The sequence below is a fragment of the Triticum urartu genome, chromosome 1 (assembly GCF_003073215.2).
Source record: "Triticum urartu cultivar G1812 chromosome 1, Tu2.1, whole genome shotgun sequence".
Lineage (NCBI taxonomy): Eukaryota > Viridiplantae > Streptophyta > Magnoliopsida > Poales > Poaceae > Triticum > Triticum urartu.
Genome location: NC_053022.1, coordinates 438,122,358 through 438,194,446, shown reverse-complemented (window position 1 = coordinate 438,194,446; position 72,089 = coordinate 438,122,358). Strand labels below are relative to the sequence as shown.

Sequence of the window (72,089 nt, the reverse complement as noted above, 5' to 3'; positions counted from 1 at the left end):
ACCCTTATTATAAAAATATATACTTTTAAGTGAGTTTTTCAGATCTTAACGGACAGAAAAATCTTGAGGTGGAGTTACGTGAAATTACGAGGCGTAACTCGCCAACCACCCTAAAGCAACCACCCTAAAAGAGCTATACACGTAACCAATTAGCTTGCCCAATAGAAATATTTCTTATTGCATTTTTTTCCTGGTGGTTCAGGGTATCAATGCTTGTGCCCAGATTGCAGTACTATGCTCCTTTTGCTTTGCTGTACATATCAATGGTAATGATCTAGTTCTCAGGTCATACATAACTATTATGTCTGGTTACTGCTCATTGTCTTGCATTTTGCTACTGTCACATATATCTATTATCCTGCTGCTTACAGGGCATGACATTGAACCTAATATGTTGGCTATCACCTATTGGCTAGCTTATGCGGGTCCAGTGCATAGACGACAATCACATGCTTACTTTGATAGAACCTGATTTTGTTTCCCTTCCGACTCCAGTTAGTTCAAAATAGGACTATCTATACCACCAAAGTTGTTACATATGCTATCTAATATGACTTTAAATAGATTAATGTGTACAATGATCTTAAAAATCTTTTAAACGATGTAGGGTGCTATTGCGTACTCCCTCCGTTCCAAAATATAAGTCTTTTTAGAGATTCCACTACGGACTGCATACGGATGTATATAGACATACTTTAGAGTGTAGATTCACTTATTTTGCTCTATATGTAGTCCATAGTGGAATCTCTAAAAAGACTTATATTTAGGAACGGAGGAAGTACATTTTAACTGCAAAGAATTATAAGATGCTCAACTGAGCATGGCTTTGTTTTCCAAAGGAGAAGAAAAAAAACTGGGCGCAGTCCTGGACAAAGTATCAAACTGTAGCGCAGCTATCCTCTTGGATCTATTTCATGTATGTAGGGTGGACAACTTTGTGGCTCCACAAATTAGTGAAGGCAATGGCCCCTAGCTAGTCTATGACTGAACACCCTTGAACATGCACTACATGACTGGTCACTGGACAGCAGAATAGTAATGGGACCCGCCTCGAATACCTGCAACTTGGACCGTTGGATTGCCGAATCAAACGGTGCATGTATGCCCATGCTGTTCTAGAAACAAATCCATTCAACGCCCGCATGCACACCGTAAGAAAAACGCCCGGGAGAACGAAATAGCTCATATGCTCCCCTTTCAGCTAGCCATTAACTTAGAAGGGATGTACGCTGAAGTACCTATGAACAACATACTGCAACACTATACCACAAGGGTTGGCTAGTGTTTCTCGGCTCAGGCAGTACCAGAAATGCAGTAGAATTGTAACTTATTATCCAAGTCATAGAAACACAATTGGAGCAGTACGATTTCGGCCCTGTTCGGAGAACCTCCACCCCACAACTCCACTCCCGGAGTTGGTGGAGTTGCAGTTGAAAACTGCAGAGCAGCTATTTACTGACTCCACGGCTCCTGAAATTTCGTGGAGCTGGTGGAATTCCGAACAGGCCTTTCATCTCCCATATTCCACCAACGTCAAGCATAGTCAGAGGAAATGGCCTTGAGATTACTAAATTCCAAATGCCTCCAAAGCCTAGTATCTATCTGGAGACTACAGCGAGATGAACAAGCAGTGACCCAACCGTTTCACCACCCCCTTCTATTGGTTTGCTGAACATTTCTCATTGCTCTCGGTCTTTGGTCTCTTTGACCTGTATCCCTCTTCGCATTCTGTCCCTTTTATAGAAGAAGTAATACTTCAATGTTGGCCATAATTCAAAAATCCTCACTCTCTCTTCAACTCTCATTACTGGGATCTTTTGCTCTCTTCAAAAGCAATAAGGTTCTTGTACCTTCTCTCTTTCGCCTTCCAACTTTCAACCAGGTTTAGTGATCATCACATGGTGTCTGGTTCTGCTTACTACATCAGTACTTCATTGTTTCTGAAAGACTGTACGGTACTTCACATGGTACTTCAATGTTTTTGAAAGACAGATTATGCTTTACCTCTGACTGTGACGCTATTTATTTCGCTGCATTTTAGTCATGTTTGCCTACTCTGTAATATTTAAAACAGAATAAACACCTCGTGCCATTTTGCTAAGGCAGATAAGGAATTTAATAACACTTGGTTTTCCTGTCCTGAACACGGGTGCTGAATGCGGGCACTCTGCTACAGTAGTTCAATTTCGTACAAGAATAGAGTTCCTCTAAACTGGAAGGGATCGAAGACCAGTTTTTTCAAGGAAGTTACTGGATTCATTTCATTTCTAGCTGCGCTCAGGAGCTGGCGAGGTGACATTTTTCAGAGAAGAGAATTCCTCAAACTGGAAAACATAAATTGGCGGGAACAATCTATCTGAGACAATGATGGGTATACACCAGATTTAACCAAAGGCGACTTGTACATATGCAAATGAGGATTCAGTAAGTGCTACATTGCCTGCTCCTGCAGAAGGATCTGTGTGGCTACGTTTGGTTGATACATCATCACTTGCACTTCCAGGTTTCTTTACAACTGAGTGTCTGAGTCTAATCCTGAAGTACAACAAGTGCTAGGATATTCGTCTTATGAAGTAAAAGCGAACAACTGCGTTTTATTTGAATCAAAGAGCGATCGCCCCTAGTTTTCTGTGATATAAGTAGTAACTCTATTGACACCTACTTCCTATCAAAGAGCTTTGGTTGAAATAAGCTTAGGTGTATTGTATAGCTGAGAATGTATAGCTGAGAATGTTTTCTGTGATATAAGTAGTAACTCTATTGACACCTACTTCCTATCAAAGAGCTTTGGTTGAAATAAGCTTAGGTGTATTGTATAGCTGAGAATGTTTATGATAATAGAATTTAGCATTTTTCCAAATGGATGTTACATCTAATTTTCATACTGCCTTCATTTGTGCAAGCAGCTGAGCAGATGGTGCTTCAGATGGAAGGCAATTCTCTGTGACTTCTCTTTTGGAAATATAAGCAAATTACTATGAGATTTAATCCGAATAAACAGAAGATAAATCATGACCACAGCAACAGAGATTAAACTAATCATACGAACTAGCATAGCAGATGAACATATCACATCTAGGGCACATACTAGAAGCATGAATTCTACCACGATCTCGAACAGAAATGATAGAATCACATACGGTGCAGCGGGTGCAGCACAGCCGGCGTTGACGTTGTCGCCCATGTCGTCGAGGACGAGGTTGCCGAGGTCGGGGAAGAAGTCGTCGTTCGCGAAGTCGTCGCTGCCAGCAGTCGCGTGAGTGCGCTCCCCAGAAACCTGATCGCCCCTCTCCCGTACAGGATCACGAGAGGCGGGGTTCCGGAGGCCTGCTGTCCCTTCTCACGGTGCACGCCGGAAGGAGGGATGGAGAAGACTTGCTTAGCGGCGCAATGATCTGGAACGGTGGTGAGAAACCATACGAAGCGGCGGCGGCTAGGGTAGACGTCTGCCTGACTATATAGTGCGGGCCGGATAGGTCGTGGGAGTAAACGGTTCAGTAATTAACGCGTCCGTTAATTATTAGTTAATGACTCATTAATTTTCTCATGCAGCAAAAATATATACAACGTGCATAGCTCTGTTCTCGGCTCGGCTCAATCCCGCAACCCGCGGCACGTCGTGACGAGGCGAGCGAGGAGGAGCGCGCGTGTAGGTCTCCTCTTCTCATGTTCATACAAGTGGTAGAAGAGCTCACCTTATAAAGAGGTGCAACTCTCTCTCAACTTCCAGGGTGGGACTAAACTTTAGCCTCACTCACTCCACTCACATGTGTACATGAATGGGCCAAGAGAATTTCAGAATTTTAGTTGGGCTTTGGGCCAAAGGCCTACTAGCAAAATTCCAACAATCCCCCACAAAGTCTCATTGGCACATCTCATCATTTAGTTCCAAAACATTGTTTTATATATCGGTGCTTAGTGGAGACTGTGAAGTTGAACTTCCACTTAGAAATTTATGCTACACTAGATCACAACTTGAATAGTGGACTATGCCTTGAACTACAAGTTTTCTGTGAAACTAGTTTCACACAAATTCTTGATCGATACTGGGCTGCCGTAAGGTTTCCCCGCGGGTGGAGCGTATACGTCATACTCCAGAGCCTTTCATGAATTTATTAGAGAATACTCAATTCTCACAGACTGCGACGTTAACAGTCAAATTCATATAGGTGTGTTCCTCAGAAGATGTTCTGCAGGACAACATCTCTGCTTACCCGAATAAGCCACTTGGAACACATTAAGATAAGTATCAACCTGCCATGCAGATCAGGAGAGTATTGCATCTTCACGGAGTGGGATAATTAATATAGGGATACTTTCCTCCCAGCTAACCAACAGCTTGTCTCTCACTTCTACTTCACGGGATCTTCGATCACATAGAGTGGGTTACCACTATGGACAACTCATGCGGTGGGTCTCAAACCCATCTCCATCGATGCATTATCTATCACATTACGTGATAGACCCTTTGTGAAGGGATCTGCCAAGTTTTTCGATGTTTGGATATAATCCAACGTAATAACTCCGGATTTCCTCAATTTTCTGACAGATTTTAGTCTCCTCTTCACATGCCTTGAGGACTTCATATTGTCCTTAGAACTGTTTATCTTGACGATCACAGTTTGATTATCACAGTTCATCAGGATAGGGGGTATTGGTTTTTCAACCATAGGTAAGTCCATCAAAAGTTTACGAAGCCACTCTGCTTCAACAGTGGCAGTGTCTAATGATGTGAGTTCTGCTTCCATAATTGACCTCGTTAAGATGGTCTGCTTGCAAGACTTTCAGGAAACAGCGCCACCACCAAGTGTAAAAACATAACCACTTGTGGCCTTAATCTCATCAGCATCAGATATCCAGTTTGAGTCACTATAACCCTCCAGTACCCTTGGATACCCGGTGTAGTGAATCCCATAGCTCGCGGTGCCTTTCAAATAGCGCATAACTCTCTCAAGCGCATGCCAATGATCATCTCCCAGTTTTGACACAAACCGACTCAGTTTGCTCACAGCAAAAGAGATGTCAGGTCTCATGGCACTCACCAAATACATAAGCGAGCCAATAATCTGAGAATACCTCAGTTGATCTCTAGCAATCCGTCGATTCTTTCGAAGCAACACACTAGCATCATATGGAGTTGGAGAAGGCGTGCAGTCGCTATACCCAAAACGACTCAAGACCGTTTCCACATAATGAGACTGAAGCAGTGTGATCCCACCATTCTCATCTCTCAACAGCTTGATGTTTAAGATAACATCAGCTACTCCTAGATCCTTCATCTCAAAACAGCGAGATAAGAAATCCTTAACCTCCATGATTAAATCAAGTTTGGTTCCAAAAATCAATATGTCGTCGACATACAGACAAAGAATAACTCCTTCGCCCCCACCATAGCGATAGTACACGCACTTGTCACCATCGTTTACTACAAAGCTGGCAGCAGTTAATGTTCTTTCGAATTTCTCATGCCACTCCTTAGGAGCTTGTTTAAGGCCATATAAAGACTTTAATAACTTGCACACCTTTCCTTCCTGACCAGGTACTACAAAACCATCTGGCTGATCCATGTAAATTTCCTCCTTCAACTCTCCATTGAGGAAAGCCGTCTTAACGTCCATTTGATGAACGAGAAGACCATGTGAGGCAGCAAGTGATAGTAGCACCCGAATTGTGGTCAGTCTAGCCATGGGTGAGTAAGTACCAAAGAAGTCTTCACCTTCTTTCTGGGTATAACCCTTGGCCACAAGCCGTGCCTTGTACTTTTCAATCGTACCATCAGGTATAAGCTTCTTCTTGAACACCCACTTACATCCTACAGGTTTGCACCCATAAGGACGGTCAGTGATCTCCCAGGTACCGTTAGCTAAGTTGGAATCCATCTCGCTACGTACAGCTTCCTTCCAGTAGTCAGCATCAGGAGATGCATAGGCTTCTGAAATAGTTCTGGGTGTGTCATCCACGAGGTACACAATGAAATCATCATCAAAAGACTTTGCAGTCCTCTGTCTCTTACTCCTCACAGGAGTTCCATTGTTACCCTCAACAGGATTCTCAATGTGTTCCATCACAATGGTGGGTTCAGGAATTACAGTGAATTCCTCACTAGATGGAGTAGGTATCTCCTGATTTGATGAACTCGACATATCCTTCATAGGAAATATGTCCTCAAAGAAAGTTGCATCATTTGATTCCATAATCGTACCAACATGCATGTCGGATACCTCAGATTTTATTATCAAAAATCTATAGCCGATGCTATGAAAAGCATAGCCCAGAAGAACACAATCCATGGTTTTTGGTCCAAGCTTGCGCTTCTTGGGAATTGGTATATTGACTTTCGCCAAACAACCTCAAGTACGTAGGTAAGAGAGTTTCAACCTTTTCCTTTCCCATTTCTCAAATGGAGTCATGGTCTTATGCTTTGTGGGAACTCGATTTAGGACATGACACGCAGTCATTAGCGCCTCCCCCCACCATTCCTTGGATAGACCCGAAGTGTCTAACATGGTGTTAACCATATCAGTTAGAGTTCGATTCTTTCTTTCGGCTACCCCATTTGACTGGGGTGAGTAGGGAGGCGTCCTCTCATGGATTATACCATGTTCCGCACAAAACAGATCAGATTCATTGGAAAAATACTCTCCACCACGATCGGACCTAAGCCATTTAATTTTTCGATCAAGTTGGTCCTCTGCCTCAGCTTTATAGTTTTTAAAGAAAGTCAAAGCCTCATCTTTTGATTTCAGAAAATACACATACCAATATCTAGTGGAGTCATCAATCAACGTCATGAAGTATCTCTTTCCACCTTTTGTCAACACGCCATTCATCTCACAAAGATCAGAATGTATAAGCTCTAGTGGCGCCAAGTCTCTTGCCTCTGCAGTCTTATGGGACTTGCGAGGTTGCTTAGCTTGCACACATACTTGGCACTTGGAGCCTTTGACAGTAGAGATTTTCGGAATTAAATTCATATTGGCTAACCGCGTCATGCAACCAAAGTTAATATGACAGAGTTGTGAATGCCAAATATCAGATTCATTATTGTGGCAAACATTATTAATAACTTTAGTGCAAATATCTGACAAAGAGGCAGAACAAGCCTCCGCACTCATAGCCTTTTCCAACAAATTGTCCACACTTAGAAATTACAACTTTATTGGATTCGAAAACCAACTTAAAACCATCTCGACATAAACGGGAACCGCTAACGAGATTTTTATTGATGGACGGCACATGATGAACGTTCTTCAGACGCACAGTCTTCCCCGAAGTAAACTTCAGATCGATCGTACCAACACCTCGAACGATGGCATGTGACCCGTTCCCCATCAGCACGGGTGAAGTCCCTGTTGCCTGGTAAGAAGAAAACATGGAGGCGTCAGCACAAACATGTACATTGGCACCGGTGTCAATTAACCAATCAGGGGATTGAAATACTGAAAGGATGGTAGGAAAAATACCGTACCCTGATTCCTTCATATCAGTATCACCGATGACAACATTAGCGGACTTGCCGCTCTTCTCATGTCCGCGCTCCTCAAAGCGGTTAGGACACTTCGGAGCCCAGTGATTAGGATCACCGCAGACATGGCAAAGTCCTTTCCCCTTCTTATGAGAATTCTTCTTGAAGTTGGTAGAATGTGATGGCTTGTTCTTTGTATCAAACTTACCTTTGCCCTGAGTTTTGTTCTTATTGTTTTTGAACTTATTGGGCTGGGAGTTCTTCTTCTGTACCATGTGGGCACTAGAACCTCCCTCAGCAACTCGAGCACGTGTGTCCTTTGCTCTCGCCTTCTCTTCAACATCAAGAGTACCAATGAGATCCGCAACGGAAAACTCCTGTCTCTTGTGTTTCAGGGAAGTAGCAAAATTGTTCCACGAAGGTGGAAGCTTGGCAATGATGCCTCCGGCAACAAATTTCTCCGGCAACACATGCTTGAAGTACTCAAGTTCTTTTGCGAGCGACTGTATCTCATGAGCCTGTTGTACAACAGGGCGCTCATCAGTCATCTTGTAGTCATAGAATTGCTCCATGACGTACAACTCACTGCCGGCATCCGAGGCACCAAACTTGGCCTCGAGCGCAGCCCACATGTCCTTGCCGTTGTCAAATGACATATATGAATCCACAATGGAGTCATCAAGAACACTCAGAAGAGCGCCTTTAAAGAGGGTATCGATCTTCTCAAAAGCTTCCAGCTGTGCTGGATTAAGATCGCCCTCAGGCTTGCCCTTGGTGGCATCATAGCAGCCCATGGTCTGAAACCAGTAGACTGCTCTCGTGCGCCACCTCTTATATTGCGCCCCCTTAAAGGCAGGCGGCTTCAGATGCGCAGCAAAACCGCTCGGAGTAAAATGCCTATAATCAGGTTTTTGGATTGTTGGAAATATGATCAAATTACTACGAGATTTAATCTGAATAAACAGAAGATAAATCATGACCACAGCAGCAGAGATTAAACTAATCATGCGAACTAGCATAGCAGATGAACATATCACATCTAGGGCACATACTAGAAGCATGAATTCTACCACGATCTCGAACAGAAAGGATAGAATCACATACGGTGCAGCGGGTGCAGCACCGCCGGCGTTGACGTTGTCGCCCATGTCGTCGAGGACGAGGTTGCCGAGGTCGGGGAACAAGTCGTCGTTCGCGAAGTCGTCGCTGCCAGCAGTCGCGCGAGTGCGCTTCCCAAAAACCTGATCGCCCCTCTCCCGTACAGGATCACGAGAGGCGGGGTTCCGGAGGCCTGCTGTCCCTTCTCGCGGTGCACGCCGGAAGGAGGGATGGAGAAGACTTGCTTGGCGGCGCAATGATCTGGAACGGTGGTGAGAAACCATACGAAGCGGCGGCGGATAGGGTAGACGTCTGCCTGACTATATAGTGCGGGCCGGGTAGGTCGTGGGAGTAAACCCCACGTCCGAGTCATCACGATCCAAAAGAATCGGAAACGGTTCAATAATTAACGCGTCCGTTAATTATTAATTAATGACTCATTAATTTTCTCATGCAGCAAAAATATAGACAACGTGCATAGCTCTGTCCTCGGCTCGGTTCAATCCCGCAACCCGCGACGCGACGCGGCGCGTCGTGTAGGTCTCCTCTTCTCATGCTCATACAAGTGGTACAAGAGCTCACCTTATAAAGAGGTGCAACTCTCTCTCAACTTCCGGGATGGGACTAAACTTTAGCCTCACTCACTCTACTCACATGTGTGCATGAATGGGCCAAGAGAATTTCAGAATTTTAGTTGGGCTCTGAGCCTACTAGCAAAATTCCAACATTCTCTTCTTCCGCTTCTTGGTCACGCAGCCTTGCGTCTGCTTGCCTCCCTCACTGATCCCTGTGGCCGGTCTCTTTCACTCCTGCCACTGATATGCATGTACAGTGGCATATACGTTCTCATTGCGAGCCCGGCCTCTTAAAAAGAAACAGAACTTGTTTTCCCCAGACACTTGTTCCTATACTCCCGTTCACTAATTTGTCGATTGGTGCTGAATTAGGCTTTACCTTTGACCGTGACACTTATTTTATTTCCCTACATTTCAGCATGTTTTTCTACTCTATAGTATTTGAAACATGATTAACACCTCGTGACATTTTGCAATTCCACCGGGCAGATGGCAGTAGTTGTGGACGCCATATCAACAGTTTTCAGAAAGAAAACCATCAAGCAATTAAGAGCAAGACACACATACAGTTTCTGACTATTACTGCCAAAAATATACATGACCAATTTGCTTGCCCAATAAAAACATTTCACCATTAATCTTCTTTCATATGGTTCAGAGTATCAATGCTTGTGCCCAGATTGTAGTATTATGCTCCTTTTGTTTTGAGTACATATCAATGGCCATGGGCTCCTTTTGTTTTGAGTACATATCAATGGCAATGGATATTGGGTTATAAATAACTAGTTCTACGTTTGCTTCTTGCTTATTGTCTTGTACTTTGCTACTATCACATATATCCATTCTTGTGCAATTCTCATGGCATGACACTGAACCTAATATGTTAGCTTCATGGTATCACCTATTGGTTAGCTTATGCAGTTCCACTGCATGGACGGCTATTTATGTCACGAATTTCCATGTGATATTGCTTATCACATACTCTCTCCGTCTCATAATATAAGAGCGTTTTTTACACCGGTGGTTTTTGGCACTGCACTAGTGTCAAAAACGCTCTTACATTATGAGACGGAGGGAGTATATCCAAACGGTTTGTATCGAGGAACAGGAGGGAAACCCATGCCCCGAGGTCATACTGTTTGTATTCAGCTTGTTTGGTAGAGAGAGATATTAAGAGGGGGTTTGTGCAACTAAAGAACCATAGTGGTTTTTTTTGGAAAAAACACGGTACAGGTAGAATGGTGATCCAGTCCGCACACTTTAGATCCAACGGTACCTGTACGAGTTTCCAATCTTCCACTGAATTGCGCTTTCAGTTTAGACCCACACCAGTGTGCACACTGTAAGAAAAGGATGATGAGACTGGGAGAGCTGAGAGGCTCCCAGTTTTAGATGGCCATGCAACTGGAAATGTTGTACCCTAGAGTACATATGTGCAGTATATTGCACTGTTATACCTTGATGGTCGTCTAGTGTTTCTTGACTCGGGCACCATGTGGAGTGTAGTAGCATTGTAACTATTTCTCCAAGTTGGCAAACCAGGCCTGGAGCAGTTTGGTATCTTCTCCCGTATGCCATCGACATCAGGCATAGTGAGATGATGCGGACACGGCGTAACCAAATCCCAAATGCCTCCAAAGCCTAGTACTCTATCTATCTAGAGACTACAATGAGAGGAATAAGCAGTGACCCAACCATTTTCACCACCCTCTTCTATTGGTTTGCTTAACATTTCTCACTATTGTCGGTCTTTGGTCTCTTTGATTGGTATCCCCTCGTAGTCATTGTGACCCTTTTATAGAAGTAGTACTCCATTTTGGCTTTAATTCCCAAATCTGAACTCTCTCTTCAAGTCTCATTAGTATCTTTTGCTCTTGTCAGAAGCAATAAGGTTCTTGTACCTTCAATCTTTCACCTTCCAAGTTTCGGCCATGTCTAGTGGTCATCACATGGTATCTAGTTCTACTTACTACATCAGTACTTTATTGTTTCTGACAGCCTGTACATGGTACTTCACATGGAACTCCATTATTTCTGAAAGCCAAATTAGGCTTTGCCTTTGACCGTGACATTATTTATTTCCCTGCATTCCAGTCATGTTTGTCTGCTATATAATATTAAAACAAAATAAACACCCGAGCCATTTTACATTTCCACCGGGCAGATGACCATTGTGGATACCACATCAACGGGTTCTAGGAAGAAAACTATTTTTTTACGCGTAGGAAGAAAACTATCCATAATGGAAAACAAGCAATTAACAATATACTAGCAAAACATACATATTGTTTCTAACTATTATGGCCAAAAATATATACAATACCTAACATAATCAATTAGCTTTCCCAATACAGTATTTTGCTACACACTTTTTTCCAGGTGGTTGAGGGTATCAACGCTTGTGCCAGATTGCATTATTATGCCCCTTTTGCTTTGTTGTACATGTCGATGATAATTGTCTAGTTCGCAAGTCATAAATAACTAATATATTTTCTTACTGTTTATTGTATTGTACAAACACTTCTTGCTATTAGTGCATCCAAACGCAAGGCTTTTCCGTTTTCTAGAAGAAATATGGTATGAAAATATATTGAATGATGATTGTAGTGGTATTGATTTGATATTGTGGGTGTTATTTATTTTTTGGTATAAACTTGGTCAAAGTTTTAAAAGTTTGACCGGAGACAAAACTAATATGAGAAGTAAATAAAAACAGAGGGGGTATGTTGACAATCACGTACTCGTTAGCTTATGCGGTTATAGTGCATAGACGACTATCACGTGTTTACTTTGATAGAACCTGATTTTATTTCCTAGATGTGGTGTGAGATAGTGAAGCTGGAAGGATTTATTACTGACATAACACTAATTACTGTAAAGTAGATAAAAATGAATGACACTATTTTTCTCTACTTTGTTGAATGGGGACAAGACTTGGCTGAAAAGCCGGTCTATTCAAACTCTAATATGATCTATGTTGTTGTTGGATCTTTCCTAATAAAGCTGCTTAATTAGCTAGGACGCTAATCAAGGGTGAGACTCCACGCTTGATGGGTGGCACACAGAATTAGAAACACAGTGTGATTTGTTATATTCACCAAATCATGTTAGGAAAAAAGAGGCATATATGTGTTACATAGGAATATTGCAATGAAGTGCATCCTATGCGGTTAACAAGCATTGGAATTTGATCATAAATGCATACATTGTATGCTATCCTTACAAAATCATACAATGTTGAATTTTGCAACGTGTGATGCAAAAGTACTTCTCTTGATATATGTATATACCGGTGAAATAAAGTGTGCCTAGAGCCTAAGAGACAACAAAACGTCTAGTACTGTATCATGGTAGGCGTGCACCTTGGTGAGATAAGCGCTAGGTGATGGCAAAGTGCACAAGTTGCACTATCTTTATGCTTTGTTTATACTACTTTTTTTATATATAATATAGCAAATTTGTGTTGCCTCAGTTGTGTTTGCAGGTAAATAGACATTGATTGAAGGCTTTGGTTGTAGGGGGTACATCAACAAAGATTTACACTAAGTTCACTTGTTCCTGAAAGGATTGGGACAAAACCTGAAATTTACTATTTTCTGTATAATGGGCAGCATACTCTCTGCAATGAATTATATTGATGGCTCATTCAATCTCGAAAAAAAACGTTAGTGACTTATGTCAGTACTAGTAGCTTTACCTATCACTAACCCGAAATGACTAATGTGCAGAAACATATATTTTTTACTTAGACCAAAATGGAGGACAGTAGTGTCGGATTGCTTAGGCAGACTTTTTTCTGAATCCGATGTATATAGCCATATTTTAGTGTGTTTGTTCACTCATTTAAATCCATATCTATTTTGATATTAAAATATCCAAAACATCTTATATGTGTGAATGGAGGTTGTACCTTTTTCCGGAAAAATATGCGGTTACATGTGACTGTTTATAGATCTAGTCTGATCTTCTCTAATTGACACTAAAACATCTTGCTTTTTAACATTGATTAATAATCACTATGAATGACAGGGATGTGATTTCTTGCCGAGAATGCATTATTGTAACCCGCAAAAAAAAAAGAATGCATTATTGTAACCCGTCAATAAAAAGAGAATGCATTATTGCAAGTGACTCTTAGTTAAATTCCAAGAGGGACTCTGACGATGTTCTAATTATGTTGGTCGTGAAAGGAATGCTTCCCCATGTTCTTTTTATGTTGTACTTTGGGCAATCTGGTGTTGCCCAATGCCTTTATCTTTCAAAACCAAGTGCACGTGAGCATCAGGAAGATTTGGAGAAAGCGTCCTTATTTCCATGACGCCACTGCTGAAATTACTTATATCAACCCACTAAGGAGCGTTCGGAATCCCTCCACTCCCGAGTCAGCTCGCGGAGCCGGCGGGGCTGCAGGCTGAAAAGGTGGAGTTGGGATATACGCGCTCCGCAGATCCGCGGAGCTGGCGGAAGGCCGAACAGGCCCTAAAATTACTTATCCACCCCACAACCGAGTCATTGAGTAGCTCTGCCAACGCGGTTAGTATAAGTCAATCGGCTGCCGGTGTAATTTGTACGGCGCCAGTGCTGAAGCAAATGGCAGATGTTTCCTAGTGTCAGCGACTACAGTGCAGTACCAAGACAAGAAAGTAAGTAGCTGAATAGTTCGATGCTTTCCTGTTTGACAGCTGGGTTGTGTGTTGGACTTTGCTTTGAAAATTTCAAAGTTTCAAAAAATTCCAAAACAATTCCACGTGTAAATAGGATGAAACACACAAAAAAACAAATTTGTGGCACCACGTCTTAAGGTATCTCATTGTGAAAATTTGAACACCTGTAAGAAAACATCCCTATGTGTCATCCCCTTTCTGAAAAAAAAATACATCCTATGTATATGAATGGATTTCTTTTTCCCAGAAAAAAAGATATATTTTTTTAGACTTCTTTGAAACTGTAAAAATTGATTTTTCAAGTTTTTCAGGAAGGGCCCTATGAGCCCCATCTCCAAAACGCTGCACTCTGTTGTGTTACTTGTGTACGTGTGAGCTCTTGTTTCAGGAAGGGGATCTGACTATGAGCCTGAGCTCTAAAACCAACGTCGGCCATCACAATCTCAGACAGAAACAAGTGTGGCATGTTTACTGATCTGTCCGGCAACCGAGGCTCCCTTCATCGTTCGTTTTGCTTTTTTTGTCGTTGCGCACGTACTTTTCATTTTTTATCGAAAAAAACTTTCGCCCCGTTTTATAAATAAAGCAACCACCAAGCACAAAGTAATAAAAGTCACAACAACACACCACACACACTCACACGTAGCCACCGCAGGCACGGTCCAATACGCACACACACACAAACAAAGATACCCAAGTTCCGTTGTGGGCACAGCACAACAAGCCCAACACAAGCACAAGACGAGACAACAGAAAAAGGCATGGCGGTGGCGATGGCGAGGGCGACGATGATCTAATCTGGTTCCAGTGGTGGTGGGGGAAGCGGTGGAGCCATCCGGAGAGCCATCGCGCGAATCTGGGTGATGATGGAGGTGATGGCGTCTCTCTCCTTGGGGCGGCTAAGCGGCCGCCAAAGCTGCAAGAAACCAGACCATTTGAACAAAGTGTCAATAGCACAACGAAGAGGGATGCGCTGAATCACAAGTTTATTCCTAACAGTCCACAGCGTCCAGGCCAGCACCCCAATGGCCAGCCATCTAATGTGGCGCACTACGGGTGGGATCGCCTGGAGTTCGGCGAAGAGAGCGGGGAAGTTGCTGTGGTCCCAGCTTCCACCCACTATTTCGCGGAAACAGCTCCATAGGAATTGCGCGGACACGCAGGTGAAGAAGATATGATTCGAATCCTCTTCCGGCCCGCAGAGCGGGCATCGCCCATCTCCCGGGCCATTGCGCTTCAAGACCTCGACACCAGACGGTAGGCGGTCGCGGATCCATTGCCATAAGAAGATCCTAATCTTCAGGGGGAGGCGAATCTCCCAAATGAAGGTGAGCGCCTCATGGCCAAGCGAGGGTGCGATGGCCTGGTATAGGGACTTGGTGGAGAATTGTCCGGAAGGCTCTAGACGCCATCTGGAGCTGTCATCCTCGGTCGTAAGGTCAAGCGCGTGCAAGGCAATGCAGTCGAGCAGCTCCTGCCAGTCGGCGGTCTCAGTCGGGCCAAAAGGCCTCCGAAACGCGATCTGCCCTAAGTCAGTAAGGGCAGCCGCAACCGAGATCTGAGGAGCCACCGCAATGGAGAATAGGTCGGGAAATCGGTCCGCAAGGGGCAAGTTGCCAGACCATCTGTCGAACCAGAACAAGGTGACAGTGCCTGATCCGACCTCGATTGAGGTCCCAATCCGGAGGACCGGGAGGAGTTGGCTGACGGATTGTCAGAACTGGGAGCTCCCAGACCGCTGGCAGAAAGCGAGAGGCTGGCCTCGGAGGTATTTCTGCTGAATGATGCGAAGCCACAAGCCACCATCCCCGTTGGCAATCCGCCAAAGCCACAGAGTCAGGAGGGCAATGTTCATGCATTTGGAAGACATGATCCCAAGTCCGCCCTGGTCGCGCGGCTTGCAGATTTCTGACCACCTAACCATGTGGTACTTCTGCTTGTCGCCCTCACCGGCCCAGAAGAAGCGGCCCTGGACAGTGGCGATCTTGTGATGAAGCGTCTCCGAAAGGCTGTAGAAGCTCATGATGAACAAGAGCAGGCTGGAGAGGGACGAGTTGATGAGCACCGTCCGTGCTTCTTTCGAGAGCCACCGGCCTTGCCAAGGCTCGATACGGTGCTGAAGCTTCCCCACCGAGGGGCGCAGGTCAGCAAACGTGAGCCTAGCATCACTAATGGGTATCCCCAGATAAGTCGTGGGGAAGCTCCCAAGCTGGCAGTTAAGCCAATCTGCAATACTCTGGCTCTCATCATGGGAGTACCCCAATACCATCACCTCGCTCTTGTCGAAGTTGACCTTGAGGCCAGACATCTGTTGGGAACACAGCAGAAGGAACTTGAGGTTCGAAATATCACTCTCTGAGCCTTCCACCATGATGATGGTGTCATCCGCATATTGGAGAAGGGAGATCCTGTGCCCTCCAACAAGATGCGGGACTATCCCCTTTATGTGGCCTGCCGCCTTGGCCTTATCCAAGATGGCCGCCAAAGCATCGACCACCATGTTGAACAGGAACGGGGAGAAGGGGTCGCCCTGGCGTACCCCACAGAACGTGGGGAAGAAAGGGCCTATCTCCCCATTAATGTTTACCGCAGTCCGACCTGAGGAAACCATCTGCATCACCCTAGTCACCCACCGATCGTCGAAGCCCTTACGGAAAAGACATTCCTGAAGGAAGGATCGGCTAACCGTGTCATACGCCTTGTGGAAGTCTAGTTTCAGGAAGACTGCCTTGAGGTGTTTGGAGTGAACCTCATGGAGTGCTTCGTGAAACACTAGGACTCCGTCAAGGATATATCGGCCCTTGATGAAGGCCGACTGATCAGGGTGGGTGATCCGGTCAGCAATAGGGGCCACCCTAATGGCGTACCCCTTTGCGAGGATGCGAAAGATGACGTTAATCACCGTAATCGGGCGGAATTGACGGATCTCTGAGGCCCCAACCACTTTGGGGATGAGGGTTATTACACCAAAGTTGAGCCGGGCGAGGTCGGTGGACCCGACCAAGAACTCGTCAAATAGGGCCATCACCTCAGGGTTGATCACCTCCCAGAAGGTCTGGAAGAACTTCACTGGGAGCCCATCTGGTCCGGGAGCCGAGGATGGGTTCATGCCCTTAATAGCTGCCCAAACTTCAGCCTCCGAAAACGGTGTCGTGAGGGCCACGTTGTCCGCAGGCGAGACGCAACTGTGGGCAGGCCAAATATCTTGCGCCAGAGCAAGACCTCCCCGAGTGGAAGCAGAGAATAGGTCTCTGTAGAAGCCGTCTACATGGGCCCGGATGTCCTCGGGGCTCTGCAAAAGGGACTCTCCGTCCCAAAGAAGGGGAATGGAGTTCCGTCGGCGGCGGCCGTTTGCAATGGCCTGGAAGTAGGCGGTATTGGCGTCCCCTTTAAGGACCCAATTCTGAGTACCCCGCAAACGCCAGTATGCCTCCTCGTCCGAGTAGATGACTGTTAGCTGGTCTTCCAAATTATATCTAAGCATCCATTCGTCCGCTGAGAGGCCAGCGGCGTCGGCCCGCAGGTCGAGAGCCTAGATGTCAAGGGGAGCTTTTTTACGCTCCCGGATGTCACGGCCGACGTTTGCGCCCCAGCCCTTCATGAATTGCCGTGACCGCTTGGCGCAGAAGTGCCAGTTGTCCACGGCCGAAAGGGAGCGATGGGGGGCCTCATGTGCCTCGCGCCATCGCGCGACCACCATGGCAGAAAACCCAGGCTGGCGCAACCAGAAGGTTTCGAAACGAAATCGGGGCGGAAGGGGAGGCCGCTCATTCTCCGAGCAGAGGAGAAGGGGGACGTGATCTGAGCCAATCCATGTAATCGCCCGGAGCGATGCTAGGGGGCAACGGATGTCCCACTCAGGGGAAGCGAAGACCCTGTCGAGAACGGAGCGGGTCGGCTCAACTTGTCGGCTTGTCCAAGTGAACCTGGCCCCGACTCGACCGAGCTCGCGAAGCCCCATGTCCGCAATGTAGTCATTGAACATCTGCATCCGCGGGAAATTCACCAAATTATTGCTCTTGTCTTCTACCGATCGAATGAGGTTGAAATCACCTCCCACCACTACCGGGAGCTGAGCGGCTGCTACCTTCCTACGGAGCTCACCGAGGAAGGCCTCCGATCGGCGGTGGTCGGCCGGCCCATAGACCGCAATGATTTCCCATTTGAAGTTCAGTGCCCGCTCAAAGACCTCCATGCTAACGAAGAACTCGCCGCGATCCATGCTGCCTACCTCAAAGGTGGCATCCTTCACCCCAAGGAGGATGCCACCCGAGTGGCCCGCACTCCCACTAGAAGGGAGCCAGTGCCGAGCAAATAGGTTTTTCCTCTTGATGCCGGTTTTCCCCTTCCTATTTTTATCTTTGTTCACCATCTTGCTTTTCCGCGTTGCATGATTTGGTTCTGCCATTATTCTTATTCGTGCTTTAATTTTTTTACATTTTGGTCTTTTGTTCGTGTGTGTGGAGTTGTTCTTCATTATGTTTCATTGCATGTTAAGCTATTGTTTTTGTTTGCGGGTGGCACCGTGGTTGGCGTGGCTGCTTAGATTGCTGTCATCCAGCATTGGTGTTGTGCATGTGTGCCATGGCAAGCGACCGCTCCTCTTTCATGTGTGGTTGTGTTTGGGGTCACTACTGAAAGCGGTGGCAATTATGAATGTGGCAGGAGAGAAAGAAGAAGAAGAATCTGCCTGAGAAGGAAATGTCGAAAGCGGTTGGTACAAAAAAGGTGATCCATAGTCCGACACAATGATCACTTATGGTTGACCAATGACTAATGTTTTTTTTTAATCTTTGGCGAGACTGACATGGCAGGAATGCTCCCCTTTGAGCAGGTCATTCACCTGAACGGGGTGACGCAAAAGTACCTATGCACAATATATTGCAATGATATACCATGATGGCCCACCAATGTCTCTTCTTCAGACGCCATGTCTCAGTACCCTAACATTGTAACATTTTTTCTAAGTTTGATAATTAGTGGTGGAGTAGTACGGTGTCATGTCCCCACATGCCACCGACGTCGGATATAGCCCAACAATATCAACATGTGACGACTAAATTCCAAATGCCTCCAAAGCCTACCGTCTATCTAGAGACTACAACGAGATGAACAATCAGCCATTTCACCATTCCGTTCTATTGGTTTGATGAAAATTCCTCTCAGCTCCCGTTCTTTGGTCTCTTTGTTCGGTGTACCCTCTTAGACAATGTGCCCCGTTTATAGAAGTAGTGCTCCATTGTGGGATGTAATCCAAAAATCCTGACCCTCTCTTCAAGTCCCATTACTTGTATATCTTTTGCTCTCTTCAAATGCAATAACGTGCATGTACCTGCCCTCTTTCACCTTCTCAGCCAAGCTCAGTGATCATCACATGGTGCCAAGTTCTACTTACTGCATCATAACTTCATTGTTTCTAAATCGTACGTGTATGGTACTTTCTCTACACAACTTATCTATCCCCCACCCCCACTACACACACGGTTTCCAACCAGTATCTGTCGCGATCACGATCTCAAACTAACTTGATTTCAAAGTCAAACTTACCGGACAAGAAAACAATTAACTTGTTTGTCCGACACCAAAAAATAAAACGGCAAAAGAAAATTGTGCCCCTGCAAGGCGTACCAGATTTCGCCCGAGCCCGGCCAGGCGAGCGAGCACATGCGTGTGGTCTTCTATTTCTCTTCTCAACACACCACTTAGAGAGAACCCACTATATAAAAAGGTCCAACACTTTCTCGACTAGCGGTATGGGACTAAATTTTAGCACAACCACTTGCCATTTTTCTCATGGGCCACTTTGAGATTTTAAAAATTGTTAATGGACCAAGCCAATTTATTTCTAAAAAGTACATAATTTGACTTATTTTTTCACCCACTAGCTGCTTGCCGAGCGCGGAGGGTTGCTTTGGCTTGCTGATGCACGCGGTAAACAATGGCGCAGCCCTTTTGCGTGTCCTCTTATTTTCCTTCCAAACGGCAAACAGGTAAGTCAAAAAAATGGAAACCAGCCCAATCAAAAAAGGAAGACGCAACTTGCGTACGAAATAACCCAGCCCAAAACCAAATAAAAGACCAATAGCAAACCGAAATCACTAATCAAGGAGTACTCTTGAATTTTCAAGGATCACTCCCATCTCCTCGGGTTGAATTTTCAAGGATCACTCACACCTTTTCAGATTGTGATAAGTGACTTAGTCGTAACCTGAATTTTTTTTTATACATCCATTTATTCAAAATACTTTATCTTTTAAACCGTGCGTCCAAATCTCGAACCGTTTTCACCATTGGATTCCTCGCAAAATTAGATCACATGTCGATAGGTTTTGGCAAACTTTCCTTTTCACAAAAAATGGACGGAAAAACCAAACCGGAAGCATTTTTTTTCTTTCCGAAAGAGGCATGGCCTTGCCTCTCGCGAAAACACAACCATGCCTCTCACGGAAGCAAAGCCGTACATCTTGTGGAAGAAAAAAAACAGAAAATGTGGGTTTTTTTTCGTTCCCGAACGTGCCTCTCGCGGAAGGAGAAAAACTAAAAATGTGTTTTTTTTCGTTTCTGAGAGGCACGGACGTGCCTCTTGCGAAAGCACAATCGTGCCTCTCGCGGAACCAAAACTGTGCCTTTCGTGGAAGGAAAAAAAGAAAATGTGTTCATTTCCATTTCCGATAGGCGAGGTCTTGCCTCTTGCGGAAGAAAAAAACAAAAAATGCGGTTTTTTCCGTTTCCGAGAGGCTCGCGAAAGCAAAATCGTGCCTCTCGTCGAAGGCAACAAAAAACAGAAAACACGTTTTTTTCGTTTTCAAGAGGCACGGCCATGCCTCTTGCGAAAACAAACCATGCCTCTTGTGAAAGAAAAAAACATTTTTTGCATTTTGGTCCAAAAGCTAAGGAAGACTGATGAAAAATCAAAGAGTCGAAAAAACGTTTAAAAAGCAAAAAACACGTGCGAAAAAAATAAAAAGAAAAAGAAAATCCGAAGGGAGCGCCGAGAGCGCAACACGTGGCGACGGCTAAGAGCGTGCCGAGTGACGCGCTCGCAACCCACCCCCAAACGATCGTTCGGAGGCTTCTGAAGGAACATTCGTCAACTAGTTGCTCTTATAACAAACGAGTAGCTAGCATGGGATCGATCTGATTCAGTCGAAGCCCAGAACTAGCAGAAATAGTACGGCTGTAACAAGTTGGAGTTAATCCATACATAATTTGCAAAGTTGGCATAGAATTAGTGAAACAAAAAATCGAGTGACAGCATTTTCTACATTTTCTTGAGAAGATCATGACTATTTCTTCTTATGTTCACAGCATGCACCAACACAAGCTGCACAACCTTCAATGACAGAAATGTATTAATTTTAGAGTTGTGGCTAGTGATCCACCCCAGCTTGCCTTGCACATCCTCTCACTCTCAGGACCAAGAACTCGTTTTTGCAGCTTTCCTGAGACACATAGCTCCCTCTGTACATTGCCATTGTTGAAGCCAATGACAAATATTTCCTAGTGTCAACGACTCCAATGCTGTACGAGGGGAATTGGTAGCTGAAGAGTGATACTGTGATAGCGTGCTCGCTCATGCACGGCCACCATTTTTTCTTGATCAAACGTCTTGTGGCAGTACCATAGCATTGTCATCTTTCTCTTGAGTCAAAGATTCAATGGTAGAGTGGTATGGTTTCATGTCCCACATGACACCCACACTGGACATGCTCGGAGGAAAAGACAACGGGATAACTAAATTCCAAATGCCTCCAAAGCCTAATATCTATGTAAAGACTAGCGGGAAATGAAAAAGTAGTGATCCAACCATTTCACCACTCCCTTCTATTGGTCCGTTAAACATTTCTCACTATTCTCATTCTTTCGTCAGTTAGGCGGTGTCCCCTTTTTATAGAAGAAATTGTACTCTAATGTTGGCTATACTCCAAAAATCATATATCTCTCTTTAAGTCTCACTATTTGTATCGTTTGCTCTCCTCAAAAGCAATAAGTACATCCTCTCTTTCACCTCCCAACTCATCACATGGTGATCTAGTTTTACTTACTACATCAGTACTTCATTGTTTCTGAAAGCCAGTATGGTACTTGATCTATACAATTTATACCCCCACCCCCAAAAGAAAATTTATTACCGTTTTATAACTTACATGAGAGCAAACAAGCAATCAAGCACTATGTTAGTACGAGACGGCATGTTGGTTTCATATGCAACCCTAGGTTGGTTTCGTGTGCAACCCAATGTGGTTAGTAACAACCTTGGAATTTGAAGCTTTTCTTTTACATGGCACTACAGCCCTTATCCAATCATATAACAATGAGTTACTCTTCTTCTATATGTGATACAATTACTTTTCCTGAAATATGTTTATGTTGCCCCGTGAGGGCTCTTTCCGTAGGTGGCACGTTCAAAAATATTGACCTGGAATTAAATCCTTTAATGTTTGTTGTTCTACTCATGTGCCAAATGATGCTTGCTTCGGTTTTCAATTGTTCATTTTTCTGTGCGTACCACCTCAGTTTTGTTGGAACTGATGGAGCTGGTTCATCCAAATTTGTTGTACTCCTTCTGTAAAGAAATATAAAAGTGTTTTATATTTGTTTACAGAAATGATCTAAACGCTTTTATATTTTTTTATAGAGGGAGTATATATTAACAAAGTTGCTCCACGGTTGTTTGGGCACACTGTTGTGGCTCTCACGTGTCTTACCTCATGAAATAGTGGAGTACTATTGTTGGACCATATTAAGGACAGTATAACTGAGCCTAATCCCTGCCCTCTCAGGCTATCAACATCTGGACCATTCATTTTTATGATTTAGCAATTTCTGGCCGTCTGATCTCTGCTGTCTCGCACGTCTCGCAACAAGTGGGCCGGCTGTCCTATGGGGACGCTACTCCCGTAGCCAAATTGAAGTGCGCTGGTTGATTGGGCCATCCGGCTGATTCGGCCTCACCAGAAAGAAGCCCATCTCAGTGAACAAATAAACATGACGTCTCTCTCTCTCTCTCGATCGGGAACCCTGGTCAGTCGACCCCATCACCGTAGCCGCCGCCTCCCATGCCATAGTCACCTCCCGTCCGTCATCCCCAGTCCTCTTCGCGCGGTGGGATTGAGCCCACGGTGTGCTGCTGCGCCGCCGCCGTGCGTCGCCATCTTCACATCGCCGCACCTTTTCCTTCCAAATTCGTTTCCTCGGGTGACCCATGCGTCCCCTAGGTGAGATGCCGATGCCGATGCCGCTGCGACTTCCCTTCCGTCTGGATCGCAGTCCCTTTGAGCGCCTTCATCCGTCCCCTCGAATCTCGCAAGGCGGTCGTTCCGGCGCCTGCGGATGTCCCCGTTCTTTGGCGCAAATTTGGGTTGATGTGTGTGTTCCTATGACGGCAGCTTGTTTGGGCTACGATTTTCAGGGGCAATCCATCGCGTCCCGATGATGCGGCGAGGCGTATGTGGGTGTTAGTCCCAGCCTCCCAGGTTTTGATCGGTTTTGGTGAGGGAAATTTGTCTAAGGAGATTTGGATATGATTTAGGTATAAGGACTGTTCGGGGACATCGGTTGCTGAATCTCAACTCTCAAGTCGTAGTTCCTGTTGTCAGATTTGCAGCTGGAGAGGACACACGGCTCTGACCTTGTGCAAAACATTCTTGATGGCTATGGAAAAGTAGAAAGGAAAACCACTTTTCTGCAGGATTTTAAATATTTTTTTATCCTGAATCTGGGGTTTTCATGTTTTAAGCAGCAATTTATGTTTGATTGCTCGCTGGTAGATTGTGGGATTTCATGTGAGATTCATAGTATAAAAATGTGCTGGTACAGATACAATGTGCAGCAATTTATGTTTGTACTAACCAATGATGTTGTGGATTTTGTTTGGCATGTAAGTATGTGTTAGGAAGTGTATGGGGAGAAAGGATGCCAGAGTTGCGTAGTGGAGTCCGACAATCTCGGTTGAAGTCAAGGAAAGTAGCAGTGACTACCACGACTAGACATCACGTCCAGCGGCGATCTGCAAGAACCAGCATCCCTGTGTGTGCTACTGTCCAAGACAGCGTCACCCTTTTACACTATGTCCACTCCGGTCGTTCCTCCACTACAGGTACAACTCGTCTCTCCCTTATGCAACATGACTAGGCTGGAGTTAGGTGTCATGGCTTCAGATCAACAAGACATGGCTTAGCTCTAACATGATACAATGAGCCGACACAGACTGTAGATACACTCCAAAAATATCAAAATGTTGAATCGTATTATATTCATAGTACATGTAATTCTATACATTGTATTGTACGTCTGTGAAGTTTATTGAAAAATTGGAGAAGAAAGAAAATAAAGCGCTTTTTGTTTAGCTTAACAGAGAAAGACTGAAAGACATTTCATTTCTTTCACAAGAATGGATGTCTAAGTGTCTTGTGCATCGGATTCCAAGGAGAAATCACATCCTGAAAATGTTAAGAATCAATTGTCTAACCAGGTTAACTAACCAGCATTTCTCTTTTTATTCTATGTATTCATTACTCATTTTTAGTCACTCTCTTCATCTCCTGAAGTTATTATAGGAACAAATATCTTTTTGATATCTTGTGCCAAAACCATATTTGAAGTTGGCATGCACACCAAGGATGATTATATGCCTCTTTAAGTCATCCACAGTCACATTCTTGATTCTTGTCTTGGCTCTAACTTGGGTAAAGACTGGAATATCATCTTTGAAAATGATGTTAGTCAGAACGAGAATAACTCTGTACACATGGTGGCAGCTGCGCACGGCCCCAATTTTATCTCTAATTATTTTGGTAAATTATTTTGGACCCTGGGAATAACTCTCAAACGAAAATGAAGTTTGCTCACCTTGCTGGGACAATGGGAGGTTTGCTCACCTTGCAAAAGTAAAGGCATTGAAGAAATTTGTAAGGTGGGAAGACTCAAAATTCCATAGGTAATTATGCCATGCTCCCCCTCTTGTGATATCTAAACCGATTGCTCATGTGGTTTTGAAGATTATATATTCATCTTCAAGCATGGAGGAAGGCTTGGCATGAAGGATGCCACTTATAAGGTGCAAGGCAGGAGGGCTTAACTACTTAACTAGCGAGGTTTATTTATTTACTATGCATGTTGTTTCAGATGATTTTGCTAGATGGTATATAATTTTACTATCTTAATGTATCGAATGCATCCATACTTCCATGAGTTCCATCAAAAGAACCATATTGGGTAGACACGTTCCCAAGTGACAAGCACAACTCATGGAAGAAACAAAAGATCCAAGCTAGGAAGGCACGTTTCGAAGGTACAAGCTCAAGTGATGGAAGTATTGTTGTTGGGGATTGCAAAATACATGTATCTGGATGTGATGTTGATGAAAGGTGTTAAAACTGCTTGCTCTATATGTCTAATCTTATGCTGGCGAGATGTTGGCTAGATTACCATTTCCTTGTGTTGCCTTCTGGTGTAATGTTCTTTCCTTCTTGGTTGCACAAGCTTGAGGTTATCATTTCTCATATAACTCTACTTTGTTTTCTTGTTCATGGCTTTGTGCTATAGGTCACTTATGTGAATATTTATTTTTTATGCATTGTGTTCATGTTGACATGTGCTATGTGACAACTAATGCCTCTTTGTGCATTATTATGGTCCAGTGCTGAATTGATACATAAATGAGATGAAAAAATGGCGGCAACAATAAAGTTAACATTACCTTTAATATGTACATTTACAAAATTTCCAATCATTATAAAACTCCCAATCATTATATTGTCAAAATGGGGCGCGGCAACGCGCGCCATCAACGATCTAGTAACTAGAGTCAGGCTTCACTCTAGCGAGTCTCTCGGAGCTTCCTGCTTATTTAACGTCCTGTGTCAGACTTCCCAAATAGGTAGTCAGTGAGGACGATAAGTTCCATAGAACCTTTTCAGTGAGGAAAAAACAGAGTTAGCGCGATAATAGTCTTTTTAGAATGATTGCATGCTTGCTAAGTTTGTCAATAGACTGCTTGTTGCACCGGATTTACCATTGATCAGCTGGCTTAGGCGAGATCATTTTCACAAATTGACAAACTAGTTCAAGTGTAGACTAGAGAGTCTACTGGTGTGCAGCTTGGCTATGGAAAAACGACTTCGTTCTGGAAAGACAAATGGATTACAAATGGCCCTTTGTATCCGCTCTTCCCAGCTATATTCTCACTCTCTGATACCAAATATAAGATGCACGCAGTAATAAAAGGTTCGCTTTGTTGTCGAATGTTAATGTAGCAGCCGCACATAGTAAGAAAAGGTTGGCGAGACTGAGAGTTGAGAGGCCCCTTTCGTACGCTCATTATTTACTTGAAGCGGTGCGCACCTGTAGTATATTTTCGCTAAGGCTTCAACAGGTTCAGCTAAGCACCCAGGACGAGGATTCAGTCTTGTGGAACGGCTGCACGGATGTTGTCTACTCTGCTCGGTCAGCTTATCAACGACAGTTTCTGGGCTCCTTCTCTGCTCCCAATTTCGATAAGCTATGGAAGGCACAAGGTGACGGCAATCTACACCTGCTCGCATATTTGGAATGGGCGCAACAGGCGGGTCTTCGAGAACGTCTCCCTTCCGGTCGACGGCGTTCTTCAGCTCGACAAGCAAGACTGCGAGAACGACCCACTGCCAGAGGCAGACTAGTGTTTTCTATATCTGTACAACTCATGCACCACTGCCTAGGACTGATCATGTCTCGACCACCTAGCGGTTAATGCACTATGTAAAAACTCTCTATTCTTCTTAATGTATGGGCAGCTCAGTGCCAATTCCACAGAAAATAATGTATTGCAATGCAAGACCTTGACGGCGCGGGTGTTTCTTGATCAGATGAGAAAAAGGCAAATGGTAGAATTGTAACATTTTCCCTAAGTCAAAGAAAAATAGGTGGAGTAGTGTGGTTTCATCTCCCACATGCCACTAACGCTGGGCATAGCCGGAGGAAACGTCCAGGTGATAACTAAATTCCAAATGCCTCCAAAGCCTATATCTATCTAGAGACTACGATGAGATGAACAAGCAGTGAGCCAATCATTTCACCACCCCCCTTCTATTGGTTTGATGAACAGTTCGCACGACTCTCGTTCTTATGTCTCTTGGATCGATATCCCCTCTTAGACGGTGCGTCCCTTTTATAGAGCAGTACTACTCCAATGTTGGTTGTAATCCTACAATCCTGACTCTCTCTTCAAGTCTCATTACTTGTATCTACTCCCTCCATTTCGAATTACTTGTCTTAGATTTGTCTAGATACGAAGGTATCTAGACTCTAGTGCTAGATACCTTCGTATCTAGACAAATCTAAGACAAGTAATTTGAAACGGAAGGAATAATATCGAAATCCCAAAAACCCTGAGCAGAACCGCAAAAGGGCGCAGACTAGGAATTGATAGTGACCACAGTTGACTGGACCACCTGGTTGGTCCAGAACTAAATGGAGCAAAATCGCAAAGACCCACCAGCAGTTTTGGGAAATATATCGCCAAGACGAAGATATATTGCACAAGCTAGGAATCTGCGCTAGAGAAAAGTTTTGGCAAATGGTAGTGATCACAAGCTAAAAATCCCTGCACAATAGCACACAACCTGGGACATGGTGGTGCTTGATTCACGCCCTATTTATTCTGTTTAATAAAATTTAGGTAGGAGCCTCCAGAACTAATTGGAGCAAAATCTCAAAGACTCGGCAACACTTCATGCAAGAAATAAAACATCATTCTCACAACAAGAAATACAAAAACAATTGCCAACCAGCGTACAGAAGTAATGCTTTTATTTCTCATTTTTTTTCTCGAATACGCATAGCATGCGTATCTTGCATTAAAGAGAGAGAAAAGGGGTACAAGAGCCCTCCGCCGAGGGGTTACAACACACCCACTCCACCGTATCAAGGGTACACACTACACCTCACCTTCGACCCACCTATGTATCCACCTAAAAAAGGGTTCCAAGTCCGACCGTATGAGGCCGGCCGTCTTCCAAACCCTACCCTCCGAAAGGATCCTACCAAAGGGTTCCAAGTCCGACCGTATGAGGCTTTTATTTCTCATGGTGCGACACACTACATATGGAATAGGCCAAATCACACATTTTTAAACAAACTTGATGCAAAATGATACTCCTTGTGCAACAAAGAAGAAGCGGTACAAACTTTAAGTGTGGATTTATAGGTCGCACCATGGGAGAAGATAGAGAAACAGTAGTAACGGACGTTGCGTTTTGGCTCCCTGGCTTAGATGATACAGGGAGTGATGAGTAAATTTCAAAAATAAATGGTGAAAGATACTTGAGTGCGTAATGATTATGCCAAATTTTAGAGCATTTGGACTTCTGAGTAGCTCTTAGCAAAAAAGACAAATTTAAGATCCGTGAAAAAGTTTACTGTTTGTACTATTCAGACCTAGGTTTTTTTTTGCCGAGAGCTACTCAGATGTCCGAATGCTCTAAAGCACGAACATCACGCATTCAAGCATCTTTCACCACAAAAAATGGAATTTTTTGAATTTTTCTAGTATTTATTTTGAATTTACTGTTCATAGGGTGTAGATGAGCTCAAGCTCCGGATTGGATATTCAATTAGTAACACGTAATTGAACTAGGTAGTTTTTAAAAAATATTAGGATTTTTGCTTCGGTGCATCCCTTTAAAAATTTGTACGAATCTTAAAGTTACTTAAAAGACTATCATCATATTACCTTACAGATCAAACATGCTATATTATCCTTTTTAATTGAGTGGTCCCTTTTAATCTAGATCAAAATCCGTACACTTTTCCAGGGGGTTTACAGAAGCCATGCACCTCCGGTTTGACTAGTCAATAAGAATAACAGACCATTCCAACACAGAGTTTCTTGACTCATACCTATATGCACAAGAAGTTAGATAATAGACAGCGAGAGAAACAACAAATATAAGTACCCCAGAACACCAATGGATTCCGCAAAAATGAAATCAGAGCAATAAAATGAATAATAGTTCCTTTAACACTATCAAGTATATTGACGTATAGGATGCTAGAGCTTTATTTCCTCAATGTCCTCCCCTTTTTATTGTGCAATAATTCTTTTATTACTCAAAGTTTAAGGCTTACAATCTCGTTCAACAACATTTAAGAGCTCCTCTGGGCCAGAACCTAACCAAACCACTATTCGGTCATTCAACCTACTACCAAAGTTAGCCATGAAGTGACCCCCATACTATTTCAACTTGTCTTTTTTATGTCTGGTCATAAACGCATACTTCGACTTTGCTTACACCGCTCTTTGCCATTGAGATAGCCTCTAAACAATCTGACTCTAAACAATCAAGTTTTAGATAGCCTCTAAACTATGCCAGATCCACTATGGCATATAAATATGGAGCTGCGCGGGGTGATGGTTAATGCAATTTCTGCTACATATGGAGCTGCGCGGCACAAAATAAAGGACAGATCTTCACCTTGGTACTGATCAAGCACCATATTAAAAGCAGGGTGGTTCTTCCCCTAAAAAAAGGCAGGTTGGTTCTTCCACAGTAGAATAAGCACCACAATAGAATGCTACAGATGACGATCGGTGCTCCTTTCTTTTTTTTCTTTTTTTTGAACTTCGGCGACCTTTATTACAAAATGATCATATCAGATACAAGGGAGGGAATTAAGAAATCAGGGGGATGCTCTTGCCAGACCTCATTTAACTTCCTTCTATAACTAGTCCTGGCTAGCCAATGCGCTACCCCATTACTCTCCCTAGCACAGTGAACAATCGTCGCCCTGCCGAAGGAACTCAACACCTGTCGGCAATCATCCGTCAACACCGCAGCCGAAGCACGGTACTCCGAAGGATCCTTCATAGCTTGTACTATCTCCTGTGAGTCGGACTCCACAACCAGTGCATAAATACCCAAATGCTCTGCCAATCGCAGTCCTTCCAAAAGTGCTAACGCTTTCATAGAGGGAACATCCATGGCATACTGTCGAAAGGAACAAGAAGCAGCAATAAACGCTCCTGCGCTATCTCGTAAGACAGCTCCAGTAGCTCCCGCGCCCTCATCCACATGATAGCTCGCGTCAACATTGAGTTTAATCACCCCTTTAGCTGGTCTCGCCCATCTAATCTGTTTCGTAGCTTCCTTTGCCTTGGCAGCTAGTGAGTTTGCCACGATACCACGAATGCTCATAGCTGAACGAACCGGGCTACCAACATTCTCCTGGTGACTAATCTTCTGGCGATCCCACCATAAATACCATCCAGTCACCATAACTATTTCCACACCATTAACAATTGGTAGTTTTACCTCTCCTGGTAGCTCAGAGCAAAGAAGTTTCTCCAGGATTACCGACCCTGACCGCTCATGGGCTGCTGCATTCGCGATTGATGTTTCCAGCCCCAGCTCCTTCCACACGGCCTTGGCTCTTTCGCACGCAAATAACATATGGCGCAGATCCTCAAGCTCATTGCCGCATACTGGACAGATCACCGGAGTAGATAGATGCCGATCTGACAGCGTACAATAGCATGGTACAATCCCATGTAGCACTCTCCAGTTAAACACGTTTACCTTAGGGGGCACTGTCCTGCCCCAAAGGACCTTCCAAACCGGATGCGGATCCACTCTTCCTGCTCCAACGTTCATCCGAGCCCGTGTTCTGTACTTAGATTTCCAAGTGATGTGATAAGCAGAACGGACCGTAAAACATCCCGACTTTGAAAAATGCCATGAAATAAAATCAGACTGGCCATGAGATGATAGTGGTATCTGCAATATTCTTTCAGCATCCACTGGCCAAAAAATTTTCCTTAATAATTGTTCATCCCAACTTCCGGATATTGGATCAATTAGTTCTTGTACTTTCTGTAGCAAACAATGCCCCCTAGGGGTCATTACCTTCCGATCATGGCTTGTGGGAATCCACTCATCCTTCCAAATGTCAATTGATTCACCATCCCCAACCCGCCAGATCGCCCCTTCCTTGAAGGTTTTCATACCTGCCATGATACTTTGCCACGTATAAGATGCACCTTTTTTCAGAGTAGTATTCATCAAGTCCCCATCTGGGTAATACTTTGCTCGTAAGACTTGAGCACATAACGAATCCGGATTAGATAATAACCGCCAACATTGCTTAGCTAGCATGGCTCTATTGAAACAGTACAGATCTCGGAATCCCATGCCTCCTTCATTTTTCGGGATACACATCTTCCATCATGCTTTCCAGTGTATTTTCTTCTTGTTCGGAGTGTCTCCCCACCAATATCTAGCGATAGCATCGCAAATAGCCTTACAAATATTTTTGGGGATATTAAAAACAGACATGGTATAGACTGGAATCGCCTGTGCCACGACTTTCAGTAACGTCACCTTGCCACTGATCGAGAGCATTTTTGAGATCCAACTGTTAATGAGCGCACATACTCTATCAACCAGGTGCTGAAAACTATCACTTCGATCGATTCCAACCTTCGATGGTAGTCCCAAGTACTTATCAGAAATAGCCTCTGAAACTATATTAAGGTGTGTGCAAATCTCTGCTCGTACCTCCACCAAAGTGTTTGGACTGAAAAAAACACTGGATTTTGCATCACTTACCAGTTGACCCGAGCTAGCACAGTACAAGTCCAGCGCATTCTTGAGCGACGTGGCATTCAACGTATCCACCCTCATCAGGATCAGGGAGTCATCAGCAAATAACAAGTGTGAAACTGATGGTGCACTACGGCACACCCTAATTCCTTGGATACCACCGACCGCCTCTTCATGCGCTAGTAGACTGGATAACCCTTCAGCACATATCAAGAATAGATAAGGAGATAAAGGATCCCCTTGCCTGAGCCCCCTGGATGGGGTAAACACCTCTGTTTCATCCGAGTTGAACCAAATCCTGTAATTAACAGAAGTAACGCATGCCATAATCATCTCCACCCATGAGGTGTCAAAACCCAACTTGATCATCATATCCCTGAGAAAATTCCACTCAACTCGATCATAGGCTTTGTGCATGTCAAGCTTCACCGCACACAAGCCACCGTTCCCTTGCCTCTTCTTCTTAATGGCATGAAAACACTCATAAGCCACTAACACATTGTCGGTAATGAGTCTATCCAGCACAAAGGCACTCTGGGTCTGAGATATAATGTCTGGTAATAACACTTTCAGTCTATTGGCTAAAACTTTGGAGATTACCTTATAGACGACATTACATAAACGATCGGTGCTCCTTTACTTTGGCTGTTCTTCCGTAAAACGTAGGGGTAAGCATTTCCGCTAGGGGAAAGTTCTGGGTTGAGACAGATCATCACAACTTGCAAGCTGAAAATCCTACATAAAAGCACGCAGCCTGGGAAATGGTAGTGTTTGATAAGATCACCCTACCTAAATGCTGAAGCTGTAGTGCCTAAGCACCAACTCAAAACCGTAAAGCTCTCCTTTGGTTTGGAGGAATTTTGTAGGATTTTTATAAGATAGGATTTCTATAGGAAAAATTCCTTTAGAGCTCTTTGGTTTGTAGGAATGAAATCCTATTCCTATGGAGGAATTCTTCCTATCCTCCACATTTCATAAAAAAATAAACATTAGCCTGGACTCAATGAAAAAAAAAATCCTATGATGTGAATCAAAGGGCATTTCCTTTTCTATTCCTAAGCATAGGATTTGAGATACATGTCATCTCATTTCCTATGACTTACCTATTCCTATGATTTTCCAATCCTATAAACCAAAGGAGGCCTTAGGCTCATCGCACTAAGAGAAAAGCAAAGTAACTCCTGGATGTTGAGCGGTTCAGAGCAGAACATTCATCCCTACTTATTCTGCTTAATAATGAAATTTAGATAGTGGAGCTGAGCGCAAAGATTCAAAGACCCAACAGTTCATGTACGAAACAGAAACAACATTCTCACAAGAAATACTACAAACAGGGTACAGGAGAATTCATGCTTTTATTTCTCAATGGTGCGACACGCTACGTATGGGACAGGCCAAATCACACATATTTAAACAAATTTGATGCAAAATTATACTCCTTGTGCCACTAACAAGAAACAGCAGTAACTGCTTTAATTATGGCTTTAGACTATTTGATAGTTCGCAGCAACCAAACGGACCCTCTGTGAATACTTTGGAGGGTTGCCTTCCTTCAGAGGATGAATTCCAGTGACCTGAAATTTTTCCAGAAAACCAAATAAATAAATGCGGAAATCAGAAAGAAAAAAAAAGCAGTCAAAACCAAACACTACAGGAGAACTAACAAACCTTCAAATCACTGAAAGTATTGGAAGCAGCAAATCCAATAGAGATGGGGAAAAATGTTGACGGATCAGCCGGGGGAACAATAAATTCCATCGACCCACTGAGAAGGCATAAACATTGGTTAGTACAACAGGATTTAACTAGGTAGTAGCAAAAACTATCTGAGTCAATGAAATAATATATCCCATCCACCTGCGGTTTGACTGATCAATAAGGATGATGGACCATTCCAATACAGAGTTTCTTGGGTCATACCTATAAGCACAAGGAGAAATTAGATAACAAACAGGAAGAGAAGCAACAAATATAAGCAGCTGAAAGCCATTGCATTCCGCAACTACGAGCAATAAAATGAACCACAGTTTCTTTACTACTATCAAGCATATTGACATATAGGATGCTAGAGTTTTATTTACTCAATGTCCACTCCTTACTAGTTTGAAACACCAGTTGTAAGGGCAATGGTTGGAATGCAGGTCATCACTACCTATTTTTGAAGCTCAACACCAGTTCATATAATATCAACCATATTATCAAAAGGGAGTGAAGTGATACTGTATAACACCATGCAACTGGATTTGCAAGCATGATTCTCATGTACATTAGAAAATTGTCACTAATAATTTCTGCAAGATATTCTAGTAACTGAAACATATCAGGAAACACAAACAAAAGAGTAGCTCGAAACATTACTTCCACTCTCCATCAATCTGTTTAACAGTTGGAGCCTCCCGAAGTGCAGGTAGAGGAATAGATATGACAACATTGTTCAGGTCAAACATCTCTGAAGCCTCATATTCAATGTTGACATAGGTTTCATTTCCAGATACCGAGGGCCAGCAGTTAACTACACAAACAAGACGAATTACAGAATGTCCAAATTAATAGAATACCACAACAGAATAAAGTGATTGTGCACCTGACAGAGGTAAATTCGATTCATTCATCCCCTGGATTCTCCATTTCACAAGTGGTGTTTCATTTTGACCACTTGGGAAAGGCCTGTTTGGATCTTTTGCTCCAACAATTTGCTGGCTGTTAAACAACTCCTTGTGGATATTGGGGTGTGTTTTGAAGCTGAGTCCAGGTACATCTTTGTTTTCGATCTGTACAGCACCGCCACATATCAAAAATATAAGCTCCAATAAATTGTGATGGGCCACTCCATAATGCATAATAGTGTACAACAAGATTTTTCATCATCAATAAATACATTTAACATAAATGAATATGAATGTCATAGCGTGTGAAAATGGTTGATACTGTATTCCCATGCAATAGATGAACCATGCAAGAATTATTTTAGCTGGAATGTTGCCACAACAGAAGAGGACCAGTCTGTTCAATTAGTGTATAATGCGGTAATAAACTAAAATGGCAATGAAAATAAAATGCACTGTTGATTGAAGTCCAGAAAAATAATACCTGTAACTGGATAAATCCATCTGCATCATTAAGGACCTGAAGAGCAAGGGTTCCTTGCACATCAAAGTTATTAACACCTCCATCTCTTTTAACTATTACATTAAGTTTCTCTTCAATAGTCACTGTGATGGGATCGCTTGGTATAAGAGGCGAGGCCCTTGAAGAAACTGAACTTGGTTGTGCATCCTCCAAAATGACTTCTCCTTCAGCTTTCAAAGATTCTAGGAACTGATTTGTCTTCTGTGATTTGCCTAATTTCATACCAAAACCTTTGCCAGGAGCAGTAGCAGCAGCTGACGGACGACCTGTAGACATGTTGCTGTGAATTAGACCAAAAATGTCTGTGATATAGCTTCCTAAACTCTCTCTAACAATAGTACAAGGCAGGTAACATAGCTGCCCAGCATTAACACAGGGGAAAATCTGTCTTCAAAGACCTGAATAAAACTTCCCTACTTGGCATATCCGAGAAACCCAGAGATTTATCTATCAGCACACAACCAACAATGAAATACACAAACAGGAGAAATCAAGAGGCATGTATGTTTTTATTATTAAGAACTATACTAATGAATCTAAAATACTCGTATGGAATGTCATAAGCATGAATGAAAGTGCTGCAGTAGGTAAGAGTTATTTTCATGAATAGTGTAAACTCTAGCGTTTCCTATTGTGTACACAAAACAGACATGAGTTTTATGGGACGGGTGTAACAGGCTAGGTGAATGTATTTCATATACATGAAAAGAACATCACAATGAAATACAACTACATGCAAACAACACAAAGGAAAGGTGTTATCCAATCCCACAACATAATTTGTAACAGTAACTTTTCATTAATGTGAGTAACTTATCATTCATGTGAGACAACTATTTGCTTAAAAGAGAAGGAGGCCTTAAGTTGCCACCTTTGGGTTTACTCGCAAATGAGTCCATATCAGCGCCTATTCCACTTAATCCAGAACCACTTCCAAAGCCAGTACCACTGATGTTCATGTCACTGAAAGTTTTTTCAATAACACGGGGACCAGATATTGATGAGTATCCTCCTTTGTCAAGTTTGCCTTTCTCCATCTGAATCAATACCAACCAGAAGAAAGTTTTTCTCAAGGCATGATCAAAATAATGCCCAATAAACAGTATGGTAAGAGTGCTGTAATTGATGAAATGCAATTGCGATTTAAACAATAAAATACAAATCACGCTGTCATTTTATAGTAATTGGCACTTTTTCTTTGGCTATAATACAAGTTTGCGCAATGCTCACTTCCATAATAAATTCTCCTACATATGCTTATAAGTTCTAATGTTACAGAAATTAGTTGTGAAAAAAGGAAAGCTTAGCCAAGACATGCTTACTGGCTAACTACAAAGTGTGACCCAGCCAAACATGCGAGATTGAAGCAGCTGATACCAACTATAATAGACCTAAGCTGATGCAAAATTGACAGCTGAAATATCCCAAATAACCATACAAACCAACTAGAAATTACAGTGTCTTCTTTTTCCTAATGACCAGAGCTCGCTAAACTAAATGTCATTTTTTCTCCAAGGTAGAATACATAGTGTTATTATAGAGAAAAGTGTAGGGCATACCCTGATTTTGTCAAGCTCACTAGCTCTCTTCTTCATGACATCTTTAGTTTCATTGATCTTGCTCTGCATCATCAGCTTATGTGCCTTCTCTTCATGGCTTTCCATCTCACAGTATTGCTTGACTTGTTGCACCGTCACATTTTCCTTGTTTCCGAGAGAGATTGCCTCATCAAATGCAAATATAAGCTCAAATGCTGTTTTACAGATACTATCCTCATCCAGAGAAGAGTACTCAGGCACCTTTATAAATGTTAAGGAGACCATGGTACTGAATTATTAAAAAAAGGAAAATTATCACAGCATAGCAGCATACACAATGGTGGGTAGATACTCCCAGCTCTTACACATGATTTATATTTTTCAAGTATAATTTATCAACGAAGAATGGGTTAACCTAGTATTTTTCCTTGACAATATCCACAACCAAAGGTCAAGATACACTATCTGCTGTTTAGTTATCATGAGGGAACAAATACGTTACAAAAACTATCACCCTTTTTATGTATTATTTAATGACTTCATCAATAAGGTAGGGTTATAAAACTGGAAAACTGAAGATATGAAAATAGGATACAAGCTTGGATAGTAGCCTCAGTGTGTCCAGATCTTCGAGAATGTTACTCTGCTTGTTTGTAATAAGCAGCAGATATAGGCCTTCAATAGGTTGATAAACATAACGGACACTTTCAGTCTCAAGATAAGTGTGCTGCTTCCCAGTTCCAACAAGTTTTGGGAATGCTGCAAGTAATCCTTCGATCCTAATTCGAGACATGTCAACATACTGTCTTGAAACAAGTGCTGCAATGTAAAGTTTTGAAGGAAACATTAACCACAGAGGAGCCCTGTTTCTATACAAACTCACATAATATAGAAGTTAAAAATGTACTCATCCAGCATTATGATAATAGCTACTCCCTCCATCCCATAATATAAGATGTTATTACAATCAATATGTGAGTACATTGGTTGTAATAACACCTTATATTATGGGACGGAGGGAGTAGTTCACTTCAGTTAGTAAACCTTGGATGAAAATTATATGCTATATTAAAAGAACAAATGAATCAATTTATTTGGATTGGCATGAATATTCAGTCACTAACTGAAATGTTTGAACTCATCGCACCTTTTCCAGATTTTGAGATGATGGAAGCAGCAAGAACCACCTGGGGGTAGATGAGAACAATCAGTTCCTTCAAACAATAAAGTGGGACTACTTTTTTCAATTTATTTTGCAATAAAGGTCTGGCAGACTTAATATGAGCAATAAATAAAACTTTTAACATGTTCATGACAACAAAAAACACCATGAGAGTCCAGATCTAATTGGTTATTCACAGGCAGATTGACAGGCTTGAGGCAATTCACCGTACCATTTTCAGTAACTTTGTTGGTCCCCCGAACTAACACAAGCCAGCAAATTATGCACCTGCTAGAAGAAGAAAGAATAATGCATCAGCAAACAATCATCCAGCAAAACCAAAACTGAGCGGAGAAAAGAGGAGGTAATTGCATCACTAGGAGCCATAACTTATAACTAGCCCTCAAGCTTCAGAGCAACAAAATCGCTGCTGAACATGTTCCTCAATCCAATACATTTTTGTTTGGTTAAAGAATGACATTGCAGATGTGCTAACGGAATTGCAGGGAGTTGTGTTGTGATGATTGATTCCCTTACTTGTTTGGTTCTAGCAGGTCACTAACGTGATCGGTTCAGACAGTTGACGCATCATCAAATGGTAAACTAGCACTCAGCAAGAAGACGAACTTTACCGACGAGAACTTGATCAAACCAAACACTGCTGGATCAATAACCATGTGATCCCCCACCACCGGGATGGTTTCAAGTAAAAGTGCTTGTAGTATTAGTACTCCACCATGGAGCAAACAAGTCTTCAACCAACTGGATGGGTCAGAGAGGAAGGAAGAACTGGATGAGAATGATCACAACAGTAAAGATGCCCAGCGAGGATGGTAATGGCAGATCTCACATTGAAGCTTGCCTGCCTGCTGCCAGAGGAAGGGGAGGGACAGACAGTTGGTACGAGAAATGGTGACACTGCTTCAGATCCCAGGGAGTGGATCTGATCATGTACGACACTGGGAATTGTAAGATGAGTGCCAGTGTGGTGGGGTCTGGTCTCACCCATCAGGCTGAGGCAAGGACAAATTTCGATGGAGGCAATCAGGCAAGTGGAACCTTCTATTCAAACATGCACATCCCATCTCTCAGGCAAGTGGAACCTTCTATTCAAACATGCACATCCCATCTCTCAGATTCGGAGAAAAAACATGGTTTATTCATCTTTTACTAGTGGACGTTACATTGTACATTACACCGCTCAGCTCTAATGCAGGACCAATTTGACCATCAACGACCAGTACCACAAACTCTTCATCTCTACAACAAATATCGCAACAATTTTCAATTGTGCAAACTATTGTCAAACTGCTTTGCATATGAAAAATACATGATGCATCAGGCAGGCAACGATATACTCAACAAGTTCACATCCAACACGGCCAACCCAACAACTTTAAGCATCTCAGATTTCACCAACAAAATGCACATCGTAAATAACACTAGTACACCAGGCCTCTCAGATCCGGCATCCTGGGCACGCTAATCTGAACAAACGAGCCCGAGGAGGATCGGGGGAGCGGACGACTGGGAGGAGTAGGAGATCGGTGGGCTGGGAAGCAGTACTCAAGGGCGGAAGGGGGGCAACGGGCAGATCCGGCCGAAGGGAAGCGACGGGCTAGCCGCGGCGAGGAGCGGGAAGGGGAAGCGACGGGGGGAGAATAGAGTGGAGGGAGACTGCGACGGGGGGAGAATAGAGTGGAGGGAGACTGGAGGAGGAGGAGGAGGAGGAGGAGGAGGGTGGGGAGGATGGGGAGGGGTTGGGGAATTATACCTTCGCAGGCGAGGAGATGCGCCGGGCCGCCGTCCGCCGGATCTACTGCCTTCGTCCGCGACGAGGGCTGTGGAGAAAATGCCGGGAGCGCGCCCGTTCGGGTAGAGTTTTGGCGAGATCTGGAGGGAGGGGAGACGAAGGCCGCACGAGAGTGGTTAAAGCGGCGCAAGTTTCAGAGTTCCGCTAGCAATTTCCGCGTAGGACCCCTCACGCACCATTGCTTCCTCAGCACTGTCTTCATTCGGGGTTTTTTTTTTTCGCTAGCAATTTGTTTTTTTTTTCATTCTAAAAAAAATGCTCTCATGCTCTCAGTTTGAAAAAAAAATATTTTTAAAAAATCATAAAAAGATGAATGTTCAAAAGATATGTTTTTATAACCACTAAAAAATATCAGAGCCAACATCGGAAGTACACATCGAGAAACAAAATAAAAAGACAAATCCAATATGAGTAGTCGGATTTGCATCTGAATATCTTAGGAGTTGTAAACACATGTGTTATGAACCTTCACAAAAAAAATGTGAAACATCTTTCTTTGAACGGTCACAGAAGGAGAGATTCCCCAGTGGATATATTGCTTAAAAGAGGCCAAAGGCAAGAGCCACCCATTTTGGTTTTGGCTTGAAAACTGGATCGAAAACTTTAACAAGTTGACCCCGTTTATGAGGAAACCCGGGCCAAAAATTGTACAGGAACAAAGGAAAAAGAAGATGAGAAAAAAGGATGTTCGGGACAAGGCACGACCTAGCTAGCAGACAAAAAACCATCACCACAAGAGACACAATTAGATGTTGGGCGTCAACGAGGGATCACAACACCAAGACTTTGCAAACAACCCGGCTCAGGAGCGTCCACAATCAACAAGTGCCATAGCAAATACGAACTTTGACTTGAAGCTCCGCCACAGAAAATTAGAACGATTAGCAAGCTTGTGAGGCATCTTGCATCATCATTGAGCAAAGATGAACCGAGACAACACCAAGAGCACGAAGCTCACCGCGAGACAATGATAACCATGAGAGGGTCTTGAGCAAGCATCACCAGGGCGACGCAACACACAAAGGGTAGGGCGGATGGATGGCAGCGAATGGCTCACAATGAAGCTTTCACGAAGGTGAACAATGTATGTGGACGATGTTAGCGGATCAGGTATAGCTTAAGGACCACGCCCTGAGGGAGGAAAGCGACGCTGGCTTAGAGTTGTTGTGGTCAACTGACGCTTGGGGCAACAAGGATTACTCTCGAAACAAGACATGATCCAGCCCGATGGTAACAGGTCGCAACAGCCGCTATGTTTGCAGATCAACGACTGGTGGTCCCAATGTTGGGGGGCTCGATGGGGTTGTACGCAAGTGCAATGTGGTAGGGGAGGTTGAAGCCGAGGGCAGCATATGTGGATCTAGAGCTGAGGCACATGTCGACTATGTGCCCAGCCTCGAACGCAATCAGATCCACGTTACCCTCGCCAGCATGGTCAGGACCGAGTAGGTCCTGCACGGTGGTCGCTGCAGACAAGATGCATGAAGGAGTGGGGACACCACCTATGTTAGTAGCCAAGTCAATGTAGGGACAATGATGGAGCTGAGGCAGGAGCCGAGCAGGATGTAGGGCGACGAACAAGATGCACATCGCGTGAGGGCACGAGAAGGAGGCAGATGAGGAGGGTGTCGAGAGGACGAGGAAGCAGGCGGCACCGCACATCGGTGCGTTCAATCTGAGTTGCACGCTAAAGACTGCGACCAGCACAAAGCACGCACCACTTCCGGGACCGCCACAGGCCGAAGGCCAGTTGGACGAGGCTTATCCCGATGCCGCATATCTGACGCCTGGGAGTGGTATGAACTGGGTACAGATGCGGTGCAACCAGATCCGACTACACCGGTGTAGGGATCCGGCCTCCCCAACAGATCGGTGATGCATGCATGTGGAAGAAGTGGTGTCGTCAAGTCAGTGGTGGTTTGAGTAGCAATAGCGTGGAGAGCACAAGGGGTCATAGATGGAGCAAGGTCGCTCAGGTGCTAGTCCCATCGCCGCCAGCCACTGATGATGTGAGCCGGCGGCGGCAAGGGAAGGCGACGATGGCTTCGGGATCCCGCTCGAGTGAAAGTGCAACTATCCCTGGGTGGCTTTGGTAATTCCTAACAACATATAGCTCATTGAACTAATGCTATTTCAAGATGATCATTTCAAAAAGTTCAATGATTGGCATGGCATGGGTTAGGAATGTGGACCCCTCAAAATGCTAAGGACACAAATTGGCTCAAGCTCAAGACTACATTTTCATTTTAGTGATCCAAGATCACATTGAGTCCATAGGAAAGGCCAATACTATTAAAAGGGGATGAGGTGTTGCTTAATGGCTTGTGTCGGTGTCAAAACCGGCGGATCTCGGGTAGGGGGTCCCGAACTGTGCGTCTAGGCGGATGGTAACAGGAGACGGGGGACACGATGTTTTTACCCAGGTTCGGGCCCTCTCGATGGAGGTAAAACCCTACTCCTGCTTGATTGATCTTGATGATATGAGTATTACAAGAGTTTATCTACCACGAGATCAAAGAGGCTAAACCCTAGAAGCTAGCCTATGGTATGATTGTTGTTGTCGGTCCTACGGACTAAACCGTCCGGCTTATATAGACACCGGAGGGGGCTAGGGTCACACAGAGTCGGTTACAAGGAAGGAGATCTACATATCCGTATTGCCAAGCTTGCCTTCCACGCCAAGGAGAGTCCCATCCGGACACGGGACGAAGTCTTCAATCTTGTATCTTCATAGTCCAACAGTCTGGCTGTCCGGATACCCCCTAATCCAGGACTCCCTCAGTAGCCCCTGAACCAGGCTTCAATGACGATGAGTCCGGCGCGCATATTGTCTTCAGCATTGCAAGGCGGGTTCCTCCTCCGAATACTTCATAGAAGATTTTGAACACGAGGATTGTGTCCGGCTCTGCAAAACAAGTTCCACATACCACCGTAGAGAGAATAATATTTCCACAAATCTAATCTGCTGACGTACCCCGTAGTGTGACATCACGCCACAGCCAAGTCTTTATTCAAATCATTTTTCATAACCCATCTCAGCGTGTTTCGCGAGGCGGTTTCCTTGGCACGTCTTGTCGAAGCAGAGACCGTGTCCCCTGTATTACGGGATTCTCATCAATACGGGCGTGGGTAGCCCAACCATGCCTATTGGTAGGACTCCTAGATCTTAGGCAAGTCCCAAACGGCCACGAGGAGGACGCTTGATGTTCACCCTCTTTATAAAGGGGACAAGTGAGGGTGTCCTGGATTAGGGGGTATCCGGATAGCCGGACTATACCTTCGGCCGGACTCCTGGACTATGAAGATACAAGATTGAAGACTTCGTCCCGTGGCCGGAAGGGACTTTCCTTGGCGTGGAAGGCAAGCTTGGTGATACGGATATGTAGATCTCCTACCATTGTAACCGACTCCGTGTAACCCTAGCCATCTCCGGTGTCTATATAAACCGGAGGTTTTTAGTCCGTAGGACGAACAACAATCATACCATAGGCTAGCTTCTAGCGTTTAGCCTCCTTGATCTCGTGGTAGATCTACTCTTGTACTACCCATATCATCAATATTAACCAAGCAGGAGTAGGGTTTTACCTCCATCGAGAGGGCCCGAACCTGGGTAAAAACATCATGTCCCTTGTCTCCTGTTACCATCCGCCTAGACGCACAATTCGGGACCCCCTACCCGAGATCCGCCGGTTTTGACACCGACATTGGTGCTTTCATTGAGAGTTCCTCTGTGTCGTCACTTTTAGGCCCGATGGCTTCTCCGATCATCAACAGCGATGCGATCCATGGTGAGACCTTTCTCCCCGGACAGATCTTCGTATTCAGCGGCTTTGCGCTGCGGGCCAATTCGCTTGGTCATCTGGAGTAGATCAAAAGCTACGCCCCTGGCCATCAGGTCAGATTTGGAAGTTTGAGCTACACGGCCGACCTCCGCGGAGACTTGATCTTCGACGGATTCGAGCCGCAGCCGAGCGCGTCGCACTGTCACGATGGGCATGATCTAGCTCTACCGCCGAACAGTGCCCTGGAGGCCGCACCCGCATCAGCTCCGACCCTTAATTCGGAGCCAACTGCGCCAATCGAGGATGGGTGGTTGGACATCGCCTCGGGGGCTGCAATCTCTACGGCGATCGAGCCGAACACCAGCCCTATTCTCTGCGAAGCCCGTGACTCCATGGAGCCGGACTCCTCTCCAGACTCCGAGCCCTCCGTGCCCCTACCGATCGAACCCGATTGGGCGCCGATCATGGAGTTCACCGCCGCAGACATCTTTCAGCACCCGCCCTTCGGCGATATTCTGAATTCACTAAAGTCTCTCTCTTTATCAGGAGAGCCCTGGCTGGACTATGGTCAGTAAGGTTGGGATGCGGATGATGAAGAAATTCAAAGCCCACCCACCACCCACTTCGTAACCACTGTCGATGATTTAACCGACATGCTCGACTTCGACTTCGAAGACATCGACGGTATGGACGCCGATGCAGGAGACGATCAAGAACCAGCGCCTATAGGGCACTGGAAAGCCACCTCGTCGTATGATATATACATGGTGGACACCCCAAAAGAAGGCAATGGCAATGGAACAGCGGAGGATGACCCCTCCAAGAAGCAGCCTAAGCGCCGGCGTCAGCGGCGCCGCTCTAAATCCCGCCAAAGCAAAAACGGTGATTCTGGCACGGGAGATAATAACACCCCGGACAGTGCCGAAGACAACCACCTCCAGCAAGATTCAACACAGGAGGATGGAGAAGCCATCCCTCATGAGAGAGCGGCGGACAAAGAGGTCGAGGACGATAATTATATGCCTCCCTCCGAAGACGAGGCAAGCCTCGACGACGACGAATTTGTCGTGCCGGAGGATCCCGTCGAACAAGAGCGTTTCAAACGCAGGCTTATGGCCACGGCGAGCAGCCTCAAGAAAAACAACAACAGCTTAGAGCTGATCAAGATTTGCTAGCCGACAGATGGACTGAAGTCCTTGCGGCCGAAGAGTATGAACTCGAACGCCCCTCCAAGAGCTACCCAAAGCGCAGGTTGCTACCCCGATTAGAGGAGGAAGCACCTAAACCTACATCACCAGCGCATGATGTGGCCGACCGGCCACCCCGTGGCCGCGACAGAGAGGCCTCTTGGCCCTCCACTCAAGCCGCACCCCGGCGCCGCTCAAAAAATACCAAGGCACGGGAAAATGCGCCAGACCTGCGAGATATATTGGAGGACAAGGCAAGGCAAACAAGATCGATCTATGGATCGCGTGGGCGCCCCATGGCACGAGACGGTAATCGTCACTCCGGATACAGTAAATCCGGCCGGGCCAAACACAGTAGACAAAGCTCGTTTGAGCTGCGTCATGATATAGCCCAATACAAAGGCGCCGCACACCCACTATGCTTCACAGATGAAGTAATGGATCATCAAATCCCCGAGGGTTTCAAACCCATGAACATCGAATCATACGATGGCACAACAGATCCTGCGGTATGGATCGAGGACTATCTCCTTCATATCCACATGGCCCGCGGTGATGACCTACACACCATCAAATACCTCCCACTCAAGCTTAAAGGACCAGCTCGGCATTGGCTTAACAGCTTGCCCGCAGAATCAGTTAGTTGTTGGGAAGATCTGGAAACCGCATTCCTCGACAATTTCAAGGGCACTTATGTGCGACCACCAGACGCCGATGACCTTAGCCACATAATTCAGCAGCCAGAGGAATCGGCCAGACAATTCTGGACACGGTTCCTAACCAAGAAAAATCAAATCGTCAACTGTCCGGACGTAGAGGCCCTAGCAGCCTTCAAGCATAACATCCGCGACGAGTGGCTTGCACGGCACCTAGGACAGGAAAAGCCAAAATCTATGGCAGCCCTCACGACACTTATGACCCGCTTTTGCGCGAGAGAAGACAGCTGGCTAGCTCGCAGCAATAACATGACCAAGAGCCCTGGTAATTCGGATACCAAGGACAGAAGTGGCAGGTCGCGTCGCAACAAGCAAAAGCACCGCATTAACGGCGACAATGCTGAGGATATGACAGCTAATGCCGGATTCAGAGGCTCTAAACCCGGTCAGCGGAAAAAGCCATTCAAAAGAAATACTTCGGGCCCGTCCAGTTTGGACCGAATACTCGATCGCTCATGCCAGATACATGGCACCCCCGAAAAACCAGCCAATCACACCAACAGGGATTGTTGGGTGTTCAAGCAGGCAGGCAAGTTAAATGCCGAAAGCAGAGACAAGGGGCTGCATAGCGACGACGAGGAAGAGCCCCGGCCGCCGAACAATAATGGACAGAAGGGCTTCCCCCCACAAGTGCGGACGGTGAACATGATATACGCAACCCACATCCCCAAGAAGGAGCGGAAGCGTGCGCTAAGGGACGTATACGCGATGGAGCCAGTCGCCCCAAAGTTCAACCCATGGTCTTCCTGCCCGATCACTTTTGACCGAAGGGACCACCCCACTAGCATCCGTCATGGCGGATTCGCCGCATTGGTTCTAGACCCAATTATTGACGGATTTCACCTCACTAGAGTCCTTATGGACGGTGGCAGCAGCCTGAACCTGCTTTACTAGGATACAGTGCGGAAAATGGGCATAGATCCCTCGAGGATTAAACCCACTAAAACGACCTTTAAAGGCGTCATACCAGGTGTAGAGGCCAACTGTACAGGCTCAGTTACACTTGAAGTGGTCTTCGGATCTCCGGATAATTTCCGAAGCGAGGACTTAATCTTCGACATAGTCCCATTCCGCAGTGGCTATCACGCACTGCTCGGGCGAACCGCATTTGCCAAGTTCAATGTGGTTCCGCACTACGCATACCTTAAGCTCAAGATGCCAGGCCCTCGAGGAGTCATTACGGTCAATGGAAACACTGAACGCTCTCTCCGAACGGAGGAGCATACGGCGGCTCTCGCAGCGGAAGTACAAAGCAGCCTCTCAAGGCAACTCTCTAGTCCGGCCATTAAACGTCCGGACACTGCCAAGCGCGCCCGGAGCAACCCACAACAAGACCGCCTGGCACGTTCTGAACAAGCGTAGCAATGCGGCCCCAACCCCAGCCCTCGCGAACTTGCAAAACTAGTGTTGCGCGTACATAACTACGCTGTGGAAATACCATGGGCACAGGGGGAGGGGCACCATCACGGCACGCCCGAAACGCGGCTTAAACCGCACTAGGGGCTGTCGATTCTTAATTTTCTCTTATTTTCAGGACTCCATTCCTAGGAAGGCTTGTCCGGCAGTATAATTGCCGCACAAACGATACAAAAACCAGGGGAGCAGAAAGCTACGCCGCACTATGGAACTCTAAGGTGGTCTCTATAACGAGCAGTATACCTGTTTCACATACCATTCCGCAGCTCGCCCCTGGAAAGGACATGTTAAATAGTCCCATCTTTTGCTTATTGCACTATTTGTATCGTTCTGCTTTGATCGCAGCTTTTTTAAATAAACAATGCATAGCTTCCGTCTATTATTGCATTACTCTTTTTTACGAATATATGTTCATTAATGACATGTTGCACCCGTACACTTTGGTACGGCCAATACGTCAGGGGCTTAAGTACCCCACAATACGATGTGAGAAGTCCGAACACTTTCACAAGTGCGGCACCCGAACTTATAGCATTATATGCATCGGCTTCGAATCATGTCTTGGGTCAATAGTTGGGTTTGCCCGGCTCCTATGTTTTGGTACCTTACGTTCTGTTATATCGGCTAAGGTAGCACTAGGAGAACTACTACGATTGTGCCCCAGTTGAGCTGGGCTAAGCACCTCAGTAGAGAAAGCTAAAACTGACCGTCATGATGAGGCGAGAGCTGGTCGCTGTTCGAGAGGTTTTCGAGTCCCTAAAGACTTATGCCGCTTAGAGCGAGGAGTCGGCTTTGTCCGGCCTAGGCGTGGATAGCGCCCCGAACTCGGTCTTCCGAATAGTAGGGGCTTCGCCGAAATTTAAAATTATAGAATTCTATGGCTAAGTGAGAGTGTTCAAGCATTATAGTCTGATTGCCTTGTTCGTTGTGTTGAGCGCCTCCCTCGAAGGACCCAAGAATGGGAAAAAGAGCGCTCATGTTTATCCCGAACACCCCAGCACTCGTGGCATGGGGGCAGAAGCCGACGACTCGCCATCTCTCAAATTTGATAAGAGGCCGCACAGAAGGTAATATTTAAATTCAAAAGCGTTGCTTAGCGCATATGAACAAGTTTTCAGCGTACAGGATCACAAATGCGAGTTTACTCAAAAATTACATCTTTGGAGCATTCATCCACTATAAGGCGGGCACCCTTCAGGACGCCCTCATAATACGCTTCCGGGACGCGATGCTCCTTGCCCGGCGGCGGCCCGTCCTTCACCAGCTTCTCCGCATCCATCTTGCCCTAGTGCACTTTAGCACGGGCAAGCGCCCTACGGGCACCTTCGATGCAGACGGAGTGCTTGATTACTTCAAGCCGTGGACAGGTATCCACCAGCCACCTCACCAGCCCGAAGTAGCTCCCAGGCAGAGCCTCTCCAGGCCAAAGCCGAATGATGAGGCCCTTTATGGCCTGTTCGGCCACCTTGTGGAGCTCAACCATTTGCTTTAGCTGGTCGCTCAAAGGCACCAGGTGTCTGGCCTCAGCATACTGAGACCAGAACACCTTCTCCGTCGAGCTCCCCTCCTCGGATCAGTAGTAGGCAGCGGCATCGGACACACTGCGGGGCAATCTGCGAATGCTCCTGGAGAGCTCCGGACTCGGGTAAGTAACAAGTAATTCACTTTCACGTGCTTGCTTTGCATAATGAATACCTTACCCGCCGCTATCTTCTTCATCGCTTCAATTTCTTGGAGGGCTTTCTGGGCTTCGGCCTTGGCAGACTTCGCGCTTTCGAGGGCTGCCGCAAGCTCGGACGCTTGCGTCTTTGAGTCAAGCTCCAAACTCTCGTGTTTTTCCACGAGAGCCTGGAGCTCTTTCTGCACCTCCTCCACCCGCGCCTCCTGCTTCCCTCTCTCTGTGCGCTCCACGGCCGCTCTGTTTTTGGCCTCGAACAACGCTTTCTTGAGGGTTGCCACCTCGGTCGTGGCCCCTATAATAGCACGTTGATCCTGTCATTTTTTGCAACCACATCTTCTCTATATACTTGCGCAAGGTATTACTTACCTTCCTTCTCCTCGAGTTGCCTCTTGGCATGGCTGAGCTCGTTCTCGGACCGCGCGAGGTTTTGCTTCAGCGTATCCACCTCCGCAGTCAGTGCGGCGGATGCCAGCAGCGAAGCCTGCATACGCATATTGACTTGATTATGTTAGACTCATGCGAATGTTATTAGATCCTCTATTCAGCTTTTCTTTACAAACGCCGAACATAGCATCAGGGGCTACTGTCTATGCGGTAATATTTTTACATATTCTTTACTTACCTCAAAGCCTGTTAGAAGGCTGACACAGGCTTCAATCAGCCCGCTCTTGGCGGACTGAACCTTCTGGATCACCACACTCATAATAGTGCGGTGCTCCTCGTCGATGGAGGCGCCGTTAAGCACCTTCAGCAAATTGTCCGGTGCCTCCGGTTGGACGGAGGTCACCGGCTCGGTAGGCTTGCTCCTCTTGGAAGGAGGCTGCCTACCAAAGTCCGGAACCGTTGAAGGTTCCGGCGCGGTGTCCGGCTCAAGGCCGGACTTGGAGCCCTTGGGGGTTCTATCCCCTTTACGCCTGGAGTCCGGGAGGTCGCCTTGCGGCGCCTCTAGGACCACCTCCTTCTGGCTTGGAACCTGTTGGGACGCCACCTCAACGTCGTCCATAGGGTGGGGGGAGGTAGCAGTCGGAAGCGAATTCACATCCGACGAATCTAGGGAACCGCTCGACGACACGTCGAGCCGGTCTTTGGGTGGACTGCATAAACATGTTCGACGTAAGGAAAAGCTGTGCAATGGAGGAATACTATGAATCACTCTGGTATCCGGATAATTATGATTTCGCCAGGGGCTTGGCCCTGAGTGGCCACTCCTCTTCGCTGTCGTCGGCGTTGGTGGAGTAGTCCGGAGGAAGGGTTTTCCCCTTCTTGGACCCTTCGGCCTCCCCAGTTGGGGCGGCCTTCCTTTTCTTCCCTTTCCCCGCTGGAGGGGGAGAGGTCTCTTCTTCCTCCTCCTCGTCTTCACGGGAGGAGTGCGTCTTGGAGTCGTCGGATGATGAAACCGACACCTCCAGGCGCCGGGCACTCTTTCGAGTCCCCGTGGCCTTCTTCTTGGCCTTCTTCTCCGGCACCACATAGGGTGTCGGAACCAGCAGCTTCGCCAAGCGAGCGTCCGCTGTGCCTTCGGGCAAAGGAGCCGGACAGTTGATCTGTCCGGACGTCTCCTGCCAATCCTGTCAAAGGTAAGGGAGCTTAGATCCTGCATGGAGTCAAACTATGGAAAAATAATACCCTGTAAAAGGTAAAAATAGCTTACCACACTAGCGTGACGCTGCGTGCTGAATCCGCGATCCTCGGTAGCGGATGCGGGGGCCTCGGCGCCCTTGAAAAGCACCTTCCAGGCATCTTCGCACGTCGTGTCGAAGAGCCTGCTCAGAGTTCGATGCTGCGCCGGGTCGAACTCCCACAGGTTGAAAGCCCGTTGTTGGCACGGGAGGATCCGGCGGATGAGCATAACCTGGACTACGTTGACAAGTTTGAGCTTCTTGTCCACCAGGGTTTGGACGCATGTTTGGAGTCCGGTCAGCTCTCCTTTTTTACCCCACGACAGGCCCGTATCTTTCCAGGAGGTGAGCCACGTAGGGGGTCCGGATCGGAACTCGGGGGCTACGACCCATTCAGGGTCACACGGCTCGGTGATGTAAAACCACCCCGATTGCCACCCCTTTAGGGTCTCCACGAAGGAGCCCTCGAGCCATAGGACATTGGGCATCTTGCCCACCATGGCGCCTCCGCACTCCGCCTGGGTGCCGCGCACCACCTTCGGCTTGACATTGAAAGTCTTGAGCCATAGGCCAAAATGGGGGCGGATGCAGAAGAAAGCCTCGCACACGACGATAAACATCGAGATGTTGAGGACAAAGTTCGGGGCCAGATCGTGGAAATCCAGGCCATAGTAGAACATGAGCCCCCAGACAAATGGGTGGAGAGGGAAGCCCAGTCCGCGGAGGAAATGGGGGAGGAACACCACTCTCTCATGGGGCCTAGGGGTGGGGATGAGCCGCCCCTCTTCGGGAAGCCGGTGCGCAATGTCGTTAGACAAGTATCCGGCCTTCCTCAGTTTTTTGATGTGTCCCTCCATGACGGAGGAGACCATCCACTTGCCTCCCGCTCCGGACATGGCTGGAGAAGGTTGAGGTGGGGTGTGCGGACTTGGGCGCTGGAGCTCGAGTGCGCGGAAATGGATAGGCAAAGGAGGAAGAAGGCATGGATGAAAAGGTGGATCCTTATCCCCTTATATGGGCGGACACGACTATGCGTCCCCACCAGCCTGGTAAAACTCGCTTATCTCCCAAGCGCCGCAATCAATGGCGCGGTTGGGTTACCCACGCCCGTATTGATGAGAATCCCGGAATAAGGGGACACGATCTCTGCTTTGACAAGACGTGCCAAGGAAACCGCCTCGCTAAACGCGCTGAGGTGGGACAGTAAAACAATTCGAATAATGACTTGGCCGTGGTGTGATGTCACGCTACGGAATACGTCAGCAGATTAGATTTGTGTAAATATTATTCTCTCTATGGCAATATGTGGAAACTTATTTTGCAGAGCCGAACACTACCTTTGTGTTCAAAATCTTCTATGAAGTACTTGGAGGAGGAACCCGCCTTGCAATGCCGAAGACAATCTGCGCACCGGACTCGTCGTCATTGAAGCCTGGTTCAGGGGCTACTGAGGGAGTCCTGGATTAGGGGGTGTCCGGATAGCCGGACTATACTTTCGGCCGGACTCCTGGACTATGAAGATACAAGATTGAAGACTTCGTCCCGTGGCCGGAAGGGACTTTCCTTGGCGTGGAAGGCAAGCTTGGCGATACGGATATGTAGATCTCCTACCATTGTAACCGACTCTGTGTAACCCTAGCCCTCTCCGGTGTCTATATAAACCGGAGGGTTTTAGTCCGTAGGACGAACAACAATCATACCATAGGCTAGCTTCTAGGGTTTAGCCTCCTTGATCTCGTGGTAGATCTACTCTTGTACGACCCATATCATCAATATTAACCAAGCAGGAGTAGGGTTTTACCTCCATCGAGAGGGCCCGAACCTGGGTAAAAACATCGTGTCCCTTGTCTCCTGTTACCATCCGCCTAGACGCACAGTTCGGGACCCCCTACCCGAGATCCGCTGGTTTTGACACCGAGAGCAAGGTTTTTTCTTTTTTCCCTCTCGTGCTTAATCAAATCCTTCCCCCGCCTCGAGTTCTAACACCCAAAACTCAGGTCAGGTGCTTCGGACCTTCAACTATGTCCGGATCCAACCATCAAGGTTGGTGGATGCCTTCCTCCGTCATGGAGGAGGACATCAAGAAGTTGAGAGAGGCCAGATATCTGACCGCCGAAATTTCGCATCGGCTGCCTGCCTGAGGGCAGGTCGTCCCTACTCCCGAACCCAACGAGAGCGTCGTGTTCATCTCCCACTTCCTCCGAGGACTAGGCCTCACTCTGGATCCCTTTGTTAGGGGTCTTATGTTCTATTATGGGCTAGATTTTCACGATCTGGCCCCGGATTCCCTTCTTCACATATCGACATTTATTGTCGTATGTGAGGCCTTCCTCTGCATTACCCCTCACTTCGGCCTGTGGCTTAAGACCTTCGATGTGAAGCCGAAGATGATCGAGGGGCAGCACGCAGCGTGTGGAGGCGCTTTAATAAGCAAAATTGCTGACGCTCCGTGGCCTGAGGGTTGCTTCCCAGAGGTGTCCGAATTGTTGCAGCGGGAGTGGTTCTACATCACAGCTCCCCCAAGTGCCAAGTGGGTAGCTGCCCCCACCTTCCGCTCAGGCCCCCACCACAACTGATGTCATGGATCAGCAGGGGGCTGAGCTGGGGTCCAGCCAAGGACGTGCCAATACTGCAAAGCCATATCCGAGATCTCTTTGAGAGAGATTTCAGTATGGTTATGGTAGTGCAAGTTATGCTAGTTCGTCAAGTCCAGCCTTGCAAATGCCGGCCCCTTCGCATGTGGGAATTCAACCCAGAAGGACCATGAGCTATTCAACATTTCCTCGGCATGACACACGAAGAGATGTACAAATTGTTCTTCGGACCACCAATAATGTGTCCGGACATCACTGAGGGTGCAGGTCTGAGCTGCAATCGCCCGGATACCCAAGTAAGTAGCTCCGCATCCGAACACACTGCCCATTTATTTATTGCAACGTTGCCCTAAAAAAGCTGCTCTTTGACCAGGATTGGATAGCGAAGGCAAAGTTGATCAGGTGTCCGCCCCCCCTCCCTGAGACCTCACCAAATCTCGTGCTAACCAGGATGCTGGAGATCGCGCCTTATCAAGCGCCCTCAGGAGAAGATAAAGGGGGGAACAAGGAGGCTAGCGCCTCCGCGAAGGAGGTTAGTCGGGGAGGAGGAACTGAAACTTCCTCTCCCCAGGGAAGGAAGAGAACCGCCTCTGAGGACCCGGAGACAATGGTCTCCAAACGGGGGAAGAAATCTCCTCCGGAGGGTCCTGCCCCGGGGGATATGCTGGCCGCACTATGCCCTCAAGGGGATCATCCCTCCACCGAGCTGTAAGTAAAAGGGTACTTAATAATGAAAATATCTCGCTTTACTTCTGAGGAAAATAATCGAAGCATTTATCTTGCAGTTCGGATCTTAGCCCTTCTCAGCAGAGCTCGTCTTCAGGGGATCTTCTTCCAGAGATGATGGAGAGCGAAACGCCTCCGCCTGCCACACCGCCTCATGAGGCGGGCAACCCCGAGGTGTCGTCGCGGAGGGTTTCTCCTGATCCGGCAAGGCCAGAAGGTAATCCTATGGCCACCCGAAGTCCTCAGTATCCGGCTCTTGAAGAGAGCAATCAAAAGAGTCCGGCACCGTCTGGTGTGCGGTCAGACATACTGAGGGATCTGCTAGAGCAAGCGGCTATCTCAGAAGAGCACCGCACGTTGATGGGTACGGTGATTGAAAGGATTTCGTCCGCCGAAAGCGGGTTGCATGAAGCCTTTATGAGTCTACTGACGGGTTTTGAGGTACACGAAATGATGTACATTGTTAATAGTACCGCACATTTTTAGATGTGCCCTATGTAGATAGTAGCCCCTGAGACTCTGGTTGTCATCGAAAACGGTGGCAAACAGAGGATCATAGTCCTAGGTAATAACCAGACTGCCTTTATGTGCAGGTGGTTGAAGCTCCGGTGGCTAGCCGGACTGATGGGTTTGCCGAACTAAGGCGACAACTGGATGTGGCAGATGCCGACATCGTGCTTGTTAACAAGCGGCTTGACGAGGCACAGGGTAGGTGATTTGTCTGGTGATTGTCATGTAATAAGAGCAGCATGATGCCAGTATCTTTAATATGTTGTGACTGTAGATGGAGCTTCAACCGTGGAGACCCTTTGGGCGAAGCTTGCCCGAGCCAAGGAGCAAGCAAGGAGTTGCAATGCGGCCTCTTTAAAGGCGGCCGAAGAGTTAAGGGTCGAACAGGCCGTGCATTGCGAGAGCAAAGCCAAGATGGCTGTAGAGTTAAAAGATGCCGCTGACCGTTACCATCTTCTTGAAGAAGAAAACCGGGCGAAGGCAGCGGACCTGGAAAAGGCCCGGGTGGCTGCCAAGGAAGCCCGCTCCAAAATTAGAGCGACGAAGGAGGAGCTGCATCAAGCTGCGGATATTGTATCTGGGAAGCCCTTCTTGTTGCAGACTAAGTTCGGGGATCTAAAGTATGCACCTCTAGACCGGCTATGGAGTTCTACGGACGCCTACGTGGATTTTGCTGCAAGTGCTGCTGATGCGGCCGAGTACTTCAAGGATCGGAAAGATCACGAAGTGGAAAAACTGTTTTGGTCACAGTTTCATGCTCCAGCCCGTCCGCTGCTGTTGAATGAGCAAATGGCCGAGTGGGACGAGCTCCATAGATTATCCGGACTTGCCATGAGGTCCGTTGTGGATCATCTGTGGCCGAGAGGGCCAAGGCCGAATAGCTACTTCAGCTTAGTGCAACAATTCCTTGGTGTTGTGCCACACATCGATGCTGTACAGAGGTCGGCGTGCATAGAAGGCTCGCGGATGGCCCTTGCCCGTGTCAAAACATACTGGGCAGAGATGGATGCCACCACTGTTGTGGCACAGGGTTCGGCCATAGGCCGAGTGGCTGCCGAGCACTACTTTGAAGAAGTTCTTGAAGGCACTCGTTCGATAGAGGCTCAATGCTCGAAGAATTTTATGTTTGAGTGACATGTATTCCCATTGTAAAAACAATGTTTTATTGAGTTTATCAAGGCTGTATTTATCCTTTGGCCCGAAAGTACTATGATGCCTCATGTGCGGCCGTTTATGTATATATGTATATAACCTGAAAGATGGCAGTCGTCGGCTTCAGCCCTCACGCATATAATGTGGGGGTGCTTGCAGAAGACGCATGTTCACACTTGATCCAACGTCTTGGTCCATTAAGGAGGTGATAGCGCAGCGAACTAGGCAATCGGACTATAATGCTTTAACACTTTCACTTAGCCAGAGGAGTTTGATAGTGGGGCTACTATATAGCCCCTGGTGGCTCCGCGCTCATCCGAATTCGGGGCGCGTACATGCCTGGCCGGGAAACGGCCCTTCGTTAAGGCGGAGGAATCCCGAAGATTCTGCTAGGTCATCGAGTGATTGACCAGTCTCAAGCTATATCATGACAGTCAGTTTTTGGCTTTCTCTACTGAGGTGCTCGTCCGGATGAACCAGGGCATAATCGCAGTAGTTCTCTTGGTGCCGCCTTAGCCGATAGAGCGGAACGTAAGGCAGCAAAACACAGGAGCCGGGCAAAACCAACATTTGACCAAAGACATGATTCGGAGCTGATGCATATAAGGCCAAACTCGCGACACCGAACACTCCCTAAGGTATTCGGTCTTTATGATGTAAACCGGGCTAAATAGTGCCCTTTGTAATAAGCCCCTGGTGTCCAGGTACGTGCAATATTCTGACGTGGCCACATGCCAATACGTCAGCATCCTTCTCAATTGTACTGAGAATCCGGGGGATGTGTATCAACAAGAGACAGTAAAAAAGGTTTACGCAGGGTCTTAATCTAAAAAGAATCCTTGGAACGGGTCCTGCTGCACGTCTGCGCCTGTGTCTCCGTTGTGCCGTATCCTGGACGGGTGTAGCATGATGGTCATCTATAAAAGAGAGGAACTTAGCTGAAAAGTTGTCGTGCAAAAGGTAGGTTATACTAAATAAACCATGTACAGTTCAAGATGAGTAAAGTTGAGCCTAATTGTCACTTGTTTACACGCGTTGAGCCCCTTGTATTGTTGTAGGGGTATAGCCATCAAACCTGTATCAATTATATATAGTTGCACCGGACTCGTCTAACCATGTACGTGGTCTTAACAACCTGTCAGATGGTCTAGTTGGTGGGGCCGTCTAGTGTGCAGCTGCCAAGGCGGCCACAAGGTCTTCCGCACGCAAGGAGCGCCCAATATTTCCATGTACTATAATGATGCCACGTGGACTGGGCATCTTAAGCATGAGAGAAGCGTAGTGCGGTATTGCATTAAAGCGAGCGAAAGCTTCGCGTCCGAGTAGTGCTTGATAGCCACTTTGGAACGGAGCAACGTGGAAGGTTAACTTTTCGCTGTGGAAGTTATCGGGAAAGCTGAATATAACCTCTAGTAGCAGAGAGCCCGTGCAATGGGCTTCTGGGCCTGGTGTTACTCCTTTAAAGGTAGTATTGCTATGGCTGATTTTTGTTGGGTCTATCCCCATTTTGCAGACTGTGTCCTGATATATCAGGTTTAAACTACTGTCGCCGTCCATCAGGACTCGTGTGAAGTGGTATCCGTCAATTATCGGGTCTAACACCAAGGCATCCCATCCTGCATGCCGGATACTTGCCGAGTAATCCCGATGGTCGAAGGTGATCGGTTGGGACGACCAGTGGCAGAACTCCGCGGTGATAGGCCCCGGGGCACGTGTCTCTAGGAGTGCTGTTTTGTTTCTCCCCTTCATCACGTGTAACACGTTTACTGTTCTGACTTCTGGTGGGAATTTCTTCTGTTCCCCAGTGCTTTGCTTGTGAGGCTCGTCCTCGTCTTCGCTTGGTGTATCCTGCCCCTAGTGTTCGGCGTTGAGTTTGCCGGACTGCTTGAAGACCCAACATTCTCTATGGGTATGATTTGCAGGTTTATCGGGGGTGCTGTGGATCTGACATAGTTTGTCCAGAATCTTGTTCAGGCTGGACAATTCGTCTCTGTTGCCTTTGGAGGGCAACTTTTGCTGACCTGGCCGAGAGCTTCTGAATCCGGCGTTTACCGCCGTGCTCTTCGGGCTGTCTTCTTTATTCCGGCGCTTGTTTTTGCTGCGTCGTGGCTTCCCGTTTCTGTCCTTGACTTCGGATGTACTTGGGTCACTGGTGCTGCATCGGGCTAACCAGTTGTCCTCGCTCGCGCAAAAGCGGGTCATGAGGCTTGTTAATGTTGCCATTGTTCTCGGCTTTTCTTGGCCAAGGTGTCTGGCAAGCCATTCGTCTCGAACGCTGTGCTTGAAAGCTGCTAAGGCTTCGGCGTCCGGACAGTCGACTATTTGGTTCTTTTTAGTGAGAAACTTGTTCCAAAGCTTTCGGGCTGACTCTCCGGGCTGTTGAGTTATATGACTTAAATCGTCTGCATCCGGTGGTCGGACATAGGTCCCTTGAAAATTTGCCCGAAAAGCGTCTTCGAGCTCTCCCCAGCTTCCAATGGAGTTTTCGGGGAGGCTTTTAAGCCAGTGCCGAGCTGGCCCTTTGAGCTTGAGGGGTAAGTACTTGATGGCGTGGAGATCGTCTCCTCGAGCCATGTGGATATGGAGGATGTAGTCCTCAATCCAGACCCCAGGGTCTGTCGTTCCGTCGTATGCCTCTATGTTTACGGGTTTGAATCCCTCTGGAAATTCATGGTCCAGCACCTCATCGGTGAAACATAGGGGGTGTGCGGCACCCCTGTATTTTGGTGTACCATGGTGTTTGGATTTTTGTTGTGTTGCATTGCGTGCTGGAGCGCGCTTGCTTGGCCCGTAGATGGATCTGGTTGCGCCGTCCTTTTGATGCGAGCCCTCACGTGGATCGCGTACTGGCTTGTGTGTGGCGTCGTTTGCCGCTCTATGTTGGCCACGAGGTCGTCTATCCGACCGGATGGCTGTTTTGTTTTTTGATTGCGGGGGATCTAAGGCCTCCTCATCAAATTCAGGTAGCAGCTTTCGCTTTGGGTAGCTCTTTGTGTGGCGACTACCGCCGTACTTTGCTGCAGTGTTGAGTACTTCACTCCATCTGATTCTGAGTGTGTCTTGTGCAGCCCTGAGCCTTTGCTTCTGCTTTTTCAGACTCCTCGCAGTGGCAACAAGCCTTTGATGGGTATTCTGTTGCTCCGGGTGCCTGTCCGGTGTGATGTCATCTGGACTGTTATCTTCGACGGAGTCGGGTTGTTCGGTTTGATTCTCCGTGTTGCCGTGGTCGGACGGTGTTTCAATGCCGTGTTTGTCGTCCGCTGGCTCACCCTGCTCTATCGCTGGGTTTATATGATCACTGTTTCTGCTGAGGCAGGATTTGGAGCGGCGCTTACGCCGCCGCTTTGACTGCTTCTCGAGGGAACGATCCTTCGCTGCATCCTTCCATTCCTCGTCGTTGTTTTCTTTGGGTGTGTCCACCATGTATACATCATATGATGAAGTGGGGGTCCGGTGCCCTGTGGGCAGTGGTTCTTGTTCGTCTCCTGCATCGTCGTCCATACCGTCGATGTCTTCAGAGTCAAAGTCGAGCATGTCGGTCAAATTGTCGACAATGGCTACTAAGTGGGTGGTGGGTGGGCGGCGAATTTCTTTGTCATCCGCATCCCAATCCTGCCGGACATAGTTCGGCCATGACTCTCCTGACAAGGAGAGAGACCTTAATGAGTTCAGTATGTCACTGAAGGGCGAGTGCTGAAAGATATCCGTGGAGGTGAACTCCATGATCGGCGCCCAGTCGTATTCGATAGGCACGGGCGTAGGCGGTTCGGAGTCCGTGGCCGGGGAAGAACCCGGCAGTTTGGCGTCACGGCTCTCGTGAAGGGTAACGTCGATACTTGGCTCAATCACCGCTTAGAATGCGGCCTCCGTGGTGGGGTCTATCCACCCGTCCATGGATGGCGCAATTGGCTCCGAATTGAGGGTCGGAGCGGTTGCCGGTGCGGTCTCCTGAACACTGTCCGATGGTAGAGCTAAATCATGCTCATCGTGATAGTGCGGCGCACTCGGCAGGGGCTCGAGTCCGTCGAAGATCAAGTCTCCGCGGATGTCGTCCGTGTAGTTTAAGCTTCCAAACCTGACCTAGTGGCCAGGCGCGTAACTCTCGATCTGCTCCAGATGGCCAAGCGAGTTGGCCCGCAGTGCGGAGCCGCCGGATACAAAGATCTGTCCGAGGAGAAAAGTCTCACCCCGGACTGCATCACTATCGATGATTAAAGGAGCCATCCAGCCTAACGATGATGACACAGAGGAACTTTCAATGAAAGCACCAATGTTGGTGTCAAAACCGGCGGATCTTGGGTAGGGGGTCCCGAACTATGCGTCTAGGCGGATGGTAACAGGAGACGGGGGACACGATGTTTTACCCAGGTTCGGGCCCTCTCGATGGAGGTAAAACCCTACTCCTGCTTGATTGATCTTGATTATATGAGTATTACAAGAGTTGATCTACCACGAGATCGAAGAGGCTAAACCTTAGAAGCTAGCCTATGGTATGATTGTTGTTGTCGGTCCTACGGACTAAACCCTCCGCTTTATATAGACACCGGAGGGGGCTAGGGTTACACAGAGTCAGTTACAAGGAAGGAGATCTACATATCGGTATTGCCAAGCTTGCCTTCCACGCCAAGGAGAGTCCCATCCGGACACGAGACGAAGTCTTCAATCTTGTATCTTCATAGTCCAACAGTTTGGTCAAAGGATATAGTCCGGCTGTCTGGATACCCCATAATCCAGGACTCCCTTAGCTTGCTTGCTCAAAATGCTTAGTGATATGCTCCAAAAGGCCTCAACCACTTTCTCATATCCACATATGTCCCAAACCAAAAGTCAAACTCAGCCCCACCGAAATTATCTATCCGGCACCATCGAGTTCACTTGACATAGCCACTGCCAGAAACCCTAGTCATTTCGGTCCCACCGATAGGGATCTCGGTCTCACTAAGATGGGATTGCAAACTCTCTGTTTCCCTTCATAAAGTTTCGGTCCAACCGAGATGAGCGATCGGTCCCACCGAGTTCGCAATGCAAACTCTCTGTTTCCCTTTCATAATGTTTCGGTCTCAGCGAAATGAGCGATTTGGTCCCACCGAGTTTGCCTAACCAACTCTCTGTTTGCCTATTACAGAAATCGGTCGTACCGAGTTTATGTGATCGGTCTCACCGAGATTACGTTATGCCCTAACCCTAATGAAATCGGTCTCACCGAGTTGACATGTCGGTCCCACCGAAAATCCTAACATTCACATTTTGAACTAAATAGGTCTGACCAAGTTTCATGATTCGGTCCCACCGAGTTTGGTAAATTGTGTGTAACGGTTAGATTTTGTGTGGAGGCTATTTATACCCCTCCACCCACTCTTCGTTCGTAGAGAGAGCCATAAGAACATGCCTACACTTCTACCATTCATTTTCTGAGAGAGAACCACCTACTCATGTGTTGAGACCAAGATATTCCAATCCAACCATAAGAATCTTGATCTCTAGCCCTCCCCAAGTTGCTTTCCACTCAAATCATCTTTCCACTAAATCCAAATCCTTGAGAGAGAGTTGAGTGTTGGGGAGACTATCATTTGAAGCACAAGAGCAAGGAGTTCATCATCAACACACCATCTATTACCTTTTGGAGAGTGGTGTCTCCTAAATTGGTTAGGTGTCACTTGGGAGCCTCCGACAAGATTGTGGAGTTGAACCAAGGAGTTTGTAAGGGCAAGGAGATCACCTACTTCGTGAAGATCTACCCAAGTGAGGCAAGTCCTTTGTGGGCGATGGCCATGGTGGGATAGACAAGGTTGCTTCTTCGTGGACCCTTCATGGGTGGAGCCCTCCGTGGACTCGCACAACTGTTACCCTTCATGGGTTGAAGTCTCCATCAACGTGGATGTACGATAGCACCACCTATCGGAACCATGCAAAAAATCTCCGTGTCCACATTGCGTTTGCTCCCTCCAAACTCCTCCCTTTACCTTCATATGCAAATGTTTTACATTCCGCTGCTATACTCTTAGACTTGCATGTGTAGGTTGATTGTTTGACTTGTGCTAAGTTGCTAAAATCTGCCAAGACTTAAAATTGGGAAAAGGCTAGATTTTTATTTGGTCAAGTAGTCTAATCACCCCCCTCTAGACATATTTTCGATCCTACAAATGGTATCAGAGCTTTGGTCTCCATTTGTCTTGATTTCCATAGCTTTGGTAATCATAGCCTTGGTTTCACAACCTAGGAGAGTATGGCGTCCAGCGAGGGAAATTACCACCATAGACGTCCTTACTTTGATGGTACTAATTTTGCTAGTTGGAAGCATAAGATGAAAATGCATATTCTTGGACATAACCCCGCCGTTTGGGCTATTGTGTGTATTGGCTTGCAAGGTGAATTCTTTGATGGGAGAGAACTGAACTGTGAAGCTAGCGCGGAAGAGTTGGAGATGTTGCAATACAATGCTCAAGCTTGCGATATCCTCTTCAGCGGATTGTCCTCCGAAGAATTCAACAAAATCAGCCATCTTGAGAATGCAAAGGAAATTTGGGATACTTCGATTGATATTGTTGGGGAACATAGTAATTTCAAAAAAATTCCTACGCACACGCAAGATCATGGAGATGCATAGCAACGAGAGGGAAGAGTGTCGTCCACGTACCCTCGTAGACCGTAAGCGGAAGCGTTATGACAACGCGGTTGATGTAGTCATATGTCTTCATGATCGACCGATCCCTAGTACCGAACATACGACACCTCCGTGATCTGCACACATTCAGCTCGGTGACGTCCCACGAACTCATGATCCAGTAGAGCTTCGAGGGAGTGTTTCGTCAGCACGACGACGTGATTACAATGATGATGATGCTACCGGAACAGGGCTTCGCCTAAGCACCGCTACGATATGACTGGGTGGATTATGGTGGAGGGGGGCACCGCACATGGCTAAAAGATCAACATATTAACTTGTGTGTCCATGGGGTGCCCCTCCCCCGTATATAAAGGAGTGGAGGAGGGGGAGGGCCGGCCCTCTACTATGGCGCGCCCTGGGGAGTCCTACTCCCACCGGGAGTAGGATTCCCCCCTCCAAGTATTAGGAGTAGGAGAGAAGGAAGGGGAAGAGAGAAGAGAAGGAGGGAGGGGGCGCCGCCCCTCCCCCTAGTCCAATTCGGACTAGGCCTTGGGGGGGAGGGGGCGGCCTGCCCTAGGCAGCCCCTCTCTCTCTCCCCCTAAAGCCCAATAAGGCCCATATACTCCCCGGCGAATTCCCGTAACTCTCCGGTACTCCGATAAATACCCGAACCACTCGGAACCTTTCCGATGTCCGAATATAGCCTTCTAATATATCGATCTTTACGTCTCAAACATTTCGAGACTCCTCGTCATGTCCCCGATCTCATCCGGGACTCAGAACTACCTTCGGTACATCAAAACACATAAACTCATAATACCAATCGTCACAGAACGTTAAGCGTGCGGACCCTACGGGTTCGAGAACTATGTAGACATGACCGAGACTCATCTCCGGTCAATAACCAATAGCGGAACCTGGATGCTCATATTGGCTCCCACACATTCTACGAAGATCTTTATCAGTCAAACCGCATAACAACATATATTGTTCCCTTTGTCATTGGTATGTTACTTGCCTAAGATTCGATCGTTGGTATCTCAATACCTAGTTCAATATCGTTACCGGCAAGTCTCTTTACTCGTTCCGTAATGCATTATCCCGCAACTAACTCATTAGTCACAATGCTTGCAAGGCTTAAAGTGATGTGCATTACCGAGAGGGCCCAAAGATACCTCCCCGATACTTGGAGTGACAAATCCTAATCTCGATCTATGCCAACTCAACAAACACCATTGGAGACACCTGTAGAGCACCTTTATAATCACACAGTTACGTTGTGACTTTTGGTAGCACACAAAAGTGTTCCTCCAGTATTCAGGAGTTGCATGATCTCATAGTCATAGGAACATGTATAAGTTATGGAGAAAGCAATAGCAACAAACTAAACGATCATCGTGCTAAGCTAACAGATGGGTCAAGTCAATCACATCATTCTCTAATGATGTGATCCCGTTAATCAAATGACAACTCATGTCTATGGTTAGGAAACATAACCATCATTGATTCAACGAGCTAGTCAAGTAAAGGCAAACTAGTGACACTCTGTTTGTCTATGTATTCACACATGTACTAAGTTTCCGGTTAATACAATTCTAGCATGAATAATAAACATTTATCATGATATAAGGAAATATAAATAACAACTTTATTATTGCCTCTAGGGCATATTTCCTTCAATCTCCCACTTTCACTAGAGTCAATAATTTAGTTCACATCGCCATGTGATTTAACAACAATAGTTCACATCACCATGTGAATAATACCCAAAAGGTTTTACTAGAGTCAATAATCTAGTTCACATCGCCATGTGATCAACACCCAAAGAGTACTAAGGTGTGATCATGTTTTGCTTGTGAGAGAAGTTTAGTCAACGGGTCTGCCACATTCAGATCTGTATGTATTTTGCAGATTTCTATGTCTACAATGCTTTGCACGGAGCTACTCTAGCTAATTGCTCTCACTTTCAATATGTATCCAGATCGAGACTTAGAGTCATCTAGATCGATGTAAAAAGCTTGCATCGATGTAACTCTTTACGACGAACTCTTTTATCACCTCCATAACCGAGAAATATTTCCTTAGTCCTCTAAGGATAATTTTGACTGTTGTCCAGTGATCTACTCCTAGATCACTATTGTACTCCCTTGCCAGAGTCATGCTAAGGTATACAATAGGACTGGTAAACAGCATAGCATACTTTATAGAACCTATGACTAAGGCATAGGGAATGATTTTTCATTCTCTTTATATTTTCTGCTGTGGTCGGGTTTTGAGTCTTTACTCAACTTCACACTGCTACCTCTTGAGCACTTGCGTTGGTTTTCCCTTGAAGAGGAAAGGGTGATGCAGCAGAGTAGCGTAAGTTTTTCCCTCAGTTTTTGAGAACCAAGGTATCAATCCAGTAGGAGGCTACGCGCGAGTCCCTCGCACCTGCACAAAACAAATAAATCCTCGCAACCAACGCGATAAGGGGTTGTCAATCCCTACACGGTCACTTACGAGAGTGAGATCTGATAGATATGCTAAGATAATATTTTTGGTATTTTTATGATAAAGATGCAAAGTAAAATAAAAGCAAAGTAAATAACAAAGTATTGGAAGATTAATATGATGAAGATAGACCCGGGGGCCATAGGTTTCACTAGTGGCTTCTCTCGAGAGCATAAGTATTTTACGGTGGGTGAACGAATTACTGTTGAGCAATTGACAGAATTGAGCATAGTTGTGAGAATATCTAGGTATGATCATGTATATAGGCATCACGTCCAAGACAAGTACACCGACTCCTGCCTGCATCTACTACTATTACTCCACACATCGACCGCTATCCAGCATGCATCTAGAGTATTAAGTTCATAAGAACAGAGTAACGCCTTAAGCAAGATGACATGATGTAGAGGGATAAACTCATGCAATATGATGAAAACCCCATCTTGTTATCCTCGATGGCAACAATACAATACGAAACTGATAATTCAAAGAGACTTGCAGAGATAAATAACCAATCATACATAAAAGAATTCAGAGGAGATTCAAATATTGTTCATAGATAAACTTGATCATAAACCCACAATTCATCGGTCTCAACAAACACACCGCAAAAGGAAGATTACATCGAATAGATCTCCATAAGAGAGGGGGAGAACTTTGTATTGAGATCCAAAAAGAGAGAAGAAGCCATCTAGCTAATAACTATGGACCCGTAGGTCTGAGGTAAACTACTCACACTTCACCGGAAAGGCTATGGTGTTGATGTATAAGCCCTCCATGATCGATGCCCCCTCCGGCGGAGCTTCGGAACAGGCCCCAAGATGGGATCTCATGGATACATAAAATTATGGCGGTGGAATTAGGGTTTTGGCTCTGTATCTGATCGTTTGGGGGTACATAGGTATATATAGGAGGACAAAGTACGTCGGTGGAGCAACAGGGGGCCCACGAGGGTGGAAGGCGCGCCTGGGGAAGGTAGGCGCGCCCCCTTGTAGGATCGAAAGTATGTCTAGAGGGGGGTGATTAGACTACTTGACCAAATAAAAACTTATCCTTTTCCCAATTTTAGTTCTTGGCAGATTTTAGCAACTTTGGACAAGTCAAGCAATCTTAACACAATTCAAGCAAGCATGCAAAGAGTATATGAGCAGTGGAAAGTAAAGCATGCAACTTGCAAGAGTGTAAAGGGAGGGGTTTGGAAGATTCAAACGCAATAGGAGACACAGATGTTTTTGTCGTGGTTCCGATAGGTGGTGCTATCGTACATCCACGTTGATGGAGACTTCAACCCACGAAGGGTAACGGCTGCGCGAGTCCACGGAGGGCTCCACCCACGAAGGGTCCACGAAGAAGCAACCTTGTCTATCCCACCATGGCCATCGCCCACGAAGGACTTGCCTTACTAGCGGTAGATCTTCACGAAGTAGTTGATCTCCTTGCCCTTACAAACTCCTTGGTTCAACTCCACAATCTTGTCGGAGGCTCCCAAGTGACACCTAGCCAATCTAGGAGACACCACTCTCCAAGAAGTAACAAATGGTGTGTTGATGATGAACTCCTTGCTCTTGTGCTTCAAATGATAGTCTCCCCAACACTCAACTCTCTCTCACAGGATATGGATTTGGTGGAAAGAAGATTTGAGTGGAAAGCAACTTGGGGAAGGCTAGAGGTCAAGATTCATATGGTAAGAATGGAATATCTTGGCCTCAACACAAGTGTAGGTGGTTCTTTCTCAGAAATGGGTAAGTTGGAAGTGTAGGTTTGTTGTGATGGCTCTCTCCATGAATGAAGAGGAGGTGGAGGGGTATATATAGCCTCCACACAAAATCTAACCATTACACACAACTTGCCAATCTTGGTGGGACCGTATTGATAAACTCGGTCAGACCAATTCAGCAAAGCTAGTGACCGTTAGGGTTTTCAGTGGGACCGTCATGCAACTCGGTAGGACCGACATGGTTAGGGTTAGGGCATAACGTAATCTCGGTGAGACCAATTACACAAACTCGGTGAGACCAATTTTGGTAATAAGCTAACCAGAGAGTTGGTTAGGTAAACTTGGTGGGACCGATTCGCTCATTTCGGTGAGACCGAAATGTTACAAAAGGGAAACAGAGTGTTTACATTGCAATCTCGGTGGGACCGATCGCTCATCTCAGTGGGACCGAAACGTTACGAAGGGAAACAGAGAGACTACAATCCCATCTCGGTGAGACCGAGATCCCTATCGGTGAGACCGATTTGCCTAGGGTTTGTGGCAGTGACTATGACATTTGAACTCGGTGGCGCCGAATAGAAAGAATCGGTGGGGCCGAGTTTGACTTTTGGTTTAGGTCATATGTGGATGTGAGAAATTAGTTGAGGGTTTTGGAGCATATCACTAAGCATTTTGAGCAAGAGCCTCATTAAAACCTCATCCCTCCTTGATAGTATTGGCTTTTCCTATAGACTCAATGCGATCTTGGATCACTAAAATAGAAAATGTAGAGTCTTGAGCTTGGAGCTTGAGCCAATCCTTTGTTCTTAGCATTTTGAGGGGTCCACTTTTCTCATCCATGCCATGCCAAACATTGAGCTTTCGTGAGATATTAATCTTGAAATGGCATTACCTCAATGAGCTATATGTTGTTAGGAATTACCAAAACCACCTAGGGATAGTTGCACTTTCAATCTCTCCCTTTTGGTAATTGATGACAACATATAGATCAAAGCTTCGACAAATGATAATAAGAATGAAAAACATTGTCGCTTTGAGAAGTATGTGAAAAGAAAGAGCTCCTCCTAAATTTGTGCATAGTTTAAGATTTGCTTTGGACTGCAAATGCATAATGAGTTAGGATCATGGGTTACTCTTCCATGTCACATACATCTTGATGGGGCGCTCAAAATGATAATAATTAAATACATGCACTCATCACCAAGCAAAGTGAATGATCATATGGGAATACAAAAGGATAATGTCATCCAACAATCATTAAGGTAGCATATGATCAAACACATGATCATCCAAGTATCACACACATGCATAAAGTATCTCAAACAAGCAAATAAACAAAGTTCAACCACCAAACAAAAAGAGAGAATAAAAAGCAACACTCCCTCTCGAAGCCTATGATCTATACATTTTCTCCCCCTTTAGCAACAAGTTACCAAAAAGTTCATAAAAAATGCATAGTGCTAGATCGACTCTCAGGCTTGGTCTTTAGGTGGTGGTGTAGATAAAACTCCGAGGACGAAGGCATCAGTTGATGTAGATGGAGCTGGTGGAGTGGGTGCTGGAGCTGGTGGCACTGAAGCTATAGCTGGTGCAGATGAAGTTGCTCTAGTGTCTGTAACAGGCACTGCAGCAGATCTCTGTCCTCTGGGCACTCTAGCAAAAGCATCAGTGGTAGTCTTGCCCTTCTTCTCCCGCACTTCATCCCGAAGTTGCTCAACAACTGACTGGATCTTGGTGACCTTCACATCTAGATCATAGAACTTCTGTTCCACGATCCTCTCCAAGCTCTCCTGGTTTTGAGTCAGGGTGGCCAATCCCTTCTCAATCCTCAGAGTGGAGGCAATCAAGTAGCCAAGCTGATCTTGCTTGCTCTTCAGAAGGTACTGAGATGCCTCATCAGTGGTTGGCATCTTTGCAGCCTTTTCAACCTTTGCCTTCTCCCTCTTTGCTTGTGCTTGCACAGAAGATGGTTCATTTTCATCCATCACTACGGTGTTGTCCTCAAAGTCTGGGTAGATGGGCATGTGTTCCTTGTCCAAGAGATATGTGCCAATGCCCATCTTGGAGTTGATTAGCTCCTGGATCTATGGGGCATACCCACAACTTCTCTTCTGATCTGCAGCTATTCTCTTTATGGTTTCCACAATTAAGCTCATGACTTTGAACTTTTGAGGCACATCAAATATGCGGAGCAGGTTAATTGCATGCCCTCTGATCATCTTGTGATCACCTGACTTTGGCAAGAGAGTGTGCCTGAGGATCCAGTTGATTGTTGGCAAGCCTGATAGAAGGTAATGTACTGTTCCAAACTTGTGTGTCTCAAGAGCAGCATCTGGGATCTCTTTGTACATATGTGCCATGGTGTTGTGATCCTTCTTCTTCTTGGCATAGACATCCAAGTCATCTTCATTCTCCTCAGGAACATTGATCAGTTTTGCCCATTCTTCAACTGTTGACTGGTACCTAGTACCTTCAGACATCCAGACAGTCCTTCCATCTGGGTAGAAATGAGTTGTGGAGTAGAACTGCATAATAAGCTCATCATTCCACTTTGTGAGCTTCTGAGCCACAAACTCATCGACTCCACATGCCTTGAAGCTGTCATATACACCAGGGAAGTGATCCTCATTTTCCTCAATGAATTTCCAATCAACATCTCATGTCACACACTATGGGCTTCTTGTCAAGTAAAATAGTCTCATAGAAGTCCTGCTGTTCCTTTGTATGGAACCTGTAGTCCACAGCAGTCCTTCTCCTGGTGGCATATGGACCAGACTCTCTCCATAGCCTCAATCCTGAATCCTTCCTGATTTTCATGTTCTCTGCAACTGGGTGAGCATCATTGTGATCTGGAATTTTGGGCTTCAACTTCCTCAAAACAACAGAATCATCATCTTCTTCAGCAGCTTGAGGCACTGGGGCCTTGTTCTTCTCCTCAGCAGGGATGTTCCTAGTGCTCCTCTTGGGTTTTGGCTTTGGAGCTAGAGCAGCAGTCTTAGGAGCAGTTTTGGGCTTAGATGGAGCAGCCCCTACCCTTATGGCATCTCCCATAAGCTTTTGAGCTTTGGGTGCTGGTGCTGCATCCTCTTTCTCTTCCTCTTCTTCATAATCTCTCATTATTGAAGATCTGCCAAGCACTTTGGCAGTGGTCTTCTTGACCCTTTCCTTCCTTTTCTTGCCTTCTCCAACTGCCTCTTCTGATGGCTTGGAGGTTTCAGCAGTGGATGCTCTGGCCTTCGACATAGGCACTCTCTTGGCAGGAACCTTTTGCTTCATTCCTGGCTTAGTGGTAGCAGCTGTGCCATATTCCTTTTTCAGAACTTTCTTCTTTGAGGTGGCCTCTTCCTCAACAGCCACATAGTCCTCATCCTCAGAATCTGAGGTTCTCTTCTTTCTGCTCCTGGCGGCTGCCTTAGGCAAGTTGCTGGGTGTACTCCTGCTTTCCTCATCAAAGCTACTAGAGGGACTAGTGCCCTCACTCATATTGACTTGCTCCTCAGACTTGTTCTGGCTGTCACTCTGATCTGACATGATGTAAATGCTGATAGTAGACCCTGTGAATAGATTATAGATGAGGTTGATTGGATGAGCATCACAAAGTACAGAGGTTTTTGCAAAAGAATGAGTTAAAAACTTAGTTTTAGCTTTCCACAGAAAGCATTTCGGATCTACCGATTTGAAAACTCGATGATACCGAAGCAGCTTTTGGAACCTAAACTAGTGAACTCGGTCAGACCGAGTCACAGTTTGGTGGCACCGAGACTGCTAGGGTTTCACAAAGTATTGAACTCAATCACACCGATTTGCAATTCTCGGTCTGACCGAGAATCACATGTGCAATGGCCTTAGCCAAATCGGTGGAACCGATTGCAACAACTCGGTTGGTCTGAGATGATTTCGGCGGAAACCTAACCCTAAATTTTCAATCCACAACTAAACTACGGTGTGATTTCGCTGGATAGAATGATCTTAATCGTGGCAAGATACATGCCAAAACAATGTGCTAGGAATCGGAGAGGGATTAGCACAAGGATCAAGTCCATACCCTACGTGCGGTGATGGACCTGCTACAGCGGCAATAATGGAGACGATTCTCGTTGACGGCGGCGGAGACCAGCGGTGGGAGGTAGCTGGTGATGAGGAGGACGAACCGGAGACCCAGGGAGGCAGAGCAGGCCGAGCGTAGGCGAAGGGGTTCGGAAATTTTTCCAAATTTTGGCCCGGGGATATATATAGCCTGACCCTGTCGGTGTGACCGAGTGGAACAACTCGGTGGCACCGAGATGCATAACTGCAAGCAGTTACTGCAACTCGGTGTGACCAAAAAGTTCAAATCGGTTGCACCGAGATTGAAAACCTAGATCGACTTAGTGATCTCGGTATGACCGAAATGGATGAATCGGTCAGACCGAAATTCACAAAGAAGTTTTGGAAGTTTAAGTCTATAACGAATCGGGGACTCCGAGTGCTCCTCACACAGAGTGGTTCGAATCTGACTTGATCAAACTTTGTGATGTAGCATGAATAGAGTTTGAGACAAGAAAAGCATAGATAGCTAGAGAAGGTTCTTAGGCATTCTTGTCCATCCACTTGGCAAAATAAAAAGGAACCAAACAATCAAAACAACAAATGGATGTCCTCGAATGAGTAAATTATGCAACCAGCATGCTCACACAATAAAATGGCAAATGAAATATGTGGCAAAGCATGCACAACCAATTCTAGCATCTATCAAGCAATTGGCGATGACTAGGTCATCTATATATGAGTATATTGACTTAGGAGTCAAATGGGAACATTTGATCGTAGGTCATACTCATCGTCTAAGCACAAGTGGGGTTACCACTTTTACATAAAGCGTTGTTGTGTTCACACCATTAGAGTTGCTTTTATCTCAATTCTTAGAGTAAAGCTCCCCTAGATGTGAGATCCCCCCTAAGAGGGATGAACTAACCTTGGGTTTTTTCGATGATGACTTCATGTAGGTGTTGAAGATGTGGATGCTCAATGTTGATGTAGATCATTTGGAGCAATCCTTTGGAGTGAGTTGCACGTTCAATACCTACACGGGTTAGTCCCACAAGGAACAAACAAGGATATCCATAGACATAGAGTGATGCACACACAAGATGATGTCTATGAACGCATTAGGTTACCTTGTCCCTTGTCTTACCAACAAGAGGGTTTGTGACTCCTTGAACTAGTGCAAGATGTGGAAGTTGATTGCACTTGTTCTTGCCAAAATGATAAGAGTGAAGTATGTTGGCGGAGTCACCCTCAAGAACTCTCTAGTTCTTCTTCTTCGGGATCCACATCATCTTGATGGGAATCCTTGGAGTTGTAGTCGTACTTGATGAAGTGGAACTTGATGTAGTCTTGGGAACCCACTTGACCAAGGCCTTAGGTGCTTCTTCAAATGCATCAATTTCCTCTTGAAGCTTATCCTTGCCTTTTTGCTCGTGGTCTTTTGGTGGAAGATCATCTTGAGCATGTGTCCCTTTGAAGGAAGTCGGATCATACTTCTTTTGTTGAGGAACAAACTTCGTCTTAGGGTATTGATCTTCTTCCCACTCAACTCCATTGGTATTGAACTTTCGTTCAAAACCAACACCTTGGTTCTTCCGGTGCCTTCCTTCCTTGCGTACAATTTCGTCGAATTGCTTACTTCCGGCAAGGCTCTTGTAAATACCTTTCTCTATAATTCCCTTCAATAAGCTATTTTCTTGCTCAAGTGTAACTTGGCTAAGAGAATCATTAGTGGAATCAAGAGAACTACTAGAAGCAACAACATTGGATTTAGCATGATTATTGTTACTACTAGAGGAAGAATCTTTCTTGTTCTTGTTACTAGACTTGACTTGAGGCATGTAAGTGGATAAGAGTAAATGCTTGGCAATGTAAGAAGAACTTTTCTTGCGAAGATCATCATTGATTGCCTTTAAGAACTCATGCTCTTGCTCAAGGTTGAGCTTTTCAAAACGTAATTTCTCATGAGTCCTTAAAAGTTCTCGATGATCTCCTAAGATAGTTTCATGAGCTAACTTAAGAGTGTTTAGTTCTTTAGTTAGAAACTCAATCTTCTCCTTATCATTGTCATTCGTTTTATCTTGATTAACATGATTAATTGACGTTTCATCATAGTATTCATCACTAGAGTTGTCAACAAGTAAATCATCATCACCTAACAAGTCATCTTCATCACTATTGAAATCAACATACTTAGGGTGTGATACCTTTGGGCCTTTAGCCATTAAGCATCTTCCAAGTCCTTCATTTGGTGAATCAAATATGTCGTAGGAGTTGGTTGACGCAAGTGCTAGACCGGCAACACCTTCATCTTGAGTATATTAGGAGTCGGAGTGATAGCTTCTCTCGGAGTGATTGTCGGAGTCGGATACCCATTCACCAACATGAGCTTGATGTCTTCGTTTTGTGTAGATCCTTGATGACTTGTCCTTCCTTTCCGAATCTTTGCTTCTCCGGGATGTTCTTCGTTCATAATGATCATCTCTACTCCTCCTCTCTCTTGATGGTGATTCTTCTCTTCTACTTCTTCTTTTTGGAGAATATTATCTTCTCTTGTAGGGTGCCATACACTCATTGGAATAGTGTCCGGGTCTTCCACAATTGTAGCAATTTCGCTCTCGACTAGAAGATCTTTTGTCATTGTAGGACCTTGACTTGAAACTTCTCTCTTTGCTTCTACTCTTGTAGAACTTGTTGAAGTTCTTCACCATTATGCTCAATTCTTCATTGAAGGTTTGTTTCTCACTTGATGATGTGGGAGCTTCACATGAGACTTTGTAAGCACCACTTGACTTGTTATGGAGCTCCTCCTTATCCTTGAGTGACATATCATGAGCAACAAT

At 45.9% G+C, this 72,089-nt stretch overlaps 1 protein-coding gene and 1 long non-coding RNA gene across 3 annotated transcripts; one reads left to right on the top strand and one right to left on the bottom strand.

The window, feature by feature from the left end:
- The first annotated feature begins 22,651 nt into the window (after positions 1–22,651).
- On the top strand, positions 22,652–25,185 carry LOC125516888. The gene is made up of 2 exons (XR_007287406.1): positions 22,652–24,717; positions 24,803–25,185. It is a non-coding gene; the product is annotated as an uncharacterized LOC125516888 (long non-coding RNA).
- A 7,529-nt stretch (positions 25,186–32,714) lies between these two features.
- On the bottom strand, positions 32,715–39,198 carry LOC125516874 (coatomer subunit delta-1). 2 transcript variants are annotated; one of them, XM_048682159.1, is made up of 12 exons: positions 38,982–39,198; positions 37,440–37,495; positions 37,193–37,232; positions 36,641–36,864; positions 36,067–36,306; positions 35,379–35,544; positions 34,469–34,773; positions 33,963–34,149; positions 33,737–33,890; positions 33,236–33,298; positions 33,047–33,143; positions 32,715–32,952 (listed from the first exon to the last, which is right to left on the bottom strand). In XM_048682159.1, exons 2-12 carry the CDS (start codon positions 37,440–37,442, stop codon positions 32,863–32,865), a joined length of 1,569 nt encoding a protein of 522 aa, XP_048538116.1. In that variant the 5' UTR covers positions 37,443–37,495; positions 38,982–39,198; the 3' UTR covers positions 32,715–32,862. The 2 variants fall into 2 exon arrangements, with proteins under 2 accessions (XP_048538116.1, XP_048538119.1); XM_048682162.1 differs by having other exon boundaries at positions 37,440–37,498; positions 38,982–39,172.
- Between the last annotated feature and the right edge of the window lie 32,891 nt (positions 39,199–72,089).

Excerpts from the sequence above, each read along its gene's own strand:
- LOC125516874 (XM_048682159.1), bottom strand. Across the intron at positions 34,150-34,468 it reads ATGGATTTATCCAGTTACAG|ATCGAAAACAAAGATGTACC; the intron begins GTATTATTTTTC and ends GGTGCTGTACAG. Across the intron at positions 33,299-33,736 it reads CAGATTGATGGAGAGTGGAA|GTATGACCCAAGAAACTCTG; the intron begins GTAATGTTTCGA and ends TTGTGCTTATAG.